This window comes from Grammomys surdaster, unplaced genomic scaffold (assembly GCF_004785775.1).
Source record: "Grammomys surdaster isolate TR1022 unplaced genomic scaffold, NIH_TR_1.0 126551, whole genome shotgun sequence".
NCBI lineage: Eukaryota > Metazoa > Chordata > Mammalia > Rodentia > Muridae > Grammomys > Grammomys surdaster.
The window spans coordinates 9741-81829 of record NW_021621343.1 but is presented as its reverse complement, the minus strand read 5'-3'; the positions used below and the strand labels follow the sequence as shown (position 1 = coordinate 81829).

Below are 72089 nucleotides of genomic sequence, written 5' to 3'. Positions count from 1 at the left end.
AGGGGAATTGCCTAATGACCAATGTCCCAGGTCGTAGTTCAGCTAGAGGCAAGTCATATGGTCTGGGGCAATGAAAAGCCAACCCCTTAGCCCAGGAAAGGCTGGCCAGACCCTCACTGGGCACACAGGGTCCCTCCTGCCAATCGGAAACTCCTTACCAATTAATATGTGTGTCTTTGTGGGCTTGTGCTTTCTGGTATCAGGAAAGGTGGAACTGTGAGGTCTTTGTCCCCTGTCTGGCTATCCAGGCAAACAGTAGAACACCACATGGGGGCCGCAGCAGCACAGCTCACATGGTGGAAGTTTTGTGACCCTCGCAGCGTCGGATGTTCATTCACGTGCCCAGTGATGGTAGGTAGCAGCAGATGCAGTCCGTGTGGTGTAGCAGTGGCGGTGGTGATAGTGGGGTTGCGGCAGACCATGTGGCGTCCATCCTGCAAGGTCACAGCAGCTGGAGCCAGTGGCTGCATGGATCTAGAATTTCCTGAAGTCTTTGTTCCCAGGTTTCAGCACCATTGTTAGATTTCAGCACACAGCCTGGGACAGACTACAGCGGAGCAGATTTTTCTAAATGGGAAGGGATTTATTCAGGGCAGAGAGTGGGGAGAGAAATGGGAGGAACGGCGGAGAGAAGAGAAGGGAGAGAGAAGTGGAGGAGGTCAGCCATGACCACAAGGAGAGGGGAGGAAGTGAAGAGAGGAGGACAAGGGGAGAGAGAGAAGCTAGAGGCAAGAGAGTAAGAGTAAGAGAGAGAGGAGGAGGCAAGCAGCCCCTTTTATCGTGGGCACACCTACCTGGCTGTTGTCAGGTAACTGTGGGGAGGAGCATACCTGGATATTGCCAGATAACTGTGGAGGTGGAATTTAGACAGAATACTAACACTAATGTTGAAAGATTATCCAATAGCTTTTTATATTTGGTAATGCTCAAATAACAAAAAGCCCACACAATTAGAGGCGTTACCCAATACCTAACCTAGATGTTACAACTACCTTAGACTACTCGTGTACATCCACTGTGATTTTCCCCTCTCCCTTTAATCCATCCTCTTCCTTCTCCTTTTCCTTTCCTCACTCCACCTACCTCTCATCCTGTCCAACTGTTGAGCTTTATACAAATGTAGTGGGATGGAAACCGGCTACACCACCAGACTGATTTCCAAAGTGGTTTTACCAGCTTGCAGTCCCACCATCAATGGAGGAGTATTCCTCTTTCTCCACATCCCTGGCAACATTTTCTCTCACCTCCAATTTTGATCTTAGCCATTCTGACTGGTATAAAGTGGAATCTCGGCATTGTTTCATTTGCATTTCCCTATGACTAAGAATGTTGAACATTCCATTAGGGGATTCTTTGCCATTCAAGATTCCTCAGTTGAGAATTCTTTGTTTAGCTCTGGACCCTAATTTTTTTAATAGGGTTATTTGGTTTTCTATACCTATTATTCTTAGGTTTGGTCTTTTCATTGTGTCCTGGGTTTCTTGAATGTTTTGAGTTAGGAGCTTTTTGCTTTTTTGTATTTTCTTTGACTGTTGTGTAGATGTCTTCTATAGCTTAGGTGCTCTCTTCTATCATCTGTGACTCCTGTTCTCTTTTTTAGGTTTTACGTCTTCAGGGCTATCTCCTTTTGTGTTTTCTTCAGTGTATCTAATTCCATTTTTAGATCTTGGACGGTTTTGTTCAATTCCTTCACCTGTTGGATTGTGTTCAGCATTGCTTTAAGGGATTTATGTTTTTCCTCGTTAAGGGCTTCTATTTGTTTACCTGTGTTTTCCTGTGTTTCTTTAAGGAAGTTATTTATGTCCTTCTTTAAGTCTTCTATCATCTTCTTGAAATGGAAAATTAGATCTGAATCGTGATTTATAGTTGTGTTGGAGTATCCAGGACTTGCTGTGGTGGGAGAACTGGGTTTTGTTGTTGTCAAAACAAATTGGTTTTGGTTGCTTATGTTCTTCCACTTGGCTCTTCCCCTTGCCATCTGATTATCTCTGGGGTTATCTGGCCTCCCTGTCTGTTACTGGAGGCTGTCCTTCCTGTGAGACTGTGATACTCTCGTCCTGGATGTGTCAGAACTCCTGGCGTTTGAGCTGCAACTGAAGTGGGGACTGTGTGGGTTTGGATCCAAAGCAGAGGCTCTGCTCCTGGCACAGTTGGAAATGGAAGGCGCACTGGTCTCTCACAGGGCCTAGAATATTTTCAATGTTCAAATAAGGATACAAGGAAGGCAAGTTTTCTCAAATTACAAGAAACTTAAATCTACAAACATCCCAAGAGAATATTCCAATTTGATGATACACTTAATAAGCTAATGCAAAATACAAGAAAATATCACTTGCTTTTATACACTCCTAAAGAATAATCTGGGAAGTCAGAAAACCACTCAGTGTCTAAAAGAATCTTAGATATGCTGGTTTAGCAAACAAACTGCTAAAAAGGGCTCTGTAGGCTCTTGGGTGTAAGGAGTCATCAATGGCTCTCCCTAGATGCTGACTTGTGCTGTAAAAACAACCTGTCGGACAATGTATGTCTACTAGTGCAGTAGTGGCAAGTAGGTAACAGAAACTTTACTGGTTTGAACTGAGGTCAGCCTACAAAGGAAATACATACATGGCACTGGAATCTGGTCCAAAGTTACTCTGAAGATCACAGGCCCCAAAATGAATCTGTAACTGACATACTGCTATATGTAGAAATACTGGAAATGCATTTAAGTTGTTCTGTCTATACCAAGCACGGTGGTGCTTTCAACCTAAGTCAGACAAACATGGATTGTAAAGGGAAACTGACAATTCAGAGAGTGCTGAGTAAAAGCCAGCAGTGGGGGAAAAGGCAAAACTCTAAAGAAGGAGGAAGTGGAGTTATAGAAACCCGTACTGCCAGGCACATAATTCCAGGCACATGGAATTATGAATATATGACAGTGTGGATGCCCATCCAAAGCCTGCCTCAGAACATACATTAAACACAAGGATAGTTTGAAACCATGAATAACAAGGGATGAGACAGAAAATGAACAGAGGGTAACTGTGCAAGCCCTCTGGGGCACTTCATGTGCAAAGACAAATGCAAAGGCAAAAGGAAAGTGCAAGCACTATGGGATTTAGGTAGCACAGACTAAAGTAAACTCTAGAAGGTTTGTAATATCTGCAACAGCAAAGAAAACAGACAATGCAAGTACTCTACCAGAATGTTTCTCCATAAATATTCTAACAATTGTAAAATGCATGAAAAAATGAGGATAATCCTTATTTTATGTGATAAATTTACTGACAACAGGAATTTGTATACAACAGAAATTGGAGATGCAGGGAAAAATAAAATGCTGTCATAAATTTGCAAGATGTAGAACTTGATATTCAAAAAATAAATTAATTAATTAATTAATTTAAAAACTTGATATTCCCAGGCATTTGTAGACAGCATTAAGTGGGTAATAAAAAAAATGGGCATAGGAATACAAGAATTTTCAGGGAGTAATCAGGACATTTTGCAAAGCATGTCACTTTATGATTCTTGCCTGTGACATACAGGTTGAGTATTGTTCTCATCTCTATAAGAGATAGATCATAAAGTCCTGCACTAGCAATAGAGCCTGGGATTTAGTTTCGACAATAGTAAATACGTAAAATGAATGTGTATCATAGAATTATTTTGTCTTTGTGTATAACGGGGAAAGTACATCTTCCATTTCATGGAGACTAAAAAAGAACTCATTCTAGAATGGGAAGAATAACCCATGGTTTTGCATACTTCCACCATGAAGTCAATATGAACACGAGGACTTCGATTTTATAACTTGGAACGGAAATCTCCTCAAACACAAATCCTGATTCTGAATAGACACAATTCCACACTTTTGAGCCTTCCAGTCAAAGTTTACTATCACTTCTTTCATCACAACCTTTTTTTGTTTGTTTGTTTGGTTGGTTGGTTTTTCGAGGCAGGGTTTCTCTGTGTAGCCCTGGCTGTTCTGGAACTCACTCTGTACACCAGGCTAGCCTCGAACTCTCGAACTCAGAAATCTGCCTGCCTCTGTCTCCCAAGTGCTGGGATTAAAGGTGTGCGCCACCACTACCCTGCCCATCACAACCTTTTTAAAGTAGAAAAACTAAACTAGTAATGTTTAGTTTTCAGACACTGGGACTCTTGAATACTACAAGACCATTGAATTCTAGCCTAGCATTTCCTTGGAAAGTATTTCAGAGATTGGGTTCCTCTACTCCCAGATGTATCTAGCTATTGTCACATGAAAGTGCTGTAACAATGTATATCTCTAACAAGTTATCTTGCCCTATCCCTTACCATCAAAAGAAGCAACATTATAATAGCACAGAGTAGAAATAAATATTTATCCCTAGCTTAAAATGAGGAGAGCATGAAATAATATTTTTCAAGCCCTGAGAAAAAATAACTGACAACTGTAATGTTAAATCCTGATAAGTGGCTACTAGTATTGACAATGATTAAGGTACAAATGAATGTAGTAATTCATTAAGACATGTTTTTAGTCAAAAACCTAATTAGACAAAAAACTGGTGAAAATATGCACAAAAGAATAAGACAATAATTTTTCAAGAGATCATAGGAAATAAGACTATTCTTGTGAAAAATGAATGAATATAAGGGAACAAGCAAGTATTCCTGATGTACATCACAGTAAAGCTCTACCCCACACAAGGAATGAAGAACAAGGTGAACTGTACTGTGCCACTCAATGCCAGCAAAACCTTCCAGATTACAAATCCTAAGGAATACAATGAACAGAATTTCATCCATCAATCTTCAAAGAACTTCACAATAAAATACTTGGTAGAAGTCAGAATAGATAAAAACAGATATCTACATAATAAAGAGTATTATTTGTGAATCCTGGTTTTCAGTTCAGGAAGAAGAAATTCTTCAGAACTAAAGGGACAGGACATTGTGTAGGGATATTGGAACCCGTTCCAACTTAGGGTGTGGTTCAGCCCATATCATGCAACCTTAATCACTCTGGTTGGAATAGAAACAAGCCCTTAGTACTCACTATAATCCCAAACTACAAAAGTACAGTTACTATGTAGAAGGAAGGACACACGCATGTTTGAAAGTGATGTCTAATTGAATGGCAAAAAATGTGAAATGTCAGAGAAAGATCTGACCAAACAGGATATGCCCAAGTCTTATGAGATGAGAGGACAAGGAAGCTACTTAAGGGAGAGAAAGACAGTACAGGAAGAAGAGAATAGTAAAGGACTACAGCAGAGTGCATGGGCAGCAGTACAGTAGGGTTGAGAGAGTAGAGCAACAGAGAGGGAGAAAGAGAGAGACAAAATAAGCAAGAGGAAGAGGAGTAAGAAGATTCAAAAATATTTCTACTGTTAATTTAAGGCCAAGCAGAGCAATTCAGTGTCTGAGAGAAGGATGAGACTGAATAAGTCACCTGGGAGAGGAGATTGAGCAGGAACAGCTGAGCTGAACCAGCCAGTTTAGACTTGAGAAGAAACCAGAAATGGGGGGGGGGGCTTATGCAGCAGGACAGTTCAGAAGTTGAAAACACTCTAGGCCTGAATAAGATTGTATGGAGGCTAGAAGCTTTCAAAACTAGGCCAAGGTAAATAGACAAAGGCAGTAAGCCTCCCAGACAACAATTACAATAGGAGAATACAAGTTACTTTTACAGGCCTGTGGAAAATCTAACATTGCTCAGTATAAAAGCTCTCTGGAATGTAAGAAGAAAGAAACACACCTCAGAATACTATACCAAAGAGACTCGAAACTAAAGCACACAGTACAGAAAAAAAATCATCAGTAATTATGCCATTCTAATAAGGCCTAATTCAACACAGTGCATCAGTGAGAACACAATTCAAGGACTGAATATCATTTAGACTGGACAGAATATGTGGTTCAGAAAGCAAGTGCATCTTTGGGAGAAAAACAACTCAAATCAGACCATTCACTTTGTAAATAAATATCATTTATTTACAAATGAGTGCTCTGGTGGTAGCACTCATACTATATAAAACTTCTATGCAAACTGGGGCAGGGGACAGAGATACCAGATGCCACACCCAGATTTGCATTCTGTGTGCTAAAATCTCAATCTGGCAGCCAAGGCATGGCCACTGGTATAATAGTGGCAAGACTGTCTGTGGGTAAGACAGGGTTTTCTGGTTCAAGCTGAGGCCAGCTCCACAGGGAAAAAAAATACATGGATTGAACTGAGAATCTGGCTAAAATCCCATAAGGAAGGTCACAGGCCCTAGAAGACAATCCACTACTGATTTTTGCTTCATAATTGTATAATTGTTTTCGGCCCCATGAGGGGAGCAATAATACCAACCAACCAGAGCTCCCAGCATCTAAACCACCAGCCTGGCAGCACACAGGGAAGGGCACATAGCTCCAGCTATATATGTAGGGGAGGATTGCCTCATCAGACATAGGTGTCAGAGGAGATACTTGGTTCCATGAAGGCTGGACACCGAGTGTGGGGGAATTCAAGGGTGGGGAGATGGGAGTAGGGGGTGGGGCTGGGGGCAAATCCTCATAGAAGCAGGAGGGGGTGATGGGATAGGGGGTTCCTAGGTGGGAGGAAAGGGAAATGGAGTAAGGGGATAACATCTAAAATGTAAATAAAATATCCAATAAAATAAAATGATGTTAGGTTAAGGTACAATATTATTTACTGCTTGAATGGGTAGGCAACATAGAGAAATTCGTTTGGAAAACTGTCTAGATTTTTGTCAAAAAAAATAAAGAAAAGTAGAAATAGAACTACAATACATACTATACTGTTTAGCCATTTGTTCATAGATGGTTTCCTGATTGTTCTCTATAATTCTCTATGGACACACATCCACATCTACATATGCTGGGGAAAGGAGACGACAGAATTACTCAAGTCTCCTTAGGGAATATAGCTGGGAAATCAACTCTTTTCATGATGATAATGAGGCTCAGGATTCTCAAGAGACTTCTAATGTTCAAAAACTGTTGTGATGATTGTGACAGGTTAAAATAGACTCCAGTTCTGCATCGAGTTGACAGGTCAGACACACAAGACCAGACTTGGGAGTTTGCCTTTAAAGTACAGGAATCTGAGCCCATGGATACCTTTCAGATGACAGGACTTCTTGTTTTCCAATGTGGTGAGTTGAATTCTTCAACATATTATGCTAATGCAAAAAAAAAAACCTAATGTCACAAGCTAATTGATTCTGTATATGTGAATAGATTAAACATATTGGTAATTAATAATGCATCTGAGTTGAGTAAAGGAAACAAGTACAAGCTTTTCCCTCAGAGGCATTTAACTGTGAGTCCAAAGTTGAATTCTCTACTCTATGTTAGCTGTGCCTTTCATCCTTTGTCTGTCTGTTTCCTGAGTTTAAATCTGTGACTGCCTGAAGGCTGCCCTGTGTATCTCTCCATGTGTGTCTTCCTTCTGTCTCCATGTTTGTGTCTGTCTGTGTACTCTGTATGTGTCTATCTGTTGTCTGCTTGAATCTTCCTGGCTGGTCTTAAGAAAGAGCTTTACAGTGTTTATGGAACTTTAAGAAAACCATCACATGGAGAAGGAATGGGATAGTGCATGGAAATCTTTAACAGAATTTCAAAAAGGATTTGGTAACTGGCTCCAAGTGATCAAGACAACAAACATTTATAAACATCACTCTTCATCAATCTATACTCATAACAGTATATTCATTTTGGAAGGTTGCTTTAAGCATCTGTATTTCATGTTTTCAGCAAATGACATTCATGCAGTTTCTGGTGGGGACATGAACAAAGTACATAAATTAGCATTGCAGCTATGCATCAGGTTAGGTTTTAAAAGTTGATAAACAGAGAAATCCAAGGAAAATAATGTTTGTTTTTACATTGTTTTTTTTTATGGCAAAGTATGCTAAACATCAAGTTGAATACACAGTAGGATCACAGTTTTAAATCTCAAATTTTTTCAAATTACATTAACTCTAGTTATGAGGTCCAGGAAAAATTTCCATCTATTAGAAGGTAAGATCATTTTTATAATGGATTACCACAGTTATGGTTCTGCCAATGCATTGGAAAGTGACCCGACCTGCAGGTCCTAGTTATTCTTCGGGGCGAGGAGGACCGAAACCTGAAAGAAGAACGGGAGAGAGAGAAGAAAGGACTCAAGCAAACAATTGCTTGTCAAGAGTCATGTATTTGAACATGAAATGCTTTTTTATAGTATGCTTTACAAGGGGAGGGGGTAAGAGGGGCCAGGTGGTGGAAAAGTACAGAATCTACTTGGCCTGTGCCTTAAAACATGTCATGGTCTATACGGTACACTGCCTTAAATTATGATCTACCTGCTATTCTTCAGAAGATATGGTACATTGCTTTGAATTATGGTCTCCCTGCTATTCTTCAGAAGATATGGTACATTGCTTTGAGTCTATCTGCAGCTGCCAGGCAGGATCTTGCGGTTGCCAAGCTGCAGGGGACATTGTGCAGGTGGGGAAAGGTAGGGGGTGAGGGTAAAGGTGAGGGTCCTGGCTTCTGGTATCTTCCCTTTCTCTGTTTAGTTGAGAAGGCATCTTGAGATCAATTCCAACTGTGTGAATTTTAAATTTGGAAGTTTAATTATGGGGGGGTCTTAGACAAATTCACAACCCCAAAACATTGATGTGAGGTGAGTCATGTTGATGGTCGAAGGCTTTAGGCTGTCGACGATGGGCAATGTCAAGGGACCCTGAGGTGGGTGAAAGGAGGGTGAGGGCCCTTTCTTAGGCCATGTAGGCTGCACCCACTCCCAGCACCACGCACTCCTTTTTGGCTGCATTTGGTGGGCCCCTGGGAAGTGGACCTACAATAATCCCATCATTGAGCTAACTCACAGCCATCCTAGTCCCTTGTGAATGTTCAAGTTACCAGCCATTTCTCAGTTTGGGGTGTAATATTGTCATAAAGGAAGGCTCCCCAATGTTAGCGGGCCACATCAAGGGCGGCCTTGGTTTAGGAAAAAGCTAATTTTTGTTGGGGTGATCAAGAGGCCAGGCTCTCTAACGAGAGAAAGGAGGGCAGAGCCAGGCATACCAGGAACCCTTCGGGAGGGCATGGAAGTCTAGGTGTTGACTGTAGGGGGAGGCAGGGGAGCTGGCAGCTGTGTCAGTCTCCTGTGGAGTCACTTCTGGATCTTCTTCAATTTTCAGCTGACGGTAATGAACTCCAACTGGCTTCTTGATGGCAGACTCAATCTGGTTCTTAACAAAACTTGTGAGATGGTTAAAGGCCCAGGGGCCAAACGAGAGAAGCAAAAGAATGCCAACAAAGGGTCCTAAAATACTAGGCAACAGGGTGGTAAGCCAAGGAGAGGTAGAGAACCAATTTTGATACCACGACTCTCGTTGTTCTCTGGCTCTTTTTCTTTCTTCTAAACTCCTTTTGACCTTGTCCAGGCTATTTTGGACAAGGCCTGTCTTATCGGAATAAAAGCAATATTCTTCTCTGAGGGCCACGCAGAGACTCCCTTCCTTAAGGAAGACAAGGTCAAGTCCTCTCCTATTTTGTAACACTACCTCAGAAAGGGAGGCCACAGAGTCCTTAAGATCTTGTATTCCTTCCCTCAAATTATTTAAATCTTTATCAATGAGGGATTGGAGATGAGCATAATGATTATTGGAAGTCACCAAGGAAGCTATATCCGTGCCTGCACCAATGGCACTAATTCCTAATATGACAGACAAGGTGAGGGCAGTCAGGTGTTCTCTCTTGGTTCTTAAAGAAGATCCTTGATCTATAATATTAAGGAAGGACTCTGGATCATGTACAAAAAATGTGGGAGAATGATAACAATTACACAATAATCTTTAAAATGTAAAAAACTGGGATTAAATATATAAGGAGTCAAGCCAAAAGCACAGGCAAAATATATACCATTAGATGCCAAAGTATATAAAAAGGTATCATTGAGGATCATTGTCTGATTACACACCAGAATCAAGTCCCTAGTGGGGAGTATGAAGGGTCCCAAAAGACAAAGGCCTATTCCTGAAATGGAGCTAAGAGTAAGACCTCCTTCAGGCGAATAAGTCCCAAGGAGTCTGTTGCCATCATTGGTAAAAGTGGGAGGTGAGAGGATAGCTATCCCCTCATAGAAGGGAGGAGTAGGTGAAAAACAAATCCAGCATTGTTGATAATTAGGTTCGCTGGTATTATGGATAGCCTCGAGAGAAGCATTTACCAAGGAAATAAAAGGGTCAGCAGAACTAAGGGGGCCTTTGTGAACAGTGGGCTGAAACATAGTAGCCAAATGCGCCAAGGGAAAGGATGAAGACGAAGCACCAGGGGTGGCAACCGTAGGTTTGGGGGCTGGATTGAGAGGCTTTGAGGGGTGTTGTAAACCAGGATTGGGGCCCACGGCAGCAATATTTTTGTTGGGAATGGCCTTAAGAAGTTTTATTGTAAAGGTGAGCCCTGGGTCTGACCAGCCATATGACCAAGTAGTGCACTCTCTCAGACGCAAGCCCCATATAAATCCTCCGGCTGTCCAGTCTTTATCCTTCCCTCTCTCAGTAAAGAAAATGAGGAGGGGGGAACACCAATTACTTTGACATTGGGATCTTAGAGGATCAGCCATGGATATACCTAATTACTCCTGTAAGTATTTGGGAAGGAATTTCCTCCGTAGGGCAATATAATCCCAGGAGGAGTGGGGCCTCCAATATGCATCTTCTGTGGTCTCACAAACTCATGATGCGCAAAAAAAGTCAGAAGCATGTCCACACTTGTAGCCCTGGGAACGATCTCTGTGAGTAGGGCCAGGGCATACATAAAGGCCCGATAGATCATTGGCCAAAAAGACTCTTTTATCATAAGAGTTACAGCCGGCAAGATGGCCATCATAATTGGGGTTTGGAGCATCCACAGGCTTACCCTGGGGCCAAAAATGAGAGGGAGTTCCCCAGTTGGCACTGGCTCCTAGGGCGAGGGCACAAAGGTCCACCTCTAGAGAGGGCCATGAAGGCTGGGTTCCAAGTGAAGAGCTGGAATTAACAATATCTCCTGCCTGATTTATTACAACCCAAGTAAAATTATAAATCTGATATGAGAGGTATTGGGGCTTAATACTCACAGTCGGATGAATCTGGAACATGAATAGGAGGAGCAAGGCAATAGAATGCATTTTTCTAAAAGGAAGCACAATTAAGAACCATTCTCAGGGGGTGTCCCTGGGGTGGAATTAGCCAATTTCACCAGTCTTTCTGGCAACCATCTGGCAATTTGTTCTTTGGAATCATATATGCATGCGTGTCCTTTCCCCCAGATAAGGACTGGGTCAGGACCATTCCATTTGTATGTCAATGGATCTTTCCACAAGGCTTTAGCATAGGAGTCTGCTGCTGTAGTAGGATGCCAAAATCTGTCTGCTGCAGACTTTCCTTTCTCATCAAGGGTCAAAAAATTGAGAACGAATAATGCATGATTCAGCAAGGTTTTATGATTCCCATTTTTGGGGTATAAAATACCCGCTGAGTGTTGCAATTTTAAGAGCATATTCTTTAAGGTCTGATGTGCCCTTTCTACAATGCCCTGTCCCTAGGGGTTATATGGAATGCCAGTGACATATTTAATGTTAAGCTGGGCACAAAACTGTTTAAAGGAGGTGCTGGTATATCCAGGGCCATTATCAGTCTTAAGCATCTTAGGTATGGGCATAAAAGCAAGGCAAGAAATCACATGATTAATAACATTTTTGGTAGCTTCACCAGATTGGAGTGAGGCACAGAGGAAACCACTGAAGGTATCAATAGAAATATGCATATATTTAAGTTTGCCAAAAGGGGCAAAGTGAGTAACATCCATTTGCCAGATTTCTCCTGGGGTGAGGCCACGAGGGTTCACTCCCAGATGTAGCTCAGGTAGGAGGGTGAAACACCCCTGACACTGGCGCACTATCTGGCGTGCCTGTTCCCTGGTAATAGAAAACATCTGTCGGAGGGTCTGGGCATTTATATGATGCAGTTGGTCGGCCTTTTGTGCCTGTTGTATAGGATCAGAGGGTAGGGCCAGGGTAGCCAGGCTGAATGGAGACCCTCGGGTGGCCCTGTCAACGAGATCATTTCCCTATCTCAGGGGCCCAGGAAGACCAGGGTGGGCACGTATGTAACCTACAAAGAATGGGTGGGACCTAGTTAAAATAATCTCTTAAAGCTCAGAAAAAAGGGGGGAGGCATTGGTAGACGGCCGTATAAAGGGAACAGTCTCTAACAAAGGGACTGATTGAGCCACATATGCACTATCAGTGAACAAATTAAAAGCACAATCTGGAAGAGTCTTAAAGACTTGAATAACAGCAACCAATTCTACCAACTGTGCTGAGGAAAATTTGGTCTGAAATTTAGAAACCTGTCTGCCTATATTAAAGGCTGCAACCCCAGAGGAGGATCCATCTGTAAAAATCGATGGTGCTTGAGGAATGGGGGAGTTCTTAGTCATTTTAGGGAAGACTACTGCCTGATATTCAAGGAACTGTATGAGTTTATCAAAAGGATAATGGCTATCTATTTTTCCTTGAAATGAAATACAATTAACGGCCCATTTGTCAGAGGTCTGGAGTAGCAATCTGACTTGGGCAGCATCATAAGGAATGCTGACAAGGTCAGGGTCTTTACCAAAGAGTTTCAGGGAGGTTTCTCTTCCCATCCTTATCATCTGTGCCACTAAGGAGGAATAGACAGGCAAAACCTTAAGAGGGGTGGCAGGCAAGTGAAGCCAAAACAAAGATTTAGTCTGCCACAACAATCCCGTGGGGGCAAACACAGTGGGAAGAACCAATAACCATAAGGGGGAGATGGGAGAATAATAAGTAATAGTCTGTTGTTGAATGGCTTTCTCCACAAGCTTAAGGGCAGAGGAGGCCTCAGGGGTTAAAACTCGAGGGGAGGAGGGATCAGAGTCTCCTCGGAGAATATAAAATAGATGCTTAAGCTCCCAAGTTGGTAGCTTTAGATAGGGACGTAACCAATTTATGTCTTCCAAGTGGCGTTGAAAATCACTGAGTGTTTGTAAGGAATCTTTTCTGAGCTCAAACTTTTGAGAGAGGACCTTAGAGGGGTGAAGCTCAAAGCCCAAGAATAGGTGTGGGGGCTGCAGCTGGACCTTCTCGGGGCAATCTGTAATCCGAGATCATGAAGGGCAGTTACTAACTCCTGACCAATTCTGAGCAGGGTGGTCTCATCAGGGCCTGCCAAAAGGATATCATCCATATAATGAATGATATATAATTTAGGATAGCTGAGGCAAAAGGGATCGATGGCCTGGGCCACAAACTTCTGGCAAAGGGTGGGACTCTTGGCCATGCCTTGAGGCAGGACCCTCCACTGAAATCGTGGAGATGGCCCAATGCAATTAACAATAGGGAGGCTAAAGGCAAAGTGCTTACTATCCTCTGGATGTAGGGGAATACAGAAAAAACAATCTTTCAAGTCAATAACCATCTTGTTATATCCCTCAGGTATTGCTACGGGGGAGGGGAGGACAGGCTGGAGGGCTCCCATTGGGACCATAGTCTTATTAATTTCTCTAAAGTCCTGGAGCAATCTCCATCTGCCTCCTTTCTTTTGTACCACAAAAATTGGTGTATTCCAAGGGGAGGTGGAGGGTTCAATGTGGCCAGCATCTAATTGTTCCTGCACTAACTGAATGGCTGCTGAAAGTTTATGTTGGGGGAGGGGCCATTGGTCAAGCCAGACAGGGGAATCTGACTTCCAGGTGATTTTATCTGCCTGGCATACAGGGGGAGCAATGGCCCTTAAGAAAAATTTTAATCATAACCTAGTCCTGAGTGTGAGACCTTTGATGTAACAGCAATTGGGGTGGGGATTCCTTGGTTGTGTCTGCCCAAGCCTTGTCTAGGGATAAACCCTTGGTCTAGCATTTGGTGGGTGACAGTCGCAGAGGGGCTGAACATAAAGACCCCCATTTGACTTAATATATCTCGAACCCATAAGTTTATAGGGAGGCCATGTACAATGAAGGGTCTAACATGTCCAGTATTTGCCTCAGGATCTTCCCAAGTTAGCAATTGGGAGCTTTGAAGGGTGTTAGTGCACTGGCTAATGCCTTGAAGGTGAGTTAAAGAAGGTTGACAGGGCCAAGAGGAGGGCCAGGAGGCCTGTCAGATAACTGTGGAGTCTGCTCCTGAATCAAGGATTCCCTCAAAAGTTTTGCCATTGAGTTTAAGTTTTAGCTGTGGGCGTTCCTGTGAAAGTTTTTGGACCCAATAAACATCAGAAGACCCTGGGGTGGAGGCACCCCGGGATGGGCCCAAGAAGGGTGTTGATGTATCCAATGGAAGGGGGAGGGCCTGTGCAAGGCACTGTCCCTGGCGAATGTGAAGGGGCCCTCTGGAACTAGTAGCCAACACTTTAATCTCTCCAGAGTAGTCGTTATCAACGATTGAAGGGAAGATGGTAATGCCTTGAAGATAAGATAATAAGTCTGGGACGGGGGTGGGGACCAAAGACACCAGTAGGGATTATCTGAACTCCTCCTACAGCTTCTAATATTGCACTGGAGGAGGCACAGAGGTCCAATCCTGGGGTCCCTGGGGTAGCCCTATGGAGGGTTGAGGCTGGTTTGGGAGCTGTTGTTGGAGGGTCTGGTGTGGCCCTGCCTGGCTGTTCCCCGAGGCTGGCAGGAAGGAGACTGGCTGAGGGGCCCGGGGCTGGCCCCACATCCCGTTTCCCGAAAAGGGAGGTAGGGGGTTGCCCAGAATATCAGTTTTGGAGCGGCAGGCATTAGCCCAGTGTCTGCCTCGCTTGCAATGAGGGCAAGGGGTCGTTGGAGGCAAACACTCTCCACTCAGTTTGGGGTGGGGGCTGAGCCACTGATCTACCCTGAGGGCATTGTTTAGCAAAATGACCCAGTTGACCACATCTGAAACAGGCGGTTCCGGTTGTTCCACCACCAGCGGCCGCTGCCACAGCCAGATTGATGGCTTGTGAAACTTTTTGAGCAAAGGGGTCCACATCCTTGCAAATATGAATCATCTCATCTAAATCTTTATTTTTATATTTTCCTCGAAGGGCAACCCTACAGGCAGAGTTAGCATTCTCATAAGCAAGCTGTTGGAGAAGCTTATTTTCTCCCTGGCCAGGTCCCAAAGACCTCTCAGCCGCCTCCAGAAGGCGAGTAACAAACTCTGAAAACTCTTCTTGATTGCCTTGAGTGATCTTAGTCAGGGGAGAAAGAACAGAACCTTTCATGGGAATGGCTCTTCAAGCACTCACAGCTGCCAAGGAAGATTGAGCCAAAAGGCCCAAAGAAAATTTTTGTTGTATTTGGTTAGAGGCATATTTTCCTTGACCTAGAAGCTTATCAAGCATCCATTTGTTAGAGGGCGATCGTGTGCTTGAGAGATTGGTTTGTGCCTGAGACCAGCTGCGATCAGCCCAATCTGCCTGCCAAGAAAGGACCTGCCCCAGAATCAGAATGGACTGGGCTACAGTGAGCCATTCATTAGGAGTTAAATACCCGCCCCCACCGAGACTCTCAAGAAGGGAAAGAGTAAAGAGGGCGTTAGGGCCATAATTTCTAACGCAAAATTCAGCTTTTCAAGATGTTTAAAACGAAGTTTTTTGAAAACTGTGGGATCACTTGTAGAATCATCCTTATCACTTTCGTTTTCAATGTCTGAATTGGTCTCATTCTCAGAGGAATCAGCCTCAGTCTTGGACTGGAGGTGGGGGGTCCGAGAGGGCTTGTGAGAAGAACGAGAGGAGGAAGCAGGAGCAAGATGAAAAGGTGGGGGTACGGCAGGTGCGGAGGAGGAGGAGGGGCACCGAGCACCACCCGACCACGTGGCAGGGGGAAGCGGTGGAGTTTTCCAGACTCCAAGTCAGAAACTGCAGCTGCAGGTGTCTGTAAAGAGGGAGCCTGGGATCAGGTTACAGGAAAGGCTAAACGCAGGGAGTCTTGTGAAGGAACAGAGGAAGAACAAAGGACCGAGAGACGCGAGATTTGTTTTTGAAGGCAGAGAATGTCCGTCAGTTCATGAACCTGAGAAGAGAGGCAATCTCGCATGTCAGAAAGAGAGTTAGGCAAAGTGGTAGGGAAAGTTGGAAAGGCATGCATGGAAGAAGGAGCAGAAGGAGCCGTAAGAGGAGACCAGTCAGGGCTATATTTTTCAAGAGTGAAAGCATCACCAGAATCCAGAGGCTCTGGCTCGGAGAGAGCAGCCGGGGGAGTCTGTCGAGAGAGAGGCAGAGAAGAAGAAAAATGACACTTAGCAGCAGGACAGGGGGAAGCAGACTTTTGCAATACAGGATTGCAAAAGTGAGTGGAGGAGGGAGTCTGTGAATCAGAAACTGCTGAAGAATTATAAGGTGGAGGCTGAGAGACCAGTGGAGAGGAATCAGGAGAAGATGAATCTGGATAGAGGGAAGGCAGATCAGAAGGAGGGAGGACATGTTCGGGGGGATATCTATAAGAGTAAAAGAAACAGAAGCCTGAGACGGAAGCCTAGAGGGCTGACGAGATGGGCAGGTAGAATTAGGCCAAGATTGTGACAGATAATACTCAGCAACGGATAAAAGTTGTCGTTTCCCTGTATCCTTATCTGCATCTTCAATAATATCTCTAATTATGCCCCAAAAGGAAAAGATTGTTGCAGAAACAGTCGCATCACCTTCAGTTTTAATTTTCTCATTTAATTCATGACCTATCTTCTGCCATTTCTTGGGATGGATGGTAGGACTATCAGTCATAAACCAAGGGCACTTCTCATCAATAAAGCCAAAAAAACTTATAAGATCCTTTTTCTTAACCCTTATTCCTCTCTCTCTGAGTGCATGCTTGAGGTCCTTTATGAAGGACACCTCCTTAGACAAAGAATGGCCCATTCTTTATGGGACGGAATGAAAATGAAACTTACCCGAGGACAACAGGTCGCAGGCGACGATCTCTGTCTCACTCAAACTTGATGTCATGGCCACTTCTCAATGAGGATCCGTCCAGAGGGGTCCGTTCCTCGAGCCCCACGTCTGGGTGCCACTAGACCTGACCTGCAGGTCCTAGTTATTCGTGGGGGCGAGGAGGACCGCAACCTGAAAGAAGAATGGGAGAGAGAGAAGAAAGGACTCAAGCAAACAATTGCTTGTCAAGAGTCATGTATTTGAACATGAAATGCTTTTTTATAGTATGCTTTACAAGGGGAGGGGGTAAGAGGAGCCAGGTGGTGGAAAAGTACAGAATCTACTTGGCCTGTGCCTTAAAACATGTCATGGTCTATACGGTACACTGCCTTAAATTATGATCTACCTGCTATTCTTCAGAAGATATGGTACACTGCTTTGAATTATGGTCTCCCTGCTATTCTTCAGAAGATATGGTACACTGCTTTGAGTCTATTTGCAGCTGCCAGGCAGGATCATGCAGTTGCCAAGCTGCAGGGGACATTGTGCAGGTGGGGAAAGGTAGGGGGTGAGGGTAAGGACGAGGGTTGTGGCTTCTGGCAGGAAAGCACCATGGAGCAAGACTACATGGAGTTCTCCTGCCTGTATCGCTTGTAAGATGTTTGTACAAAAATAAAAATTGAAAAGTGCCATCTTATAAGTGTATGAAAGTGAATCTAATGGATTCTCTGAATACTGAAAGAGATGGAGGTCCAGTTGATCTTGTCTTTTCCACTGGGTTACAAACAACTGAGTTGTTGGCAAAAGAAATTTCATAAAAATACCCAAACAATTCAGGCAATTGACAACCCAAGGAGTTGCTTTTCACAAACTGACAGCAAGTCCTCATTGCTAAGGACAAGACTGACACAGCTCATTGTATATGAAGAGGTCAATCTGGCGCCTGCAAGAACACTGACTCTAAGTTTCCAGTGTCCTTCTTATGGGAAGGAGCTTTGAAAGCTACACAAAGTGAAACATATACACTGGAACCAAACACACAGTCTTTGACCTATAATCTGCACCTGCACAACATGCTAGGTCGATGATGTCATGAATTCATTGGGAGTAACCAGTCAATATCTGATTTGACTAAAATGCAAAAGGCACACTGTCGAATGTGATAATTTGTATGCACAGGTTTATATATAAGTACAATGGGAGCTTTTTGTGGACACACCAATATTATAAATAATTGCAAGGAGATTTCTACATGCTTTATAGCATAGGGCCTACATTGGAGCAGTCTCCCAGTTATCATTAAACTTATATCTATTCAAGGCTATGACCTGCCATGTGGCTAGCTAGCTCTTTCCCTCTCTGCTCCTGTTCCCATCTATCTGTTCTCTTCACTGTCTCCCAATAAATCTCCTGCATCTGCTTTCTCCTCTCTGCATCACTTTTTCTAACCAGAAATTCTACCTTCCAATTCTTGTCCCAGCTTTTTTCTTACAGGCAATCAGGTGTTAGACATCATCAAAACATCAGTAAATTGCCTATAGGCATAGAGGCTGCCTGACCTTCAAGTATCTGAACAGGCTTGAAAAGACAAGAATGTACGAATGTAAGGCTATTGGTGTAATATAGAAATAACAATACCAAGATGCTGCTATCATTTAGTTCTCTGCCTATACAGCAGTCAACGTTTGAAATACACAGGCACACCTGTGTACAGTGAAGAAAAAGTACCTCAACCCATGTGGAGTGTGCCTGAAGGCCAGAAGAGTTAATTGGAGCCCACAATTTAGAATGTCACTTTGATGTAGCCTACTCTGGCCTCAAATGAAGAGGAATACACCTGCCCCAGTGTTCTGAATGCTGAGATTATGCCAGAAGCACTTGCATATTATCTGTCTATAGAGTCAAATAATGTAATCACACTTTGTATGTGTGAGCAACACAATTTATATTCTATAAAACATCTTTTGACTGCCTATCCATTTAAACTACCACAACACTAACATCTTAAGAACTAAAAATATCCAGAAAATCTATTTTAGTTGTAGAGGGTCAAAGGATCTTGTGGTCAAAGATAAGCTCTAGGAAAACCAGGAATATAAATATCACAGTGGTTTCTCTTCAATGGATGAGAAGTACACTCTTTTCTGACCAAAAGTGAGGGAATGGCTGTAGTAAGTAGCTTGGAGATCTATGATAGATTTAGTGCCAGGCCACACCTAAACTCCCAGACTATTAAGCTTATCACAAACTCTTCCTCCCTAGATAATTGTTTCTTAATCAATAGAAACTAGCCTTAGAAGAGATGTGACATGCACTGTATAGATTGGTGTTTGCTACAATGTAGGTTTAATCCTAGTTTAGGCCCTTTAGTTTTTGAACCCAACTTACTGAAGAGTCACACGTACTTTGCACTACATTTTTGAAGCAGTCACATTTTAATATTTGCTGTGCTCAGAGGTTTGAGATAATTGTCACCAAGATTTTTTTTCCAAAATTATACTCAATTTAAATATTCCTAAAATAAACCACACTTGGGTCAAAATCTAGAAGTTTCACTCAACACTAGGTAGTGAATGTGCAGGGTAAACATTGTTTATCTCCTCATTTTATTTTATTTATTTATTTATTTATTTTGATTTTTCAAGACAGGGTTTCTCTGTGTAACCCTGGCTATCCTGGAACTCACACGGTAGACCAGGCTGGCCTTGAACTCAGAAATCTGCCTGCCTCTGCCTCCCAAATGCTGGGATTAAAGGAGTGACCCACCACTGCTTGGCTTATCTCCTCATTTTAACAACTCAGAAATTCCTGAATTTACACAACTTAGGAATTACAATCCCCCCAATCTATAAACTTAGATATTCCCACTCCTGAAAATCCTACCCCTGCAATGAAACCCTACACAAAGCCTGCCTCCAACTCAGTTCTCTTCTGATTCTCACCTGAGCAGAGGTAGCCTCCCTTCAGTATTATTCAGTAAATATCATGTGTGAAATTTGTTGTTACATAAGGCTTTGTGGTATATCTTGGTTTCTAACAGCCAGGAAACCTTTTATTTCAGAGCTCTTAACACTTACACAGGGACACTTTATCCTGAGGGCTGCAAGAATTTCTTTGGTAATAATCCACCACGCACCTGAAACCAGTGCTGAAATACATACGGAGTGGTAGTGAACTAGATTTTCTTTTTTGTCTTGTGGATTGCTACTCTGCCAGACCTAGTGTTTGTAGAGACACCCACACTTATGTCACCTAACCAGTAAATATCAAACACAATCTTTCATTGGGAACAATAAAGTCAAGAGTTAAACACAATCTTTCTTCCCCTTTGAAACTGTAGTGTTTTAATGTCTTTATTTATAAGGACCCATCAAGAAGATATATTATCCTTACGAAGGAAAATGTATCACAGAAAACAAAAACTGCAGAAAACTAGACAAGAAATCTGAGACAAGAACTTACGGATCCCAAATTGTAATGCCTGCACATCAAATATTAATGATGATGTTCATGGTGAACATCAATGTTAGTAAATGTAGATGTGGAAATACAGGACCACAGTCAGTTTGGCCAAAATTGTGGGGAAAATATAATGTGAGTCTATGCAACTACAAATGTGGTTTGCATTACTATAAAATTGGCTGAGTTTGAATGGCCTGAGAATAGCAAAGAGCCAAGGAAAGAGAAGAGGAGAGGAATGAACACTATGTAGTTGAGAGTATGGTTAATGGCTGCCCAGACACTGTAGCAATGGAGGCACAGAGCACGAATCTGGTGTGGCTTGAATGTCTGAGGGTCTCTGGAAATTGTACCTCTCTAACTGTACTGAAATTCAGATGATAACTTCTGAAAAATCCTAAAAAAATTTCTTGTTATTTCTGAGGGTAAAAGGCTACTGGTTTAGGGATGTAACACCTGTACCCTAACAAGGGAGTACTACGGCCTTTGTTCTATCTCCGCAGGAATTGTGTGACTTGCTGCCTGCTTCTGATTTAAGCATTTACTACTAAATTGTAAAAAGTTTTCTATGAAAGCTATTTAGGAAGAAATGTGAAAAGATCCTAAGTAGAGAAAAGGGAAAGTCTTCTCTAATTGGAGAAAAGAAAAAATTCTTCTCTTGCCTATTTGTTCTCAGTACCTATATATCCTTCAGAGTACATGATCACATGTTAAAACATTCATCACAAGTTCACACAACATATCAAATCATAAATTGAAATTGAAGTTTACAACAGAGAATGTTTACATGTATATCCATTAGGAGTAATTATCTGGCTAAACATCCATCACCTGCCACAGCTACACAGGTTCATAGGAAATTAACAACCATAACTAAGTTATTGGTGAAAATTTGTATACATAAACCCAGTCAATATCTTTGTCTTCTGTCCTGACACCTATAATAAATTGTTAATTACCTTTTTATGAAGTTTCTTAATAGGTTTTACAGACAATGAGCAGTATAATGACTGGTTACTGCCTCAGAAGTGACATTAAAGACTGGAAGAGATCTCACTGCAGCTTTGGCTATCAGAAATAACATAATAGTGTTACTAAACTAGTTTAAAAATTACTATAAACAGGAATCCTCATAGGATCATCATTAAGCATAAAGAAACCATCTACTTGTCTATACAGTATCACTACAAGACAGTACATCTTCATAGGTATGGAACACATCTGCTCAAAAGGGCCTAAATTGGCAACAACTGTGGATGAAGGGACTTTTTACATTGCTGTGAGACACAAGGCAGTGTCCTCCACTCTTAGTTCCACATCATGCATCTTCCAGACTCCTCCTAACAAGGAGTAGCTTCTGGTCCTAACAGCCCTCAGTCCCTCTTCTGAGTTCTCCTGTTACAAAAGCAGTTTCAATCAAGGAATGATCCTTCCCACCTACTCATATAGTTTCCTAGGCCCAGACTGCCCCTTCAGTTATCCTGCAGCTGAAGAGAAGTTTCTTTTCCCTGAAAAATACTGCCAAAGTCCAGGTGGGTTCCTAAAAATGTAGTCACTGGGGGTTCTAGGAATGATCATCAGGTTCCTGTAAAGTGGATCCTCTTAATGTGTATCTTACAATGCTCTTCCATAAATAGTGAATGTTCCAAATCCAGTCTGCCTCAGTTTCCATGCTCTTCTAACATGATATGGTTAATTTCTATGAACCAATGACTTGCATCTTTCTCAAACTGCACATATGTCTATCCATAACTCCAATAGTGAGTCTACCTGAAACCATGTAGTCCACTCAAACCATATGCTTGTTGTATTGTAGACAAGCTGTATGTGTATAAATGGTTGTAGAATGAAGACCATCATATTGTGTCAGAGGTAAAAGGTAATATGTGTTTTCATTGTGCACTATTTGAAGTTCTTCCATGACACTGGAAATCTCAGTTTATCTGGGATAATGATCTCCAAGCCACAAGCAGTGAGGTCTGTATCCATTGAACATGTGAAACTGGAATCACCAGAGATTCTCCAGCTGGGTGCAATTTAAAAACTGTTAAGGGATATTCCAGACACATAACTTTAAATTGCATGGTGTGTGAGCTTCAATATCCCTGATGCAGCAATTGACAGAAATTACCTATGATCATTGGATAGCAAGGGCCTCTACTGCTTCTACTAATGATGAGGTCCTGTTTCAACAAACTGCAAAATGGAGAACAATGCAAGTTCATCACTGAGCAGTTTCTCACAAGTTGAACAATTTCCTTAATTTTCTAATCAAGAAAAATATATAGTGATACGGATTTGTTCATTGTAAACTTTGATTTGTTCTTAATTTTCAGAGCCATCTTCAATTTACTTAAAATATTCTGATGTAATGCATCAGCTTGGAGTACAGATTTTTCTCATCTTTTTTCAAATATACTTCCAAATGGATTTCCAGAATGTTTAGGTTTACAAACTGTGCATGACCCTGTATCTCATCCACTACACAAAAGATATTTCTTTAATGATTTGTAGATCATGATGTTTGTATGAATGGAATTACACATGAATTTAAGATGAAGATAATACCTTAATAATGAGTTTTTGCGTTTTTCTTCAGAGTGTATGTTCTGAGGTGTGTAAAATATAGCATTCTCTAAACAATTTAGAAAAACAATGGAAATCACAGCATAGAGTCTGAATGGTTTCCCTGAAAACAATGAAGCAATGTTTTCATTTATTTTCTGATAAGACTTGTATCTCATACTCCCTTGATATCAAGAGAGAGAGAGAGAGAGAGAGAGAGAGAGAGAGAGAGAGAGAGCAGACTTATTGCTGAGGCTATGAAAGTCTCTACATGTTTTCCGTTTCAAGTCTTTTTAACTTAACCTAGTACTAGTATGTAATAAGCCTGGAATGTTGCACAGAATTTTTCCTATTTTAGTTAACAACAATCATTTTCACTAATTCAGTGTTTCTAACTTTTGTAATGCTAACCAATGACACAGAGTTTAAATTATTCGTATGTGGACAGACACACCTGGAGTTGAATGAATAATTTCTCAGTTCTAAGACCATTAGAAATATGTTTGACGATGCTCTTAAGCATCACCCGTGAAAGAGTCATTCCAACTCCAAAGAGGTTACTAACCTGTTGATAATCACTACTATAACATTTACATTACAGATTTGCACAAAATATTCATGACTTCAGCATGGTTTATGAAAGACATTTGTTGGGAAGATACAACATATATTCATCTAAGTAACCCAAGTGCAAACCGAAAAAAACCAAGTCAAACTTGTTGAATCACTCAGCTTTAATTACAGGAAAAATGGGATGGAGTTGTTGAGCACAAAGGACTTATAGTCAGTTTTTATCCTGAAACATAAAACCAGCATTTGAAAAGAATTATGGATATTGGATACTTGAAATGTACTTCACATCTATAGGTATAATATAGGATACAGAACTTGTAGTCTCTGTCACTCACATTGTAAGAAAGTCTTTTAAGTATAACTGGTCTGAATTTGTTCATTTGAATAAAATTAACAGGATGTTGCCAGTCTTATTATATACTTTGAGGGCTATTGTACACACCTCAATTATTTTCTCTTTGGAATGCATTCTTTCTGTATCCATGAAAGTGTTATACACCATTACATTCTTCTCATTTCCAGACTCATATTCATCTTGTAATATTTGAGGGTGACCAAGGAAAAGTTTAATGAAAACTGTCCTACATTGTCACATTTTCGGAGTTTCAACAATCATGAATACTTGACATTATCTAAGATTTGAACATTGCATGAAGGAGTTCACAAGTTTTCCATAATTGTACTCGTGCTCTAGTGTGGAGCCTCAAATGTTGCAAAGAATGCACCCTGGATAGAACATATTTTATCGAGGAAAATGCCACATTTTCCCCAACAGAAAAAATTTCCCCACTAAAAAATTTCAGATGTTTCTTCTGACCTGAAATGAAATCAAAGATATTTCCATATTCATTATATTTCTTAAGATTCTCACCGGTATGAATTCTCTGTTTCATTCTAACAGATATGCCAAAAGGAAAGGATTTAGAGGTTAAATACATTTGAAAGTTTTCCCTCCTTTAAGTATTCTCCAACTTTTTTTTTTTTTTTGGTTTTTTGAGACAGAGTTTCTCTGTACAGTCCTGGCTGTCCTGGAACTATCCAGACCAGGCTGGACTTGAACTGAAAAATCCACCTGTCTCTGCCTCCCAAGAGCTGGTGCGCCACCACTGCCCAGCTTCTAATAAATTTTAAGATGATATTTCTTGGTAGAGGGTTGTCTCACTTACTTCATTAACAAAGTTTCTATACTGTACGAAATCTCTGATAATTTGACACACTTACATTGTGGGTAATGCATTTGTCACATTCACAATATTTGTAAGGTTTATCTCACATATAAATTCTCTGATGCCTTTGTACATAAACTATATGCATAGATTATTTCTCACATTCATGGCCTTTGCATGGTTTATCTCCTGTATGGATTCTCTGATGACTTCTCAGACTGCTTTTGTAAGTAAAGCATTTGTCACAGTCACTACATTTGTAAGGTTTCTCTCCTGTGTGAATTCTCTGATGCCTGCTCAGATTGCGTTTTACAGGAAAGCATTTGTCACATTCACTACATTTGTAAGGTTTCTCTCCTGTGTGAATTTTCTGATGAATCCTAAGATGTGATGGTTGGTTAAAGCATTTGTCACATTCACTACATTTGTAAGGTTTCTCTCCTGTGTGAATTCTCTGATGCCTGTTCAGACTGCATTTTTGAGTAAAGCATTTGTCACATTCACTACATTTGTAAGGTTTCTCTCCTGTATGAATTCTCTGATGAACCCTAAGTTGTGATGTTTGGTTAAAGCATTCATCACATTCACTACATTTGTAAGGTTTCTCTCCTGTATGAATTCTCTGATGCATTCACAGACTTGTGATGTAAATATAGCATTTGTCACATTCACTACATTTGTAAGGTTTCTCTCCTTAATGAATCGTCTGATGAAATCTCAGGCTACAATTGTGGGTAAAGCATTTGTCACATTCAGTGCATTTATAAGGTTTTGCTCCTGTATCAATTCTTACATGAATTCTGAGACTGCCTTTTTCAGTAAAGCATTTGTCACATTCATTGCATTTGTAAGGTTTCTCTCCTGTGTCAATTCTCTGATGAATACTAAGATGAGATTTTCTGGAAAAGGATTTGTCACATTCACAACATTTGTAAGGTTTCTCTCCTGTATGAATTCTCTGATGAACACTAAGATAGGATTTATGGGCAAAACACTTGTCACATTCAAAGCATTTGTAAAGTTTCCTTTGTGTCTGACATCTCTGATGCATTTTAAGATTGAATTTTTGTGTAAAACATTTTTCACATTCACTACATTTGTGAGGTTTCTTTCCTGGATAAACGCACTGCTGAATTTGAAGATTGTCTCTCTGGGTAAAACAGTTGTCGGGTTTGCTATATTTGTCAGGATTCACTCCACTATTATTTTGTTTCACCAGTGGTTTAGGTTTAGAGAGAAAAACTTTATCAAATTCTGCATTTCTATTCTGCTCTTTCTTTCCTATGTGGATTTCTTGATTGAGACTAATGATTGAACCATTTGAACATTCTTCATACTTGCAAACTTCTTCAGTGTTCCCAGTTTGAAGTATTCTTAGGTTTGGGAATTGAAGAGATGCATCTCTGTCATGAGTTGTATGTGGTGTACTTTGGGTAGATTCATGAATCATATTGCTAAGTTCATTGCATTTAGAAGACTTTTCTTGGATATTCACATGCTCATGGACAATGTACTCTGTGTCTTGATCCAAAATCTTCCCATACATTCCACATATTTGGTGATTTTCTGAAAAAAAGTGCAATTAAGGATGACAGAGATTACTTCCATGAGTATGAAGTGATTCAATAACCAGTGTTTGCTGAAGTTTTAGGTAAAATATACATTCTCATGGACTCGTACTCTCAAGAGAGAGGTTTTTTTTAATCATTACATGGATCCTCAGAAGAGCCTCAAATCTGATCTATGTCAGATGATAGGAAATGATAATTGCCTTATAAAACTTATTTTAATATTGTACCACCTACCCACCTCAAAAATATTAACCTACAATTGCTTCACATTAAAGGAAATACAGAGGCAATGAATGGATCAGAGACTGAAGGATAGTCCACCCAGACACTAACCCTCCTGGGAAACCATTCCACATGCACACAAGAAATGAAGACAGTACTGCTGATACCATTAAGTGCTTGCTGACAAGACTCTGATATTGCTGTCTCCTGTGAGGCTCTGCCAGCACCTGGACAACTCAACAAGAAGAATAATAATATCTATCAACCAGACTTCCCTGACCTCCCAAGGAGAAAGATCACTAAGTAAAGAGTACACATGGAGGGACTCATGTCACCAGCTACATACGTAACAGAGGATTGCCATATCTGGCATCAATGAGAGTGGGGTCCCTTGGTCCTGGGAAGGCTCGCTGCCCAAACATAGGGGAATCCTAGTGCAGTGAGGAGGCATTAGAGTGTGGGTGGAGGAGCACTGTCATAGAAGTAGGGGGAAGGGAGGATGAGGAAGGTGCTTCACAGAAGAGGAACCTGGAAGGGGATAGAATTTGAAATGGAAATTAATATAATAATGAAAAAAAAGAAAATTATACTTTGCAGAAGAGAGGACATTGCAATCAAATTTGAAAAGTAGATCTCTGAACAATGTATCTCTAATTTTATGGTTACAATTTGATTCAGAGTGACAATGTGTAGCTTTGGTAACTATAAATTTATGATGTAACTGACTCTGACATGAAAACCAGTAAATAGTTTTATTTCAGCATCCTAAATGAAAGGATAATCATGTCCCAGAATTAAACCAATTGTCTAAAAGTAAATAAAAAATTTCTCCATAACAACAGCTCTATATACACCTGAAACCTGTTGCAGTTTTTAAAATCATAAATGAGGGAACATTTTAAAGCAATAGTAAGATTAAAATACTCCAACTATTTGATGTGTAGAAATATAATTCCTTGTTGTGAATATTTAATTCTTTTGAACTTGAAAGACTTGAATCGCTGGGCGGTGGTGGCACACGCCTTTAATACCAGCACTTGGGAGGCAGAGGCAGGTGGATTTCTGAGTTCGAGAGTCCGAGGCTAGCCTGGTCTACAGAGTGAGTTCCAGGACAGCCAGGTCTACACAGAGAAACCCTGTCTCGAAAAAAAAAAAAAAAAAAACAAAAACAAGACTTGAATCAAGCTAGATTAGTGGTAAGGAGAGATCTGAAAGAATATTCCACTGATTACTCTTCCAAAGAAAGCAGAGAACTGTAAAGAAAACACAATGAAACATTATGATTTTAACCAGAAAAAAATTGATTTTCCCTCTTTTGTGGGTCTGTAGACACTTCAGAGAGTTTGTATAAATACAAAATGGGAACATTCAAAGAAACAATCAGGAAGTCAAGAAGAAGTGCATTCTTACCCACAAACAAGAGATTGTTGTAATTCTCCAACATCACATCCATGTACAATGCCCTCTGACCAAAATCGAGACATTCCCATTCCTCCAGTGAGAAGTCCACAGCCACATCCTTAAAGGTTAAGTGACCCTGGAATGGAAATGATGGAGGAAAATATTGAAGCACAAATGTTTTCCAAAAGTTCTAAAGAGAAGTGTCTGAAATTCTGAATTGGTGTTCTTCCATAGACAAACTGTACAATGACTTACAATAGTGCTCACATTTAGAAAGGCTCTCACCTTCATGAATTTTCTTTGGTTTACTGAGACCTTACCAGTAAATGAAAGATTGGCCACCACCACTACATTTGAAAATTTAGTGTGCAGTTTGATTTGTAGAATATCTTTTAAAGTCCTTTATTATGATATTTGTTTCTCATCACCCACAATGCACTGCACAATGGATTGTTAAAAGCAGTTCTTTAAAATCCAATGATCTCTTCTGAACACTACTGGCTAAAGAATACATAGCACATATGCACACATTCAGGCAGAGGTAACCAACATATATTGAAGAAAGATGAACTTTAACTTTAGTAAAAAATACTTGGTAAAACACTCAGACTTCCTTGTATTTCTATTTCTCTGAGAGTGCAGGATATAATTATTTCAAAAACAGTAAACATTTACAGAATATAGTATCTATATTTGATGTCTAGATGCAGTAACATAACTTTATGAAATATGGGTTGACATCAAATAGAATCCTAGTGCCACATCATAAACTGCCAAATTATGATGACAAGAAACATGCTTTCAAATTTTACAATGCACAGCTTGCTGAAATATGGACACTTGTTTATTCCTGTGTGGAGCTGCATCTCACTTGTCTGGATTACAACAAATCTATATAACAATCTGAGGCCTAAGTAGAATGTTACATCTTTTCTAGATCAAACTGGTAGAAGATGATATGCAAAATTAATGGATAAACTAAAAGTCAAAGTTTTTCCTTAAACAGAATAGTACTGCTGAATCAGGGCATACAATCAACATTCCAGACACTCAAGTGCATTGAGAAGTAATTTTATGAGAATATATTAAAAACTATAAAGTAGTAATACCAGTATTTGAGAGCATTAAACTATTTAATATTTTATATAAGCTGGCATAATCAATACATATAATAACAATTTCATTTTCTTCAGTATTTGACCACTTATGTATCAGAATTGTAGCTTGCATAGAGAAGTATGATCTAAAATTCTTCCTTTGTTCATGAAAACTATAATACATTGGTTTTATACAGTCTTATTACAAATGAGCCTCAAAAATGTAAACCTGATGCATGAAAAAAATGACTAAAAAGTAAAGGTACTTGCTGCTTTTTTATAGAAACATAATGAAATTCTTTTTAAACATATTGCAATTCACTGCTATGTCTGACTTCAGTCAGCAGAGATTGGTGCTGCACTCTGGGTTTTAGGGGCATAATGTATTATTCAGTGTACATAAAAATATTTGGATGGCCGGACAATGGTGGCATACTCCTTTAATCCCAGCACTTAGGAGGCAGAGGCAGGTGGATTTCTGAATTGGAGGCCAGTCTGTTCTACAGAGTGAGTTCCAGGACAGCCAGGGCTACGTAGAGAAACCCTGTCTCAAAAAAACAAACAAACAATCGGATGAACACTTATATAGTTAAAGAAAATTGTATTCTAATGAAAGATAGAATCATTGCCACAACCATTCAGTTATGTAATGCATAATTTGAATAAGCAAAAATAACATAGGTTCTATCAAGTCTTCTTCCTGCTAAAGATCCAAACACAGAAAATTAGGAAGCACATGAATTTATGTTTGAAAACTGATGGTTTGTACACAGCACCAATGCAATGCCCTGTAAAAAATTCTCACTAATGTCTTTCATGTGGTGAAATGAAAAGGTGAAGACCATAGGACTTACACTACTTCTAAAGATTGAAATAAAAAAGAAATGAAAATAACCATCTCTATAATGAGAATTTACCACAGGGGCAGTATCTCTCATGAGACAAACAGATTTCAGGTGTCAACACTTCAATGATTACTGTGTGATATAAAATGTCAAAAAGAGTTTTCAGAATGCTGAAATCTGCCTCAACTCACATCACTGGCAAAAGAATGATGATTGCCATGCATCATCTGTGCCTCAAGAGAGCTAATACATTTACTATTAGGATTCAACACATTGGGTCCCTTATAATTTCACTCTTCTACAAATTCTACTCTTCCATATACTGATTAGTCATGCAAATTTCAACATATTTCCATAGCCAAATTCACAAGCTTGTGTCTGAAAATCTGACCATACATGAAATACAATTGATGTGACACAAGAGACCTTACTTCCACACTAATATAAAAGGACAGAACTTTACCCAATGTAGAAAATACCCATCAACATATTCTTGAGACTCATTCTTAATAGATGCTATTGGAGTCCAGCAGGTCTCCAGTCCATGAGAATTTTACATCCTCATAGTATAAAATACAGTAGAAATAGGAAGATGTATATAAAAGACTGAATTTTCATTATCACAGAGGAAAATGAAGATGCTAGAAAAGAAGCTCTTAGATAACATTTCACATATAATTAATCTTTTGAATGCATTAAATAAAAAAGAGATTTTTAAGAAATGTTGACAGAACACTGACCTGTGAAGTGTTTACCAAGGAAGCACTCATTGTTTTTGTCGTTCTTCTCCTAGGCGCTGTATGAGGAACAAAGATTAGAATTCTTGAAAGTTCACATCAAGGATTGAACAATTCAAGGATGAAATAAATATGACTCTATTACAGACAATGCTAACCCATATTTTAAAAAAATCATTAAAAACAAATACCAGGTATTTGATACCAGGTACCTTGACAACAATTCTACAGACATCAGAGCATGGGATGATTTGTGTCCTGTTATGAGTATAACCCGAGGACTATTTCTAACCTCAGAAATTACCAGGCACAAACATAAAACACATGTATACCTGCTGTGGAACACTAACACTCAGGGTAATTACTGAAAACTTCTCTTCTTGGGTCTAGAGTCAAAGACAAATAGCTAAAGAGTGCCAAGACTGATTTCTAGAATTGAATGGAGTTTCATTAGTAATCACACTAGAATACAATATCTGAACCTGACCCTTTGATGAAATTCCAGTTCATCTTATGCAGAAGATAATGTATATGTCTTTTCCATCTGTGTCCTGTTGCCTTGGAATACAAAGGTTCTATCTGATAAATATATTGTAGTTCCACATGAAAGTAAGAATTAATGGCATGGGTATCCTGGCATAAATACTCATACAGACACATACATACATATACATACATGTGTTTACACACAAATAAAAACATAAGAACTCATTCCTAATGTTGAGATATTATTACTATGAAAAGTGCTAGCCGGGCGGTGGTGGGGCACGCCTTTAATCCCAGCACTTTGGAGGAAGAGGCAGGTGTATTTCTGAGTTCAAGGCCAGCCTGGTCTGCAGAGTGAGTTCCAGGACAGCCAGGGCTACATAGAGAAACCCTGTCTCGAAAAACAAAACAAAACAAAACAAAACAAAACAAAACAAAAAAAGAAAAAAAAAGAAAAGTGTTCATGACCATGGAATCAGCAAATATGTAGTACTTTTTAACTATTACATTCATCTTATATTTCTCTTATGCCAAACATTTTTCTTGGCATTAAACAGGTACATGACTAGTTTCTTTTCATGATGTTGCATCAGAAGTTTAGATTGACATTTGGAAATAGCAGATAGATGGATAGCTGTGGAAAAATCATATAAAATTAATAAGAATTGATGAGGACAATGATAATTTCCTAGAAACAAGTAACAAGTAAGTTTTCAATGTCATAATGCTAGGCCAGATAAAAAGGTAGTGCTGACACCCAGGCACTCAGTGTTTCCTCAAACATTGTAGAGGACTAAACAAAATCACCACTAAATCCTCAAATGTACAAAGTAAAAATAAATAGTCAATATGCACCAGTGTACATTGAAAAAATTTCTGGTTATGAATGGAGAAAGTAAACTCAACTTGATTTCATGCCAGAGATGAAAGACTATTTCAACAGGCACAGCCAGACAAGGCTATAGTATGAACAATGAGAGAAGGCTCACAACCATGTCAATATACTTATAAAACACCTGGGACAAAATATCACAGAGGAGATGGGCAGTGGTGGCGCATGCCTTTAATCCCAGCACTTGGGAGGCAGAGGCAGGTGGATTTCTGAGTTCGAGGCCAGCCTGGTCTACAGAGTGAGTTTCAGGACAGCCAGGACTATACAAAGAAACCCTGTCTTGAAAAAAAAAATCACAGAGGATTCCTAGAAAAGCTCTGTATAGTGTGAGAACAGAAGGAACATCCCTTAGTCTAATGAAGATAATAGTCAAGATCTTAAACCTATCATTAAAAAAATTACAGACAGCTGTCATCATTCAATTGTTTTTAGAAGAGAGACAAGGATGTGCAAAGCTTTCAAACTAACTTATCACAGAGCAGCAGAATTACTTAGAGCACATAAGACACAGAATTTTTCAATCAGTCAAATAAGGATACTGGTGGAGAGTCTTTGAGGCTGCTTGGCAGGAATCCAACATTGGCCAAGGACAAGGAAATGGGCTTTAGGCAGGAATCTGATTTTGGGCCATGACAAGGAAGTAAGTTCGGGCAGGAGTCTATTTTTAGGCTAAAACAGAGAAGTAATTTCAGTCAGGAATCCAAGTCTTAGGCTAAAGCAAAGAAGTAGGCCTCAGGGTTGAATATGACTGTGGGCTAGGACAGGGAAGAAGGCTCAGATATTTTTGTCATCCAGAGGAGCCCTTAGAAACAGCAAGAGTGATCACGGGACTCTGTATAGTGCCTTGTTTGTTCCTTGACTATTTGTTTCTATTGTATTGTTGGTTCCTCAACCTAGAACTGACCTGAATACTTGCATGTAATTAAAAGGGCTTAAAAGAAAAGTTGAATTAAACAAACCTGCCTTCATCCTCAGAACTGGCTGGGGTCATGCTGCAGTTTTGTCTAATCTTCTCTTTTCTTTTAATCCTCACTCCTTTGCTGGAGAACCAGTTGACTGACTGCGCAAGCTTGGTCAGATACTAGCAAGGCAAGTATTCTATACGTACAAGAAACATTCTTCAATTCAAGAAATGCAAATATCCCAAGAAATACTTCAAAATGATAATACACTTAATAAGCTATTTTTAAAATACAAGAAAATACCACTTGATTTTATACATTCCTAAAGAATAATCTGAGAAGTCAAAAGACTGCACAATGTATCAATAGGTCTTGGATATGCTGGTATAGCATACAAACTGATAAACAGGCTCTGTAGAATGCTAGGTATAAAGAATCATCCATCACTCTCCCTTGATCCTGATCCCTTGTGCTTAAGTACCAACCTGTCTGACAATGAATATATGGTCACCAAGGTACTAATCGTTTTACATGTTTCCTCCATGAATTTACCATGAATACTACAGAATTTACTTTAAAACTTGGAACTGACATTTTCTCAAATATACACCTACTTCAGAGTAGACGTTATTCTGCACTTTTGAGACTTCCAGTTATTACTAACACTTGTTACATCAAATCTTTTTAAACTAGTCAAAGTTTACATAGCTATAAGTAGTGTTCAGACACTGGGACTCTTGATTACAATAACGACATAGCATTTTAACCTAGCATTACCTGGGAAAGTCTGTCAGAGACTGGCTTCCGGAATTCACAGATGTACCTAGGTATTCTCACATCTAAGTGCTGTAAAAGTCTGCAAGTTTACTCGATTGTTCTTGCCCTATCTGTTACCACCAAAAGAGGAGACATTATAACACCATACAGTAGTAATAAATACTTACCTATAGAATAAAATCAGGAGAGCATGGAATGACATCTTCAAGCCCTGAAAGAATACAACTGCAAATTCTAGTGTTACTTCAATAAAAGTAGTTACTAGAATTGACAGTGTTTAAGGTACATTTGACTGTAGCAAATCCTTAAGTCAAGGTTTCAGTCAAGAAGCAACTTAAATGTTAAACAGGTGAAAGTATGCACAAAAGAATCATATGAATTTTCCATGAGGACACAGGTAATATGACACCTCTTGTGAGTAATAAGTGAATGCCACAGAACTCATGTATAACAAAAGAAAGCTCTATACCGCACAAGGAGTGAAGAACAATGTAATATACTACACACAACACCAGCAAAATCTTCTAGATTAAAAATCCTAGGGAAGAAAATGACTGAAAGACCACTATTTCATCCAGAAATCTTCCAAATCTTCACTCTAAAATTCCCAGTACAAGTCAGATTAGGTGAAATAGATATCTACATAATGAACAGTATTATTTGTGAATCTTGGTTTTAGATCAGGAAAAAATGTGCACAAAAAGATTCAATTACCTCTGAATTCTGATGTTCAGGACAGACTCTCAAAATAGAGTAAAAATAAGATAAAATGCCTTGGCTCAAATCTTAAAAAATATATGTATCCCATAAGGAGGGAAATTTACATGCTATGCGAGATATAGAACTGAAAACCAGGGTCATCATTAAAGAGATCAAAGCTAATAAATCATGTTAATCAACTAAAAGGGAACAGGAAGAAAATGATTCTGATTAGTGGACAATAAAATACTAGCAAATGTCTGAAGGAAGGCAACAACAATGTAAGGTAATGAAAATTCAATTCAATAATTGCTTAGAAATTTGCAAAATAAATAAATAAATATCCTGAAAAGAAAATGCAGTAAGGTGAATAATAATGACTCAAAAAGAACCTCTGGGAGACAGTATATCAGACTTGAAGAAAAGGTAGAAGAGCAGAAAGCTTCAGTCAAAAAAAAAAAGATGAATTAAAATAATGTTAGGTTAAGGCACAGTATTATTTACTAGTTGAAGGGGCAGGTAAATTACAGAAACTCCTTTGAAAAACAGTCCAGGATTTTCACAAAAAATAAAAGAAAAAAGAAAAAAAGAAATGAAGAAAATAAGGAAGGAAGGAAGGAAGGAAGGAAGGAAGGAAGGAAGGAAGGAAGGAAGGAAGGAAGGAAGGAAGGAATAGGAGTACAATAAACACTGCACTGTTTAGCCATTTGTTCATAGATGGCTTCCTGATTGTTCTCTATAATTCTCTATGTACACTCATCCACATCTGCATATTCTAGGGAAAGGAGACTCCAGAATTACCCAAGTCTCTAGAGATTCTTCCTAGGAAATCAAGTCTTTTCAAGATTATAATGAGGTCCAGGATTCTCAGAAGACTTCTGAGGTTCAAAACCTGTTGTGATGATTGTGGTAGGTTAAAAAGGATTCCTGCTCAGCCAGGAGGTGAGAGCTCAGAAACACTATAGGCATAGATAAGATTGAATGGAAGCTAGAGGCTTACAGGACTAGACATAGGGTAAGAGACAGAGGCAGTAAGTCTGCCAGAGAAAAATTACAATAGAAGAATACTTTTACATCTCTGTGGAAAATCTAATGTTGCTCAGTGTAAATGCTCTCTAGAATGTAAAAGAAATATCTCACAAATACCAAGGAAAAGAGATACAAACTAAAGGAAACAGTTGAGAAAAGGTCAACAGTTACTATTCCCCTCAAATCAGGACTAATACAATACAGTGCATCACTAAGAATATCACAATTCAAGGACAAGAAAACATTTAGAGTGGAATAAATAGGCGATCCAAAAAGCAAGTGGACAGTCTTTAGAAAAACAACTCAGATCACAACATTCATTCTGTCAACAAATATCTGGTGATAGCATTCATAGTGCCAAAAAGTGTTATGCAAATTTGGGAAGAGGGCAGAGTTATCAATTGCCTAACCAACATTTGCATCCTGTGTGCTACAATCACAATCTGCCAGGCAAGTTATGGCCACTGGTATCATAGTGGCAGGACTATTTATGTGGAACGGAGGGTTTTCTGGTTCAAGCAGAGGCCAGCTCCACAGGAAAAAGAATACATGGGTTAAACTGAAAATCTGGCTAATAGCCAATAAAGAAGATCAAGGGCTCTAGGAGAGAATGGATTATTGATATTTGCTTCAGTATCAATGGCCCTTGTCACGCCTATTCCCTGATATTGATTTCAGTGTGGGTAAAAGAAACTTAGTTTCCAATATGTAACAACTATTTCAGAGTCTCAAAACTAATCAAATATTGACATCAACTGAGTGCTGACTGCACTGCCTACTATGGGAAATCCATGTCATCACATCTAATATTATTCTCAGTGAAATTTTCAGGAACTATTAATGAAATACAATCTGGTCACACCAAATTCATGATGCCTTTCTACTGACAGGTCAGCCCTACACAACTCCTTCTTCAATCCTTCAACCATACCTGGATCCTTTCTTAGAGTCTCCTTGGCCTTTACCATCCAGGGTTCTTAGTTTTGCTGACAGTTATGTACATTTGGCTAAGCATATAGAGACCTGAAAACAGGGAAATATCATTCAGAAAGAACCTGGAACTGTTCATGGAATAAAAATGAAGGATGCCAACAGATTACAAAAGGATAAACATGAAGGAAAGAGAAGATGTCGTGAAAATGTCTGTTTTTCTCTGAGGATTTCAGTTTATCCTATGTGATGTAAGAGTCAGTCATACTTTGAACACACAAAGAGAGTCCTTTTCCCAGCAACACTGAGGAGGATCAAGGAAGATTACAAGGAATCTATTGTGACCCCCAGAATCCAGACAGTTTATTTTCTCAACTAGAGGTCTCTGAAAAAAAGCCCTGAGTGAAGGGTCTAAGCATTCCCACTCCTGCAAGAAGGCCACAGTGCAGAACACAACAAACCATGAATGTACATGGGCAGAGTGCTTTTCATGAGCCAAGGAGATGTTTCTCTTAAGGGAGGAATTACAATTATTTAAAAGGTGCTGTCTAATTTTGTCCTAATCCATAGTAAGTTTCATATCTATAAAATATCTTGGCCTGATATTATCCTCTCACAGTATGCTGGCCTGAACCTTAAAAGCATTCAAAGAAATTCAAGAGGAATGGCTAACTGCGGTGCCTATTAACATATAAATGCAGACATTTTTAGCTAGGTGCTTTCTTGGCTCCAGATTCTCTCCTGGTCAACCCTCTCCTCCCACCTCATCCTAACTACCTCTCCCCCACAGCTCATGACCTAGTTTAGTCTGGAATGAACCACATAACTCTGACTGCTTTCTCTCTCAGAATAAAAAGCCAAAAACTAACCTCTAAGCACCACCAGCACAAGAACCAGATATCTTCTTGGAATGCTGAATGTTGCATATCTTAGGAAAATAATAAAACTTCATGGGAAACTAAAATGGCCTATAAAACCCCTGATAGCTTGTGACCAAAGTCCATCTCTTGGCCAGGATTTAATTTTTAATAAAGGTTGCTCCCATGTTGGAATTGGTTTTTCTCTGGCTACACTTAGGGTTAACAGAACGTACAATATAGCTTTTCCTCAGCCATACCTTGCTGCAACCCTGTCTTTATTTTCAGTCAAACCTAAGGGGTAACATTAATAACTAAGCCTATGAAGACATAGTTTTGAATGTTGTATTTATATGAAACCCATCATATGTTGAAGGAATTTCAGATAATGAAGAAATTTCAGGTAATGAACGAATTTCAGCTCTCAGCATAAACTCAAAGTATAAGGAATCTCAGGTTAAACTTAAAAAGTTAACTTTCCCAGGGACACACCCTGGGAAGAACACATTCCAAAGACTTACACATACATTCCAGGAGAAGGGTCCAATATAAGAGATACTAAGGAATCTGGGCCATTAACGTAATGTACCTGGTTAAACAGAAGCCACTTAGCTAACACTCACTGTTATAAAGTGCAAGTCTGAGTTAACTAGAAACCTGGCCTGGGAATGGTTCTTTGAAATCAGCCTTCATGGTTATTGTTTAAAAGGTAATTGTATAACAACTGCCTTCATGAACTCTGAGGAAATGGTACAAATACTGTTCTTAGCTTTGGCTCGGGGTTCCTCTTGCCTGTGTGCAAGGAAACCCCAGTGTACTTTTTAGCAATAAACCTCTTGTTATTGAATCGAATCCGCTCTTTGTGAGTCCTTGTGTGGGAGCGCAACCTCCTCCACCACCACCCCCCTCTTTGGATCTTAGGGTCCAACATTTGGAGGTCCCACCAAGATACATGTGCTCTCTCAGATGCCACAGCTCAGAGATCAGAGTTCCACTCGTTTGAACAGGTCTGTGTGCTGTCTTTCCTTTCTTGTGTTTTGTGTTTGTGAAGTGTCTGGGCATGCCATGGAGAACAGTCTGTTTTGGACCCTGGGAGAGGGTCACGTTTTGTGTTCTAGGAACTCTTCTGTAGTGGCCAGGTTGCGGAATAGACATGCAAAGGTCACAGGACACTGGAGGACACTCCAGAATCCCTCTGAGAGGTAGGATCAGAAACAGTTCTGGTTCTTCTGTGTCTGAAGGTGGTCTCATAGCCACCTCCACCTGAGGCAGCATCTGTTGCTCTCTTGTGGCAGTCTTGTGTTGAACATCCTGTTCGTGCTGTTTGTTATTTATGCTGTTGGACTGATGATCCATTTTAACTGACCTAGCATGGGGCAGACACTGTCAACCCCACTATCTTTGGTTCTTAACCACTGGACTGAAGTTAAGACTAGAGCTCATAATCTGTCAGTAGACATGAAGAAACAGAAATGGCAGACATTGTATACCTCATAATGGCCATCTTTTCAGACATGGTGGCCACCAAAGGGATCCTTCTTTCCAGAGAAATTTGGACAGATTAAAGGGAGAATTTTTCAGAAGAGTCGCAGTGGACATCCCCTATATAACTGTCTGGGAAGACTTGATTCTCTCCAACCCACCCCTATGGGTCCGCGTATTTGTTTCACTTTCAGGCTCTCTGAGGACAGAGTTGCTCGCCTTGAAGGACAGTAATGAGGAGAGGGAAACCTCACGTCCCATGAGAGAAGGAAAAGAAGATCTTACCAGCCTCAGATGCTGACCTCCTCTTGTTAGATCTCCCTCCTCCTTACCCTCCAGTGCTGCCCACAATTGTGATCCCAGCCCCGCCTATGGGGTATATGGGGCCACAGCTCTGGTGGAACAACTGGTTCCCCTGTTGGAAGGGTGCCAGGAGAGTCTGGCTACCAAGATTCAGAGTATGCAGTCGGTGACTTCCCCCCCAGACCAAGGTCTTGCCTCAGCAGGCGTATGGGCCCCTGACCCCCAATGATCAGGGCAACCAGCCTCTCCAGTATTAACTTGGGTAAACCAAGGTAAGTCATTTTTCATGTCATAAGCATCCATTCCACAGAAAAAAAATCCCTGCTTCTTCTTCGCCTGAAAGCCTGAATGAGTTCGCTCAAGAGGCCATGAAGATCAAAGGAACTGTTGTGGACTCTGTCTTTTTTTAAATATATAACTGGTAGATTGTTGTTTATTCTTTCTCAGACTTCTGACTACATTGACAGCTAAGCTTTCACTGATATAATCTGTTACCTCATTATGCAAACTCAGTTTCCATCAGTTAAATGCTTCATATTTCCTCATCTTGCTATGCCACTGTCCTAATATTATCTGAGTTCCTATGAATTTGCATAACTCTAATAAAACATCTCACTATAAGAACCAATAAAGATGCATCTTTAAGACTGCTCAAGTTGTTAACTCATGCTGTTATCTTTTTTGTAAACTTATAAGCCACAGGAAACAATCTCAGATCTGCCTCTCCTGGACCCAATGCAGGTAAGTAAATCCAGATAAGTACATCTGCCTAAAGTTCCCACTTATTACCTATGCCAAAGGGTGAAATTCCTCTGGGTTTCAAATGTACATCTTAGAAAAAGTTTTCTTTCTCCCAAATGTACTTAGTTTTCTTCCCTACAACTCGCCAAGTTCAACTGCAGCCAGAACAGCTCCAGAGAAGCAACCTCCAGATGTTCCATCTCCTGTCACACACACAGATGCTTATACTGGACCTGTTCCTTCTGACCTATTCTCAGAAGGCTCCATAGACCCTTTAGAGCAGCAAAAAGCCAACTCTCCTACGCCTGGACAAACATCCCCCATACCCATTCTTCTAGACTCCCTAGAGGCATGTGGCCCCTAATAACAGAAGGAAGTAGCCAGATATAAAGACTACCCTAGTCATGCTCCGCCATCACCTGTTTCTAATATTTTCTTGTTCTTGTTGTTTTCAAGACAGGGTTTCTCTGTGTAACCTTGGCTGTCCTGGAACTCACTCTGTAGACCAGGCTGGTCTTGAACTCAGAAATCCATCTGCCTTAGTCTCCTAAGTGCGGTGACTAAAAGTGTGCCCTACCAATGCCTGGCCTAATTTTTCTTTTTTAATTAAACCAAAATGGGGAAATGTTAGTATTCTGTCTAAACTCCACCCCCACAGATATGTAGCAACGACCAGGCATGTTCTTTCCAACATTTACCTGGCAATAGCCAGGTAGGTATACCTGGCCCAACTATAAAAGGGGCTGCTTGCCCCCTCCTGTCTCTCTTAGGCTCATGGTCCCTCTGTCCCCTCACCTCTTACCCCTTCCATTTCCCTTTCTCTCCACATGCTCATGGCCAGCTTCTAGTCTTCTGTCTCTGTTTCTATGTCATTGTCTCTGTGTCTCTATCTCTTTCTCCCCCTGTGTCTCTCTCTCTACCTCTTTCTTCCTCTACTACTCTCTGAACTTCCTCCCCAGGCCCTGAATAAATTTTTCTATACTATACCATCATGTGGCTAGTCCCTCCGGGGAATGGATGCCTTGGCATGGGCCTGCTATGACATCCCCTTCCCCAATACCTCACCAAACACCCACAGAATATATACTCTTTCTTCTTGTCTTTTTATAAATAAATCAACATGTACTTTGCAAAAGACTTTTAAGGTAGTCACACTTCATCTTTATTGTGCTAAACAAATGAAATACTTGTTACTAAGTAATTTTTTTTCCAAAATGATGCTGCATTTAAATATTCCTGAAGTAAAGTGCTCTGTGGTCAGAATCTAGAAGTTTCTCCCAACATTAGCTAACAAATCTGCAGGGCAAAAGTGTATAGTTTACTTTCCAGTTTTAATAACTCAGAAATCCCTGTGCTCATTCAAGCTCAGGATTTAAAATGCCCACCAAACTCTACCATGAGATATTTACAATCCTGAAAATCCTACCCCACAAAGAAACCCTATACAAAGCCTGCCTCCCTCTCAGTTCTCTTCTGCTTTCTCACCTGAGCAGAGGCACCTCCCTCCAGTTTTCTTCCCAGTCAATTTCTTGTGGTTTGTTGTTCCATGGGGGTTTGTGATCTATTTTGGCTCCTGACTGCCAGAAGACCTTTTATTTCAGAGCTCTTAACACTTCAGCTGGGACAACTTTGCCCTGGAGAAAACCCACAACACATCTACCACCAGTGCTGAGATTCTGACAGACTGATATTGAAATAGATTTCTTTTTTTGGCTAGAGGATTGTTACTAGTGAGACCTAGTGTTTGCAGAAACCCCCACACTTATATCGCCTAACCAGTACACCTCAAGCATACCCTTTCATTCTGTCCAGTAAACTCAGAGTTAATCACAATCATACTTTCCCATTAAGATATTAGGCATTATTAATTGGATATTTCATTTACTTACATTTCAAATGTTATCCCCTTTCCCAGTATCCCCTCCAAAAACTTTCTATCCCATCCCTCCTCCACATGCTTCTATGAAGGTGCTCTCTCAACCATCTGCCCACTTACCTTTCTTTATATATAATGATTCATAAAGAATATACTTTGTAAAATCCAAGAAAATCTTTTAGTAGCCTCTACTCTTCTCTCTGTCTCTATGTCTTTTTCTCTCTCCTAACCTCTGAATTCTCCTCCTCATGCCCTGAATAAACTTTTTGTATACTATACCATCATGTGGCTGGATTATTATGTGCAGGATTTGCATGCAGATCTTGCAGGAAGCCTACCAGACATGTGGTACCCATTTACTAATGTCTGCAAATTAAATGTTAATGATGATGTTAATAGTGTGCATCAATGTCAGTAAAAGAAGAAGACATTGAAACACAGAAACACAATTTGACCAAAACTGTAGGAAAAGATCCCAGTCTGTTCAACAACAAATGTGGTTTGTCTCACTATAAAAGTTGGTGAATTTGAATGGCCTGTGATTGGCAAGGATCTAAGGAAACAGAAGCAGAGAGAAATAAGAAGTTTGTAGCTGAGAGTATGGTTATTGGTGGTTCAAATGGGAGGTGCTTGTTGATTGACAGTAACACCAAGATTCAGGGCCCTGAAGGTAGTGAAACATAGAGGCAAACAGGCAAAAGACATTCTCAAGTTGTCTCCACAGTCAAGAGATGTCACAGGTTTATAGAGGCAATAGTTACACTCAGTGCTGGCATACCAGTCCTCTGGACACTTCACACAATAATGGGTATGTGATAGAGAAAAGAAAGTATCATCACTGCAGCTTCCACATTTCTTATCAACAGGATACTTCACAAACATAGGTGGGAGAAGCTATGCAACATGCAGACTTTACATCTGAGTGTGCAACTGAAGGGCATTGGTGGACATCAACAATTGTATTTGAAAATGCCCATCACCTTCACTGATTAAAATCAAAGAAATATATATTTTTACATTTTATGTACCTATGTGTGGATGTTGCTGTCTTATGGATTTTGCTAGAAAAAAACACATTTCTTAGTACATTCTTGTACTAATTGAATGAAGTAACCCTCCCAGTGAATAGTCATTCTACAGCCTTTGGAAAAGTAGTAACCCATTGCTCTCACAGGAGAACAGTTGAAGAGCTATGGCTTGTTTCAAAAGCTTTGCCAGGACTGCCTGGCCAACATACCAAGCTGGCTCATTAGAAGCTGTTGCAAAAAGTGGATAATTTTGTGTCAAGACATCTGGACAAACCGAAATACAATTTTGCAATGAACAAGAACTACTTGTAAAATGGGGAGGCAGAACATGGTTCAGAAAGACAGGTTGGAAGCAGCAATGGACAGAATCAATTCTCAGATGGTGAGCCCAAACTAAACCTTATCTTCAGGCCACCCACTGAGAGCAATACATATGATCCTTGCCACCCAGGAAAAAGAATCTATTCCAACTTCCTCTGCAGGTCATACCCCAAAAGCAATAGTGTACCTTAGGTTTTTTCAGTTACATGATTTTTCTCGGTATTGCTCTTTAACTATTGCTTCCTTTATGCATCATTGCTCCAATATCTTACTCATGTCTATTCCAAATGTTTTCTAGTCATGAAAAATTTCATTCCTTGACTCAACTGCTTTCATATTTGTTCCTGTTTAAAGCAACATCTCCTGTAACTCAGCCTTTCCTCATGCTCTATAGTTAAGACTTGCTGTCTTAGTTAGAGTTTTACTGTTGTGAACAGACAGGTGACCCAGGCAAATTTTTAAGGACAATATTTAAATGGGGATGGCTAAACGTTCAGAGTTTCAGTCCATCATCATCAAGGTGGCAGCATGGCAGCATCCAGGAAGCCTCTCACATCCCAGGACTATAGGATATTCTAGAGGTTTTCCCCCAATGTAGAAGTAGGTAGACAGGTGGGGGAGTACCCTCACAGAGGCAGGAAGGAGGGAGGAGGGCAACATGGGGCTTGTGCAGGGGAAACTAGGAAAGGGGATAACATTGGAATAAATAAATAAAATAACCAATAAAAAATAAATAAATGAAAAGACTCCAAGAAGACTCCCGTGTTGTGAATCAGATAGCACAGATAGACATAGGTACAAAGGGCTCCAGATCAGGTAATAGGAACCATACATTGATAATAAAATATATATATAAATATGTGTGTATGTATGTATGTATACACAGAGAGAGAGAAAGAGAGAGAGAGGGAGAGAGAGAGAGAGAGAGAGAGAGAGACTTAAAGATGAGAAACACAAACACAGTAAATACATCTGGGCTTTCTGGAATGATATTTTGAAAGATTTGATAGGGATGGATTTAAAGGAATTACACATCTCATCATTTAGTGAGTGGTACTTCAATATTCTCTTGATTTACTATGTCTTCTCAAAAGAAAAGGCCTTAAATAAAAAAGAAATTGTGTGCATTGGAAAAGAAATTAGAGGAAACACTAGAGAACTTCAGAGATGAGACTGAGGAACAGAGCAATAAATTAAGACTTGGCAACACTGCCTAGAGGAAACACTAGAGCTAAAGGCTCAGGATTTTGTCAGTCAAAATAACAACAGAAAGGGGAGAATGAAGGCTGGAGACAGGAGCTGGAAGAGATGCTACAAAAAAGGATTCAACAGTTCACAAATCAAAAGGAACAGAAAAGAGATAGAGATAAAATTTGACAGCAAACTCTAGAGGATAATTTACTAATGCGAGTAAATCAAAATAAGTTAGATGCTTCAATATCAGAACTACAATAGAAAGAGAAGCTAAAATTATGGAAGCAAGGCCTAGAACAGAAGATATAGGAATTTATGGAGCAGCATGAGAAATTTAAGACTCGTCAATATGGCCTAGAGGAAAGAATAGAATTGAAGACACGGGAAATTATAATTCAAAATAGCAGGCAGAAAGATAAAAGTGAAGGTGGGAGACAGAAGCTGGAAAAGATGCTTGAACAAATGATAAAAGAGTTCAGAGATCAGACTGAGAAGCACAGAGAAAGTAATGAGGATTGGGAGAAAGACTTGGAGAATAAACGTTTAAAATTAATCAATCAAAATAAAATGGGCATCAGAATATCAGAATTACAATATAAAGAAAAATTTAGCTGGTGAGATGGCTCAGCAGTTAAGAGCACTGGCTGCTCTTTCAGAGGTCCTGAGTTCAATTTCCAGCAACCATGTGGTGCCTCACAACCAACTGTAGAGAGATCTGATGCCCTCTTCTGGTGTGTCTGAAGACAGCCACAGTGTACTCAATTACATAAACTAAACAAATTTAAAAAAAGGAAAGAAAGAAAGAAAGAAAGAAAGAAAGAAAGAAAGAAAGGAAAGGAAAGGAAATATACTCTTGCCAGTCGGTGGTGGCACACACCTTTAATCCCAGCACTTGGGAGGCAAAGGCAGGCAGATTTCTGAGATTGAGGCCAGCCTGGTCTATAGAGTGAGTTACAGGACAGCCAGGGCTATTCGGAGAAACCCTGTCTCAAAAAAACCTAAAAAAAAAATTTTAAATGTGAAGGCAGAACCTTGAACAGAGTATACATGAACTCAAGAATAAGAGTAGTGACAAAAGGAGAGCTATGAAGCATGGAAACAGACCTTAAGGGGAAAACTTTAGTTTCCAGTTAAACAAAATATTTAGGTTACCAGGCATTTGAATGGCAACCCATGGATGCATTACAACTGACAAAATTTAAGGAAAATGTTGCAAATTTTGAAATGCATGTGTCATTTGTACAACAAATCCTGACTTCTTGGGCTATTAAAAATAGGATAATCCCCCAACACTAGAAGGACATGACAAATGAAACGCTAGAACCTGCATCACATTTACAATGTTTCTCCTGATAGAGAGAAGAGGCAAAGTAGATAGCAAAAGAAAATAGATCCGGGGGTAGAGAGACTCCCAAAGATCAGCTGCTTGGTGAAGGTTGCTCAGGTGATATAGCGGTGCACGTTGTATATGATGAGGAAACTTTGGCATTGAGTCGATTGGCAGCCTCAAATGCCTGGGACAAAGTTGCAGAATCAGGGAAGACTTGAACCATTTCCTCAAGTAATGCAAGGTCCAAAGGAAACCTTCCCTGACTTTTTGCAAAGGTTGACCTCAGCTGTGGAAAGGAACGTATCAGATCCAGCATCAAGAAAGGCAATAACTGAGTCTCTAACCTTTAAAAATATGAATGCTGGATGAAAGTAAGTAATTAGACCACTCAGAACAAGATCAGCATTAACAGATGAGTGGATCAGACCTACAACTGATGTTACACCTCATTCACCTGATACAGTGTCTATAGTAGAAGCTGCCACTAGAGAGATATAGATGACCCAAGATTTCAAATGTTTTAACTGTGTTGTTCAGGGTTATCCCAGTAGTAACTATGGAAAAATGCAAATTAATTCCAAAAGGAGGGGCCTATGTATCCTGATATGTTTGGCAAAGGCTAACATTTGGCTAGGCAATGTAGAGCAACCACAGACAACTGGGGCAGTACCTTACCAAAAAACTCCCAGGGGGGATTGCTACAGGTCCCAAAGACAGACAGGGAGTGTTCTCTTCCTCGGGAAAACTAAACATCACTGCTTTAAAAACAGATATTGTGAGACAACATAACAAGGCTTAGGCTAATTCTATAGACAATGCAAAAAACCTAAAAGGGGCCAAAACTGACCATTTTGGAAAACTTCTATAGAACATAAAAGGCCAACACTAAGAATGCCTGTAAACAATATTGCGATTGAAGGAATGGTTAACACTGGAACAAATGTCATCATTATCTCTCCAAAATCTTAGCCTGAAAGTTCACCACTTCAAGAAGTAGACATCCAATTTCAAGAAGTTGGGATTGATTTTATCTCAAATAAAGCAATGAACCAAATGTATTAAATGTGGAGAACCTGAAGGTCAGGTAGGAAAGTTGAGGCCGTACATGGCTGATGTAGCAATTGATTTATGGGGAAGGTATCGGTTACCGCAGTGGAAAACGCAAATTAATATCCTCTCAGTTTCAAAGTCTGGACATGAAACTGGTCAAGCTCCTGTTAAAAAACTTTAATCATTAAGGAATGGTTTTGGTTTTTTTAATGGTTTTTGGAGACAGTGTTTCTCTTGTAGCCCAGGCTGTCCTGGAACTCACTCTCTAGACCAGGCTGGCCTCGAACTCAGAAATCTCCCTGTCTCTGCCTCCCAAGTGCTGGGATTAAAGGCGTGCACCACCACCACCCGGCTCTTTAAGGAATGTTATCAAAGGCATTTACAGATTGTCTAGGCTGTCCATAAACAAGATACAGCAGATGCTGACAATTTAGCTCTACCTCAAGGAGACACTGATGATAAGACACCAACAGCCTTACCACTAAGGTGGTGGACTGACCAACCCATTTGGATTCATCTATAATCTATGACAAAAAAAAAAAACACTACAGTCATCAGAACAGCTAGTTCAGGAGCAGTTGGAGGCTCAGCATATAGAAGAGTCTACCAGCCCTTACAATCCTCCAGCATTTTTCTTTTTTATCAGCAGGAGTCAAAAAGCCTTTTTATGTTGTTCCAAACCTTTTCCATGAACACTTTATCAAAAGCAAGAATGGGTACATACTTGGACTCATTGATCTTGGATATACTTTTTCCGAGCAGAACTGAATAGTTTAAAAATTTGTTGGATCAGGTTCACTCAGTGTAACAGGTCAGCCTGAGAACTATGTTTTACTTGATAGGGTGTAATGTAAATGACATGAATACAGGGATCACAGGCAAGTAGAGACAGATATCTAACAAGTGCCACCTTCTCAGTCAAAGGTCTGAGGGGAGCGGGCTTCATCCCTTTTTTCCTTTTCCCTGGTTTGTCAGATGACCCATACTGGCATTCATCCGGGTGTTGTGAATTCCTGTGGAAAAAGACAACGTATCCTCACTCCTGTGTCAGAAAGGGCGCAAGTGACTGCCATTATGATATTAGGGGATCTCTACACTGTACCAAGGGAAAAGGGGTATTCCTGGGTAGGAAAGTGATCTGTCCCCTGAACCTTCACCCAGCTGATACTCTGTTCTGGAAGACATCTGTACTCCCTGTGAACATCTATGCTCCTGCACCATCCCCTTCCCCACATCCTGCCTTTTTGTGTATATAACCCCTGTGTGAAAAAGTAAAAATTGCGATTTGATCAGACTATAGACAGATCACCATTCTTTGCATCTTTGCCTGACACCCCCCTTTCAGGTGACCTCCCCATACCTCTGTTTAATGCCCTGCTGGACAGGAATTTTTGGCACCCAATGTGGCGTTTCAAGAGGAGACATTTTGGCCCCCAGCATTCAGGGGCTCCCTGAGAACACAGAAGAGAGACTGCCAACTCCCCCAAAGAAGGTAGGCCTACTAGGTTTTCGGGAGCATTGAAGGTGGTTGCCCAGATTGCATGGAGGCACTCCCAATCTCGGAGCACTTTTTAGAGTGACTCCCCAAAGGAGCACCTAAGTGAGACTTCCCCTCTCTACTCCCCGAGTTGCTTGAGAGCACTCCCACTTAGATGGATACCACAGTCCACCTAACTGTGGGACAATCCTTGGGAGGATCAGAGTGGCATCAGCCATGAGGTAAAAGGCTCCCTGGGACAGGCATTTAGTGACATACTAAAGGAGGATGTCACCCTGGGCGCAAGGAATTGGGGTTTAGAAAAGACAGGGGATAAACCTTCTCTACACAGTCACTCTTTGTGACACGGCTCAAGGAGCCTATCTTCAGAATGTGAGGAACTAGACCTAAAAAAAGGATCTTTAAAAATTCTTTGCAGCTGGGCGGTGGTGGCACATGCCTTCAATCCCAGCACTTGGGAGGCAGAGGCAGGTGGATTTCTGAGATCAAGGCCAGCCTGGTCTACAGAGTGAGTTCTAGGACAGCCAGGGCTACACAGAGAAACCCTGTCTTGAAAAACCAAGAGGAAAAATAAAAAGAAAACAAAAAGAAAAAAAAAGATGTAAGTCAACTATTTGTCTAATATCACCACAAGACAGTGCATCTTTATAGATCTAAGTTTAATAATAATAGCTTGAGACATCAATTTGATATTTTTAGAGATTATATAAGTCAAATTACTAAATTTGATTTTACTGTCCTCAAATTTTTCATAATGGTGGTAATACTTGAGGACTTATACCTAATCAATTATGGTAAGTAGATGTTATTCATTTTTAATTTTAGAAAATTAAAATATGTATGTGTGATTTAACACCTTTTGAAGATTTCTAGTTACAATTACTTTAACAGGAAAAACAATCAAAAGTACAATTACTTATTGCTTACATTATCTTTTTATGCTTGGTGTTCCATATCATATTAAAATATAACAAAACTGTTGCAGAAATTTGAGATATTTTTTTTGACAATTTGGTATTACCTATGTTACTGGAATTCTTTGTAATTCTCAAGGACAGGGTATTGTAGCACAGATATTGTGGAACAAAAAAATAGTGTCTTTATGACTCTCTAAGTGTGAGAGAAGCAGCTGCTGGAACTTTTGCCCTGGTTTTACTAAGAACTCTAAAAAAAAAAAGAAAAGAAAAATTGGCTTTTAAAACAAAAGAGGAAGAGTTACACCCCCAGAAGGAGTCTCCCAGAAATACTCTCCATCATGCCTTGTTCATTCTCAATTTTCTAGAACATAAGAGAAGAAACATACCTCAGAATACAAACACAAAGACTCAAAACTACAGCAAACAGTACAGGAAAGGGCAACATTAATTAATCTATTATATTCAGAATTAAGTCAACACACTGCATCAGTGAGAACACCATTCATGGACTGAATATCATTTAGACAGGACAAAATACGTGCTACAGAAAGCAAGTGCATCTGCTGGAGAAAAACAATTCAGATCAGACCATTCACTCTGTTAACACATATTCTGGATGGACTCTCTGGTGGTGCCATTCACAGAGTCAAAAACTGCTATGCAAACTGGGGCAGGGGACAGTTACCAAAAGCCATACATAGATTACTGTCTTGTGAGCTACAATCTCAATCTGCCAGGTAAGGAATGCCACTGATATCATAGTAGCAAGACTGTCTGTGGGTAACAGAAGGTATTCTGGTTCTAGATGAGGCTAGCTCCATGGGGGGAAAAATATCTATCTATATCTATCTATATCTATTAAATTGAGAATCTGGCCAAGATCCAAGAAGGAATCTCACAGGCCCTAATACAGAATCCACTATGAATTTTTGCTTCATATTTGTATGGCCATTGTCACACCAATAGTCTGATGCTGCTTTCAGTATGGGTAAAATAAACTGTTTTCAATGAGCAACAGCTATTTCAGAGCCACAAAACTAATCAAATATTGACATCAACAGACTGCTGACTGCACTGCCTACATGAGAAATCCATATCATCACATCTATAATTATTCTCAGTGAAATTTTCAAGGATCATTAATGAAATAGAATCTGGCAAAATCACCTTCACGTTCTCATTCTACTGGCAGGTGAGCCCCCATACTACCCCTTGTTCAATCTTTCTAACACACCTGGATACTTTCTTAGAGTCTCCTTGGCCTTTACCATCCAGGGCGCTCAGTGTTGTTTTACAATTATGCAGATTTGGCTGAGTGTATGGAGACCTGAAAATGGGAAAATATGGTACAGAAAGAACATGGAATTTTTCATGGAATAAAAATGAAGGATATCAACACCCGAAAAAAGGATGAACACGAAGGAAAGAGAAGATATCATGAAAATGTCTCTTTTTGTCTGAGGATTTCAGTTTACCCTATGAGACATGAGAGTCAGTCACACAGATAACACCCATAAAGAATCCTTTTCTCAACAACACTGAGGAGGGGTGAGGAAGACCGCAAGAAAACTATAGTGACTCCAGAATACAGACTGTTGAACTTCTTGAACTAATGGTCTCAGAAAGTAAGCCCTGAGTGCAAGGTCTAAGCATTCCTACTCCTGCAAAAAGTTCACACTGCAGAACACAACAACCATGAATTTGCATGGACAGAGTGCTTTTCATGAACCAAGGAGACATTTTTCTCATGTAAGTAAGCAATCATAATAATTCCAGCCAGGCAGTGGTGACTCAAGCCTTTAATCCCAGCACTTGGGAGGCAGAGGTAGGAAGATTTCGGAGTTCAAGGCCAGCCTGGTCTACAGAGTGAGTTCCAGGACAACCAGTACTACACATTGAAACCCTGTCTTGAAAACAACAAAAACAAAAAAAAAAAATATTCAAAAGGTACTATCCAATTCTGTCATAATCTATAGTAAATTTTCTACTTATTAAAATATGTTGACTTGTTATCATCCTCTCACAGGGCACTGGGCTGAAACTTGGAAGAATTCAAAGAAACAAAGGAGAAAATGCTAACTGTGGTGTCTATTAACATATCAATGCAGACATTGTGGCCTAGGTGCTTTCTTGGCTACTGATCCTCTCTTGACCAGCCCCTCTATCCTCCCTTCTCATCCGCCATACCCCTGCCCCCAACTCATGGCCTGGTTCACTCTGGACCCAACCAGATAACTCTTCTTTCTCCCTCAACCTGAAATGCCGAAAATTAACCTCACCACCAGCCCAAGGAACAGGTATCCTTTTGCAATTCTGCAGGTAACATGTCTTAGGAAAATAATAAAGCCTCATAGAAAATTACAGTATCCTATACAACCCCCTGTAGCATGTCTCTCTTAGTAAGGATGTAATATTTAATAAAGCTTGTCCACATTGTCGAAATGTTTTTTTCTGGCGACACTCAGGATTAACAGAAACTACAATATATTTTCTCCTAAGCCATACCTTGCTGCAATCCAGTCTTCATTTTTCATTCAAACCTAAGGTGTAACATTAATAACTAAACCTATGAAGACATATTTCTAAATGCTGTATTTACATCAAAGTTTGCACATACCTCAGTGTGAAATCAATGGTTAAAAAAAGTGTAAAGTTTAATTTACTCAGTAAATGTTAATTTTTACAGCCATACGACGGTGTTTTATAACGAATATTTTCTTATTTAATCAAATCTGCACTGGTCCCTCATATGACAAATATCTACAAAGCTCTCTCGGAATGCCTATTCAGTCCCCTGGAGAAAGGGAAATGAAATGGCAAATGAAGGAACAGGGGAGTTAAGAAAGCATGAATGAATCTGAATTTGAGGAGCTTTATTCAGGATTTAGCAAAGAGAACCCTGGTGTATAAACTACGAATACAGCGAAGGATCTATGAGGTGATTTTAGAAAAATATTCTGGCAACGATTAATTTAATGAAACCATCACTATAAACCCAATCATGCGGTCTCAAACTTCCTGACAATGGTATATATTCACAACAGAATTGTGAGAGTGGCGGCAGAAAATGGACCCCTGCTCTGCTCCTGCCCATTTCCCAGCCCCGCAGCTTCTCTGACCTGGCAGGTGACAGGATGAACTGCTGAATGTCCTAGGAGGCCAGCACAGCAAATGCAGCTTAAGGAAGTTTTCAGGTTCCTCTAATACCAGGCCCTAGTCTCCCACCAGGACTTTCTGATCACGAGGGTGCACAGATACTGGAATGCTGGAATGGCACTATTTCCGGTAAGTTCAGCCTGCTTCCTCAAAGCAACTCCTTCTAGACCCGCCCAGTATTCAGCAGCTTCCTGTTATGTAATTCTTTTATGCCCACTTACTTTTGAATCTTTTGATTAATTAGCTTCCCAATTCTTCACAGCAAGTTTTGTTGGTTTGGATTTTTGTATACTTGTTTACTAGCTTGTGATTAATTTTCCCTTTGATTTTGTTTTTGTTTTTTTTTAAACACTTGACTGCAGAGGTGTGCCCACTCTCCCTATCAGTAACCACGCCCACAACTCTGTTTCAAGCTGCCTTCCACACAACTGCAGCTGTTATGATGCCAGGACCTACTCTACACAGCTGCCCAACAACCTTGCTGCCAGTCTAGACCAGAACTGGATGTTGTAGCACACTACACCTGGGTTCTGACCCCTTCAGAGACAAGTGTCCCTGCCTAACTTCTCACATTGTGAGTCTAGCCTGCTGAGCTAAAAATGCACAAAATTAAGCAATCCCTCTGAAATATAATGCTTAGAACAAAGACCCAAAACAAAAGAAAAACTAAGATAAAATGTCCCTGGCTCAAACACCAAACCATATATGCATCTCATAATAAGGGTAATTTACACAGAATTGAAAACAGAGTCATGAGAAAAGAGATCAAAGGTTTTAAATCTTGTAAATCAACTCAAAGAAGACAGAAACAAACTGATTCCTGGACAGAAAATAATAGCAGATGCCTGAAGTTAATGACGACAACATAGGATAAGAAAATTCAGTTCAATAGGTGGTTAGAAACACCACAAACAACAACAAAGTAGACCCTGAAATGCAAATACAGTAAGGTGATTAACACTAACTCATAGAAGACCTAGGGAGACAGATTATCAGACTTGAAGAAAAGGTAGAGCAGCTGGATGCCTCAGTCAAAGAAAATGATGAATTCAAATGTTAGGTTAAGGCACAGTATTACTTACTGCTTGAAGGATGAGGTAAAAAAGAGAAACTCCTTTGGAAAACTGTCTAGATTTTTGTCAAAAGGGAAAAAGAAAGAAAACTACAATTAGAACTACAATACATACTGTACTGTTTAGCCATTTGTTTATAGATGGTTTCCTGATTATTCTAATAATTCTCTATGTACAACCATACATATCTGCATATGCTGGGAAAAGGAGACTCTGGAAGTACCCAAGTCTCTTTAGAGAGTATATTAGGGAATCAACTTTTTGCATGATTATAATGAGGCCCAGGATTCTCAGGAGACTTCTGAAGTTCAAAACCTGTTGTGATGATTGAGGCAGGTTAAAATGGATTCCATCTCTGCATGGAGGTGAGAGCTCAGAAACACAAGCCCAGACATATGGGTGTGCCTTTAAAGCACAGAAATCTGAGCCACAGACACCATTCAGATGGCAGGGCTACTTGTCTGTTGAGTGAGGTTTTGTTTTCTTTTTTATTGGTTTTTTTTTTCACTTTTATTGTGTATTTTCTTTGTTTACATTTCAAATGTTATGCCATTTTCAGGTCTCCCCTCTGGATATCTCTTATCCCATCCCTCTTAACACATCCGCTATGAGGGTGCTCCCCCACCCACCCACCCTCTTCTGCATTCCCTCCCTGGCATTTCCCTACACTGAGGAATTGATCTGGCCCAGGCCCAGTTGAACTGGCTCCTCCCACTGATGTAGAACAAGGCCATCCTCTGCCACTTATGCAGTCAAAGCCATGGTCTCTGGTTGGTGGTCCAGCCCCCAGGAACTCCAGGAAGTCTGGCCAGAGCACAAAATGAAATATACACTTGGAACCAACCACAAAATATTTGATCTATAATCTGCCCTTTCTGCAAAATATGCTAGGTCGATGATGTTATGAATTTATTTGGAATAACCAATCAATATCTGATTTGACTAATATACCAAAGGCACACTTGTTAAATGGTATAAATCTGTAAGCACATGTGTGTATGGCGTGAGTATAGTGGGAGTGTTTGAGGACCTACTAGTTTCATAAATAATGTAAAGGAGGTTTCTATATAGTGTAAAGCATAAAGTTTTCACTGGAGCAGTCTCCCAGCTGTCATTTAAACTTAAGATTATTCAAGCCTGTGACCTGCCATGCTGCTCCTGTTCCCATCTATCTGTTCTCTTCTCTGTCTCCCACTAAATCTCCTGCATCTACTTTCTCCTCCCTGCATCACTTTTCTACCCAAATATTCCACCCTCCAATTCTTACCCAAGGAATTGAGTTTCAGATTTTTTTCTCACAAGCAATCAGGTGAGAGACAACACCAGAACATCAGTAGATTGCCTCTAGGCATAGAGGGCTGCCTGCCCTTCAAGTATCTCAGCAAGTGTGCAAAGACAAGTATTTACAAATGTAAGGCTGGAGATGGGCCATAGAAATGATAATATCAAATCCTGGTTGCAATTAGTTCTTTGCCAGTATAGCAATCAACATTTGAGAATACACAGACACGAGGCAGTGGTGGCCCACACGTTAAATCCCAGCACTTGGGAGGCAGAGGCAGGCGGATTTCTGAGTTTGAGACCTGCCTGGTCTACAGAGTGAGTTCCAGGACAGCCAGGGCTACAAAGAGAAACCCTGTCTCAAAAAACCAAAAAAAAAAAAGAGAGAGAGAGAGAGAGAGAGAGAGAGAGAGAGAGAGAGAGAGGGAGGGAGGGAGAGAGAGAGAGAGAAAGAGAATACACAGACACACCTGCATGTTTGTTTAAGAAATTTACCTCAACCCTTGTGCAGAGTCCATTCAGGCAAGAAGAAGTTGATGTTCACAGGTTGGAATATCACCTTAATGTAGACAAGTCAGGCCTGAAATAAAGAGGAATACACCTGCCCCCTTGTTCTGAAATGTTGAGACTATGCCAGCAGCACTTAACAATTTTATGTCTATAGAGTAAGAAAAGGTAATCACAATTTGTATATCTGAACAACATAATTTATATTTTAGAAAACATCTTTTGACTTTCTTTTCATTTACACTAACACATCAACAACATCTAAACAACTAAAAACATCCACAAAATGTATTCTTTCCTGCAGAGGGTAAAATTAGCCTGGGGCCAAACATAGGCTCTAGAGTAACCAGGAATGTAAAACCAGATTTTCTTTTCAATGGAAGAGAAGTGCACTCATTTCTGACCAGAAGTGAGGGAATGGATGTAGTAAGTTGCTTGCTGACCTGTGGTAGATGTAGTGCCATACCACACCTGAAAGTCACAGACTATTACATTGATCCCAGACTCTTCCTCCCTAGGTCATTGTTATTATTAGTATTCTGTCTAAACTCCACCTCCAAAGTTACCTGGCAACAGCCAGATATGCCTGCCCACTATCCTCTCTCTTGCTCTCCTCCCTTGATCCCTTAATCTCCCACCTGCAGGTTCGCTGTCCCCTCTCATTCCCCCCTTCCCTTTCCCCTCTATCTACATGGTCATGGCCGGCCTCTACTCCTCTCGCACTCTCTCTTAATAAACCTCCCCTCGTGGAACCGTGTAGTCGGCTATGATCAGTCCAAGCTGCGCTTGAAAATCTTGTCAGTACATCCAGTTTTAGGGGAGCTGTGACATACACCTTAGAGCTTGCTGTAATCTACACTATATGTTTGATCCTACTCTAGGCCTTTTACTTTTAAAATCCTACTTTATGAAACACTCACATGTGTTTTGCAGAAGACTTTTGAGTAGTCACACTTTAATTTTTATTGTCCTCAGAGGATTGAGATAATTGTTATCAATAATTTTTTTCCAAAATTTTACACTACTTGAATATTTCTAAAACAAACCACCCTGTGGTTAAGTCTCCAGGGAACAGAGCCTTAGTTTACCGAAGCCCCCTAAGAGAACCACGAGACAGGAGAGATCACTGCAAAATGCAAGAGGAATCATTAACGTTCCAGCATGCTGGGATCAACCTGCACCCCAAAAGGAGAGGTGGCCCCATGCTGCTCAGTCGGTGAGCTTTTATACAGTCCTTAGGGCACCAGCCATTAGACACAATGGGATTGGCAGAACAAAGTGACTTTTTAAACTGATTGGTCTTTAGTGTCTTTAGGTGGCATGGGTTGGTCAATCCTGCTGAATGTGTCTGTGTGCTCTAATACTTCCCCACCCACAGGTGCATTATTCCCTTCCACAAGGTCTGAGGAATGTTAATCAGCCTCTCCCTTCCTCCACTGACTGTTAATCCAACAAGCATCCTCTGAACAAGGAATGTTGATTAGCTTCTCCCATCCAGTGGGACAAATGTTCCAGAGTTCCTCTTCAGTCACATTCTAGAAGTTTCACCCAACATTAGCTACTGAGTCTGCAGGGTAAATTTTATAGTTTGCTTCCTGGTTTTCAGCTTTAAAAACTCAGAAATCCTTCAGCTCATTCAAGCTCAAGACTTAAAATCCCAATAATCTCCAACCTGAGATATTTCCACTCCTGAAAATCCTACCCCCACAAAGAAATCCTATACAAAGCCTGCCTCCCACTCAGTTCTCTTTTGCTTCTCATCTGAGCAGAGGCAGCCTCCCTCCAGTGTTCTTCCCAGTCAATCTCTGGTTTGTGGTTTGTTGTCCTATGGGGCTTCATGGTCTATCTTGGCTTCTGACTGCCAGGAGACCTTTTATTTCATAGCTCTTAACTTCAACTGGGACATTTTTCCCTGGGTGCTGCAGTATTTCCTTGGGGATAACCCTAACACACCTACTACCAGTGCTGAAATACTTACTGATTGATATTCAAGTAGATTTATATGCATGCATGTGTGCATGAGTGTGTATGTGTGTGTGTGTGTGTGTGTGTGTGTGTGTGTGTGTGTGTGTGAATTGTTACTAGCCAGATGTAGTCTTTCAAGAGGCCCCCACACTTACATCACCTAACCAGTACACCTCAAACATACTCTTTCACTCTGACCAGTAAACTTAGAGTTAATCACAAACATTCTTTCCCCTTTGAAATGGTAGCCTTTTGATGTCTCTATGTATAATGACTCATAAAAAATATACTTTATCACAACCCAGGAAATTCTTTTACTGAAAACTGGAGAAAGCCAGTCCAGAAATTTGAGACTAAAATGTGTGAGACTCATACTAATCCCTTCCCATAAAATATTACTGAAGAGGTTCATAGAGGGCATCAATGTCAGTAAAAGAGGAAGACTTTGAAATCCAGTACCACAATTTAGCCAAAACTGTAGGGAAAAAAAACCCAGTCTCTGCAACTACAGATGTGGTTTGCCTCACTGTAAAAGTGGGTGAGTTTGAATGGCCTGTGAATAGGAAAGTGCCAGAGAAACACAAGTGGAGAGAAAAGAGCAGTATGTTGCTGAGAGTATGGTCATTGGCTCTCCAAATGAGGAGGGCTTGGTGATTGACAATAACACCAAGAATCAGAGCCCTGAAGGTAGTGACACATAGAGGCAAAAAGCAATAGACATTCTCAAGGGATTTCCACAGCCGAGAGATGTCACTGGTTTATGGAATCAATGGTTATGCTCAGCGTTGGCATTTCAGAGGACTGGACACTTCACACACTAATGCACATGTGATGGTGAAAAGGAAGTATCATCATTGGAGCTTCCACATTACTTATCAACAGGACACTTCCTGAACATACATGGGAGCTTTGCAACATTCAAAGACATTACAGCTGATTTTGTAACTGTAGGACATTCCTGTAAAGCAAGAATTCCAATTCAAAATGAACATCATCTTCACTGATTAAATCTAAAAATATATTTTTAAATTTTATTTGCCTATGTCTGGATGTTGCCATGCTATTGATGTTGCTAGAAACACACACTTCGGGGCTGGAGAGATGGCTCAGTGGTTAAGAGCACTGACTGCTCTCTCAGAATGTCCTGAGTTCAATTCATGGCAACTACATTGTGACTCACAAGCATCTGCAATGGGGTCTGATGCCCTCTTCTGGTGTGTCTCAAGACAGCTACAATGTACTTATATAAAGTAAATAAATAAATCTTAAACACACAACCACACTCACGCCCACAAACTTATTACATTGTGGATAATTGAAAAGGATAGTCCTCCCAGTCAATTGCTGTTCTACTACCACAGAAACACCAGGAGCTTATTGCTCTCATAGTAGAACATCTGAGGAGCTATGGCCTGTTTGAACAGTTTTACCAATACTGCCTGGCTAAGAAATTACAACTTCAGTTTAACAACAATTATACAGATTTCTACCAATAGATTATGGCTCTGTAATCAATTCTAGAAATTCCTCCTTGTCTTTTCGGGGAACCTAGAAAAATGGGTATGGAGTATGTTTGTCCGGTCTTAGGAGAGTTGGCTGTTTCCTGCTGTTCAGGGTCTATGAAGTGAGCCATCTGAGGATAGGTCAGAAGAAACAGGTCCAGTAGAAGCAGCAGTGTGTGTGACAGGAGATGGAGCATCTAGAGGTTGCTTCTCTGGAGCTGTTTTGGATGTGCCTGGAGTTGACAAGATGTGGATGGCACCTGTTTGGTCCATGAGAGGTAGATCTGAGTGGGTTTCCTGTGGCTTCTAAGTTTACAAAAGACATAACAACAACAAAAAAGTTTACAAAAGAGATAACAGCATGAGTTCACAATAAAAGCAGTCTTTAAGATGAACCTTTGCTGGATCGTATAGTGGAATGTTTTGTTAGAGTTAGGCAAGTTTATAGGGACTCAGATAATATTAGGACAAAGTCATAGCAAGAAGAGAAAATATGAAGCATTTAATTGATGGCAACTGAGTTTAGGTAATGAGGTAACAGATAATCTGTGAATCCTTAGCTGTCAATGTAGACAGAAGTCTGAGAAAGAGTAAACGATAATCTACTAGCTATATATTATTTTAAAAAATGACAGAGTCTGTAGAGTGAAAAGTTATAGATACTGGGCATATAGAATCCTTTTTGGACATGTGGAATATTCTTTAGGCTTTCTTTATAAGGACATGGAAAATTTTCTGAGAAACAGAGCCATGAAGCAAGTTGGGAATATAGACAGGCTAGTTAGGGGAACTGGCTAGAATGCAAGTTAGCCAGCTGGGAACCAAGCTGAGAACCAAGCTGGTAACCACAGTGACAGGGCAAGGCCACAGTGACAGGGCAGGAACACATTCTTGAGAAAGATTAATATACAGAGAGTTTTCACATGACCCTGACTCACGTAGGTTGGGTTCCTTTGGAATGTTCCACTATTTTTATGTTATGCCACCTTAACAACCCCTCACCCCCCTCCCCATTCCTTGGTTTGTGGTTTTTCCCCTTAAAAACCCCTCTCAAACTGGCTGTTGGGGTCAATTCAGCTCCTGCGTGGGCATACGAATTGACCGGCAGCTAGCTGTGACATGCCCTAATAAACCTCGCTATTGCTCCGGTACACAGTGTCTCGAGCAGATTACTGGGTGGTCGCAACTTTCTGAGACTTGAGTGAGGGCTCCCCTCTGCGGAGGTCTTCAAGTCCACTAGCCAAGAGTTTCCATGGTCTCCATAGTCTTGGGTGAAGTCAGTTTGGCTTCCAAGGGCAGAAGATGCAGGGCTTTTATCTGTGGAATGGATACGTGTGACATGAGAAATGACTTATGTTAGTATAAGTCTGAACCCGGTGACGTCATATTCGGGGGCCAGCGACTCCTACGTTGCTGGGACAACCACTCCCAGAATTCACCTACCTGGCTCACCTACACCTGGGAAGTTACACAGGTCATCACCCACTTAAATAGTTGGGACCACCCCAACTTCTCTCTCTTCCCCTTCTCTTCACTCGCCATCTTCCCGCTCCTCTCTCCCACTCCCTTCCCCAAATAAACTCCTGCCCTTGGAACCGGATTGGATCGGCTTTTGTGTTGTCTGTCCAAACTGCGCTCGAATTCTAACATTGGTGCGTTGGCCAGCTGAGCCGATTTCCCCGGGCACCGGGCAGCTCGTGCGCGAGCCACCACTGAGGCCCACGTGGTCCACCATTCCCGCCGCTGCAGCCATACCTCCGTTTCAGCCTCAGCTCTGCCAGCCCGCGATTGCTACACCCCTGCACAGCCCACCGTTTTCACTGTGTCTGCTGAGACTCTCCGAACTTCCACCACATGAGCTGTGCCGTTTCGGCCCACCCCTCCCCCAGTCGGTGCTATGCCTTGTGGCCTAGATACCCAGAAAGACACACAGGTCCCTGGTTCGGTTCCACCTTCCAGGTACCGGACTGCACAATTTCATGCACACACCAGCTTTTATTCCATAGGGAGCTTCTGGTTCATGTGAGGGGCCCTGGACTCTGAGTTCGAGTCTGGCCACCGTTTCCTGGACCACAGGGCTGGTTTTTGCCCCAGCACATGTGTCTGGCCTCTAGCCAAACCACAACTGCTATTCTACTAGGACCTTGAACCTATTGAGTGATTTCCCCTCTCGGAAATAGCTTGTAACCCCTCCTCAGCTGTTGCAGCTCCACAAAAAGCTGGTACCAGCCGAGCTATCTCTTGACTGGCTAACTTCTGGTGGGTTAGCCCAGTCGAGGCCCTTATTTAATCTCGCGACGGCCCGATTATTATAAGCAGTGCCTGATTTCTGTTGCCAAAGATTAGTTCAGGACGCTGAACTAAGATTGGTAACTTTCACTCAATGGGTTCATCGTCTTCCTCCATACCAGCAGACACCCCACTGGGCTGTCTACTGAAAAACCTCAAATCTTTACGATTAATGCCTGAGTTAAGGCCTTCCAAATTAATACGTCTTTGCAATAAAGTCTGGATCAGGTACCCTTTAGACAATGGGATGACCACGTGGCCACGTAATGGCACCCTAGACTCCATTATTTTACGGAGTCTTAATACATATTGCCAGCAGTCCGGTAAATGGAAGGAAATCCCCTATATCCATGCATTTATTTACCTCTGTTACTCCCCTTCTATGTACTCCACCTGCTCTACACCTAAGGTTCTCTTGGCAATGACACCTGCTCAACCCCCAGACGACCACACACCTCTAGACCCAGCTGAAGAACCCCCTCCCCTCCGTTGCAAGCCTGTTTCCATGTCGCCTAAAACCCAAACTGCTACCTCGGTTTCTTCTTCTCACCAGGGTGCCCCTGAGTCCACTTGCTTGACCTCTCCTGACCCCTCCCCTCCTTCTGTGTCAGCCACAGGCCATGCTAACCATCCTGCACTGGCACCAACTTTCACTCCTATCACACGTTTCAAAGCTAAGGGTCCTACCCCTTCTCCTCCAGGGACACTGAAACCAGCATCTGTTCTTCCCCTACGGGAAGTAGCTGGTGTTGATGACTTGGTCAGGGTACATGTCCCCTTCTCACTGAGTGAACTCTCCCAGATAGAGAGAAGATTGGGCTCCTACACCTCTAACTCTTCTGCCTTCATTAAGGAATTTCAATATTTCTCAGTCTTACAGCCTTACCTATCATGACGTACACATGATTTTAACTAATAATCTACTTCCAGATGAACACAGGCGAGTTTGGGATGAGGCAAAAGCACATGCAGATCAGATTCATCAAACAGACGGGACTTATCCAATTGGATCAGAAGCCGTTCCTGACCAGGGCCCTCGATGGGATTATAACTCCGCAGGTGGTATCTTAGCCAGAGATAGATTTATAACATGTCTTTTGGCAGGCCTGAGGAAGGCGGCGTTAAAGCCGGTTAACTTTGAGAAACTTTAGGAGGTTGTCCAAGATAAACAAGAAACTCCATCTCAATTTTTAGAACACCTTACAAAGGCCCTACTACAATATACTAATCTGGACCCTGAAAGCCCAGAAGGTAAGCAACTCCTTATGACCTACTTTTTTTTCCAGAGCTACCCTGACATAAAAACTAAACTTAGGCGATTGAAGAGAGGGCCCCTAACTCCACAGGCGGAAGTCTTGGCATTGGCCTTCAAAGTGTACCATGAGAGAGATGAGAAAGCCCATAAACAGAAATACCATATGCTGGCAAAGGCTGTCCGACCAGCCTCAGCCAGTACCCCAGACCCCTGGTCTTCGAAGGCTCAGAGACCACCACCTGGCCCCTGCTATAAATGTGGTCAACATGGTCATTGGGTAAAAGCCTGTCCTAACCCCAGCAAGCCAAGGGGACCATGTCCCAAGTATGCCATCAGAAGGGGCATTGGGGGACCGACTGCCCTCTTGTTGCTCAGAACAGAGGGACATCGCTCCCAGAAAACCCTTCAGCTGACCTTCTAGGCTTGGCTATGGAGGACTGACGGGCCCCAATCTCTCTTGACCCGACCACGCCCATCACTAGCAGTGAGCCACGGGTAGAGATTATGGTGTGCAGGAGAACCATCTCCTTCCTCTTGGACACTGGGGCCACATACTCGGTCCTGACAGAGTTTTGGGGACCCACTTCACCTTCGTGTTCTCCGATTGTCGGGGTAGGAGGACAACCTTACCTTCCTCACTAGACTCCCCCATTTAGTTGCATTTTTAGGGGTGTGCCTCTCACCCATTCCTTTTTGATAGTGCCTACATGTCTTGTCTGCTTATTAGGAAGAGATATTTTAGCTAAGTTGGGAGCTTCTATTTCCTTTGCTCACCAATTCACTTAAGCCCAAGCTCGCCAACAGTTCCTCTGCTCCTCCTTTTAGCCAATCACCCTACTAACACTAACATGTTATTTCCCTTACCAACTTCTCAGGTGGACCCCCTAGTTTGGGATGTCCAGAACCCCTCTGTTGCTAAACATCATTCTCCTGTTGTCATGCAGTTACTGGACTCTACCAGGTACATCTGCCAAGCACAATACCCTCTTTCTCTCCAGAGCTTCAGGGGACTTAAGCCTATCATTGCTGACCTCTTAAGAAAAAAACTCCTTCAACCTACCTCTTCCCCATTTAACACCCCTATACTGGCAGTTAAGAAACCTAATGGCACCTATCACCTGGTTCAAGATCTCAGGCGAATTAACTCTGCCGTAGTTCCCCTCCATCCTGTCGTAGCTAACCCTTACACACTTCTCTCTACTATCCCCTCAGGGACTTCTCATTTTTCAGTCCTAGATCTTTAGGACGCATTTTTCTCTATCCCTCTAGACACCCAGTCACAGGACATATTTGCCTTTACCTGGACAGATCCTGACACCCACTTTTCTACCCAACTTACCTGGACTGTTCTACCTCAGGGATTCCGGGACAGCCCACATCTGTTCGGGCAGGCCCTGGCTTCTGACTTAATCTCTCCCTAGATCTAAGATTATACTTTACATAGATGACGTTCTTCTCTGTAGCCCCCCCCTAGAAATTAGCCAAGCTGACACAGCTGCTCTTCTAAATTTCCTTTCCAGTCGGGGCTACAGGGTCTCACCTTCTAAAGTTCAACTGTCCACCCCTCAAGTCACCTATTTGGGACTAGAAATTACCCCAACCCACAAGGCTATTACCTTAGATAGAAAGAACCTGATTCAGTCTCTAACTGTTCCTTCTACAAAGGAAAAGATTCTATCATTCCTAGGAATGGCTAGCTTCTTGCGCTTCTGGATTCCTTCCTTTTCCCTACTTTCTCACCCCTTATATGAAGCAGCATTAGGCCCCACCCATGAACCTCTTCTCAAACCTGTCACTAAGCCCTTCCAAAGGCTCAAACAGGCTCTCCTTAAGGCCCCAGCCTTATATCTCCCGGACCTGACTCGTCCTTTCTCCCTCTATGTAACTGAAGAAGAGGGATTTGCCCTTGGAGCCTTAGGTCACCAACTGGGACCATCTTTTGCACCTGTAGCATACTTGTCAAAAAGACTAGATCCAACCATCCAGGGATGGGCACCTTGCATTCGTACCTTAGCAGCTGCTGAACTCCTTATTCGAGAATCAAAGAAACTAACCCTGGGATCGCCTATAACTTTCCTCTCTTCTCACAACCTGTCACAGCTCCTAACTTATAAAGGTTTACAGACTCTACCTCCCTCCAGGGTTCTTTCTCTTCAGGTAGCTCTAATAGAAGACTCCACCCTCACCTTTCAATCATGCCCACCTCTTAATATTTCCAATCTTCTTCCCCAACCTAACACTGACTACTCTCTATCTCACTCCTGCACTGAAACCTTAGAAGAACTATTACCTCATCCTTCACACATACAGGAGGGCACATTGCCTCAAGCCACCTTTACCTGGTATACAGATGGAAGCTCCTTTCTTCATGAAGGGGTCAGGAAAGCTGGCTATGCCATAGTGCCTGACACCAAGGTGGTGGAGGCCCAGGCCCTTCCTGCTCATATCACCAACCAACAGGCTGAATTAATAGCCCTTATCCGTGCCTTCTAGCTTGCACAGGGACAATCCCTCAATGTTTACACAGATTCCAAATATGCTTTCCATATCCTCCTGTCCCATGCTGCTATCTGGAAGGAGCACGGGTTACTTACCACAAAAGGAGGATCAGTAACTAATGGAAACCAGATTATGGCCATGCTAAAGGCCTCCCATCTCCCCACAGCTATTGGGATTGTCCACTGCACATCCCACCGCACGGATGACTCTATAGTCTCCAAGGGAAACAACCGAGCTGATGAGGCAGCTAGACTGCAGCCCTTAGGGGCCAAGACTCATCTCACTCTCCCAAGGAGATTCTTACACTACAACCCACATCCCCACCTACACCCCCTGACACTAGTCAAACCCTGTCCTATCTTCACCAACTCTTTCATCCTAATAGCCAAGCGTTGTCTTATTTTGTTAAGACCCACCTACAGCCTACTCCTGAGGACTTAAGTTTCCTAAAATCTATCACTGCTTCTTGCAAAACCTGTCAGATGTCAGATCCCAACTCAAGGTATTGTAACACTCCTTTTTCTACCCACCAGGCCAGGGGTTCCCTACCTGGAACTGACTGGCAACTTGATTTTACCCACATGCCTGCTGTAAAACGTGTCAAGTACCTCCTGGTCTTGGTAGACACCTTCTCAGGCTGGGTAGAGGCTTTTCCCACAACTAACAAAAGGGCTCAGACAGTCTCTGATCTCCTCCTCAGAGAGATCATCCCCCATTTTGGTGTCCCCGCCTACCTCCAGTCAGACAATGGGCCTGAATTTACTTCCCAAGTTTCTCAAATTCTATCTAAGGCCCTAGACATACCCTGGCATTTTCATATTCCCTACCACCCTCAATCTTCAGGTAAGGTAGAGAGAACTAACCACTCTTTAAAGACCACTCTTGTCAAGCTGTCACAGGAACTTCACCTTGACTGGGTAAAACTCCTACCTCTGGCTCTTTTCAGGCTACGAGCCCTTCCCAAGCGACCTCTCCTCATTTCACCTTTTGAACTCAAGTATGGACATCCAGTCCTAACTCCTGGTCTTTCACCTAAGTGTTCCCCCCTCCCAGACCATCTGCTCACCCCATTATTTTGTCACCTTCATTCTTTCCTGTGGAACTTTGCTGACCACCATCTACCTCGACCACACACTGTCTCCTGTCCACTGCCTGTCAACATTGGAGACCAAGTGCTTCTCTCCCCTCAAGACCATCGGCCCTCACCTCTCTCTCCCAAATGGCAGGGTCCTTTTAAGGTAATCCTCGTGACCCCTACAGCTGCTAAACTTGAAGGACTCCCTCATTGGGTTCACCTGTCTCACCTGAAGCCCTTCACCCCCCCATCTAAAATCGATTCTCCTTCATACACGTCGACTCTAACAGGACCGTGTTCTATTAAGCTCCAGAGGACATCGAGACCACCCACCTTGTCCTCAATCCCAGAAAATGAGACTCCACTCCGACAGCCGAGCTTGACCCCACTGGACTAGACACGTGTTTCTTGCCCTCTCCCTGCTGTTTGTTCCTATCCAGGTCAGCCTTCACACCTGGATGTACGAGGCTTGACAGACACTCACAGATAACAGTCTTTCCAAACAGGGTCAAGAAACTGCTCCATAGCTGGATGCCAAGAAACAACCCAAACTGCATCCAGGAACCATTCCTATATCTGATATCCCATCTAAATATTATGTTCTCTGTACTTGCTTCCTTTTGCCCAGATACAAGAGTACTGGTCCTTTCAGATACACATGCTAAGGTCCACGGACCAACCACTTCTTCTACCAACATTGCAAGACACCCGTTTCTACACACGGAGCCCGTGAGATTCCAGCTGTGGTGCTTCAGAACCGACAGATGCCAGGTGTCCTGACAGCCAAAGAAGACGGTCTTTGCCAGCACCCCGAAGAAATACTGTTTTGGGGAATGTGAGACCTTCAGTCCAGATACTCTCCTGTAACACCCTTCTTGTCATCCTCCTGGTATTATTTCTAACCAGTTTATTAATCAGTTCTTGTTACAGGATCACCAGTTGCTGTCCACAGAAGAGCCTGGTACACACATCCACAGAATGGGCCCCAATGGTGAAAAAGCCAGCTCCTCCCCCAACGGACAATGCCCCTACACAGCAGGAAGTAGTTTAAGAGAGACACGACGCCCGATCCCCCTTTCACCATCGGCATCCCCTCTCCTTTTTTTTTCTCTTTTATAATAAGAAAAAGTGGGGTATGTTAGTATAAGTCTGAACCCAGTGATGTCATATTCAGGGGCCAGCGACTCCTACGTTGCTGGGACAACCACTCCCAGAATTCACCTACCTGGCTCACCTACACCTGGGAAATTACACATTTCATCAACCACTTAAATAGTTGGGACCACCTCAACCTCTCTCTCTTCCTCTTCTCTTCACTCGCCATCATCCCGCTCCTCTCTCCCACTCCCTTCCCCAAATAAGCCCCTTTCCTTGGAACCGGATTGGATCGGCTTTTGTGTTGTCTGTCCAAAACGCGCTCGAATTCTAACAACTTACCTTGGTTTGACTTACAATCTTGGGTCAACTTTTAGAAGGCTTTGGGAATTCTGTCGGCCATAAACTTAAATATACTATTAGCAGACTTCCGACAAGATTGAGAGCCATAAGGATTGATTGTAACTGAATAGATTTCAATAGCAGTAGTAAAAATCTATTAAGACAGAGTCTTTCCTATCCTGTCTTAGTAACTTTGGCAGGTTGTGTATGTAGAGAAAAGAACATTTTTGTATTAGGAAGGAAACATGTGGCTAGGACCAGAATAATAAAGCTGGATCCTATGGCTGGCAGGGGGTTGGGCGGCAGCAGGGCAGGACTTCCTGCTGGCTGCCAGAAGTCACTGCCCAGTGTCTTTGGCAGCTAGAGTTTACAGTGGGCAAGGAAAAGCAATCATGTCCCATATCACAGCAATGTTTATGTTAGTTGTTTTTTGTAGCAGAAGGCACTGCTAGCCCTCGCTTTACTGACCCCGGGCAGAGAGGGAGAGGGAATGCCTCACTCGCATGCTGGGGCAGCCAAGCCCTTTGTGCGGGTGGTTGTGCACGTGGGGAAGCATGTCTAGCTTGTCTGATCTAAACCTTCAGATGGCAGCTAGAGTCTCAGCAATTCCCCCATTTTGGTTTAGTCAAAAGAAAAATTAGAGAGAGGTGTGGGGTTGAACAGGTTTCATGGCTAAAAGAACCTGGGGTGGGGAACAGGCAGAACACATGGAAGGAGTATAACAAAGGTAGATAAATGCTCGAACATAGGGAATTTCTTCCCATTTACCAGACTGCTGGAAGTATGTGTTAAGACCCCTTAAAATAATTGGGTCTAGCATGCCATTAAGTGGCTACTTTAGTCCTTTATCTAGAGGGTATTGAATCCAGACCTTATTGCAGAGGTGTATCAATTTGGAAGGCCACAAATCAGGTGCTAATTTTAGAGATTTGAGATTTTTCAGTTGACAACCCAGTGGGGTGTTTGTGGCTACAGTGGAAGACAATGTGGTACCTATTGGATGACATGGCAGTTACCTAGCCATCAGTTGGCATCCCGAAAGAAAAGCTGGCAACGAAAAATCAGGCTAACAGCCTAGATATCAGGTCTTCACAAGAATATCTAGGGGCCTCTGCAGAGCTAGTCTGCCAGAAAATAGTCAAAATGGTAACAGGATTTCTGGCAGCCGAAAGAGTTGGGGTGGGGGAAAGTTGGAAGGTATTTCCAAGAGGGGAATCACCCAATGGCCAATGTCTTAGGTCATAGTTCAGCTAGAGGCCAGTCATATGGACTGGGGCAATGAAAAGCCAACCCTTTAGCCCAGGAAAGCCTGGCCAGACACTAACTGGGCATCCAGGGTCCCTCCTGCCAATCGGAAACTCCTTAACAATTAGTATGTGTGTGTTTGTGAGCTTGTGCAGTCTGGTATCAGGAAAGGTGGAACTGTGAGGTCTTTGTCCCCTGTCTGGCTACCCAGCCCACATGGTAGAATACCACATGGGGCCCACAGAGGCACAGCTCACATGGTGGAAGTTTTGTGAACCTCTCAATGGCCAATGATAATTCACATACCCAGTGACAGCAGGTAGCAGCAGATAGAGTTTGCGTGGTGTAGCAGTGGCAGTGGTGGCAGTGGTGTCCTGGCGGGCCATGTGGTGTCTGTCCTGCAGGATCACAGCAGCCAGGGCCAGCAGCTGCGTGGATCTCAAGGTTCCCAAAGTCTTCATTCCTGGGCTTCAGCACCATTGTTAAGGTTTCAACACACAGCTTGAAACAGACAACAGCAGACCAGATGGTTCCAAAGGGGTGGGGGTTTATTCAGGATGGAGAGTGGGGAGAGAACTGGGAGGAAGGGTGTAGAGTATAGAGGGGAGAGAGGAGAGAAGTGGAGGACGCCAGCCACAACCACATGGAGAGAGGGGGAAGGAAGTGGGGAGGGCAAGTGGACAGAAAGAAACTAGAGGCAAGAGAGTAAGAAAGTAAGAGAGAGAAGTGGAGGCAAGCAGCCCCGTTTATAGTGGGCACACCTACCTCGCTGTTGCCAGGTAACTGTGGGGAGGAGCATACCTGGCTGTAGCCAGATAACTGTGGAGGTGGAGTTTAGACAGAATACTAACACTAATATTTTAAGATTATCCAATAGCTTTATATATTTGGTAATGCTCAAATAACAAGAAGCCCACACATGTAGAGGTGTTACCCCATACCTAACCTACATGTTACAACTACCTTAGACTGCTGGAGACACATGTACATCCACCGCAATTTTCCCCTCTCCCTTCCATCCATCCTCTTCCTCCTCCTCTTTCTCTCCTCACTCCACCTACCTCTCATCCTGCCCAATTGCTGAGATTTATACAAATGTAGTGGAATGGTGACCAGCCACCCCACCAAACTGATTTCCAAAGTGGTTTTACCAGCTTGCAGTCCCACCATCAATGGAGGAGTGTTCCTCTTTCTCCACATGCCTGACAACATCTCTCACCTTCATTTTTGATCTTAGCCATTCTGACTGGTATAAAGTGGAATCTCGGGACTGTTTGCATTTCCCTATGACTAAGAATGTTGAACATTCCTTTAGGGGTTTGCTATTCAAGATTCCTCAGTTGAGAATTCTTTTTGTTTGGTTGGTTGGTTTTTTTTGTTTTGTTTTTGTTGTTTGTTTGGTATGTATTTTGTTTTTTGTTTTTACTCTGTTTTCTCCCCCGACTGAAAAGACAAAAATTAACTTCACCACCAACCTAAGAAACAGGGTATCTTGTTGCAATCCTGTAGGTTGCATGTCTTAGGAAAATAAAGTCTCACAGGAAACTATAATTTCCTATAAGATGCCCTGTAGCATGTGACCAAAGTCCATCTCTTGGTCAGGATGTAATTTTTTTTTCGAGACAGGGTTTCTCTGTGTAGCCCTGGCTGCCTGGAACTCACTCTGTAAACCAGGCTGGGCTCGAACTCAGAAATCCGCCTGCCTCTGACTCCCAAGTGCTTGCGCCACCACTGCCCAGCATGGATGTAACATTTAATAAAGCTTGTCCACATGGTGGAATCGGTTTTTCTCTGACTACACTCAGGGTTACCAGAACCTACTCTATATCTTCTCCTCAGACATACCTTGCTGCAATCTTGTATTCATTTTTCATCCAAACCTAAGGTGTAACATTAATATCTAAGCCTTTGAAAACACATTTCTGAATGCTCTATTTACATCAAAGACTGAATACACCTCAGGGTAAAATTAAGGAGAATATAACTTTACTTAGTAAAGATTAGTATTTACAGCCATGTGATGGTGCTATATAGTAAATATTTTCTAATTCAATCAAATCTGCACTGGTCCCTCATATGACAAATATCAACAAAGCTCTCTTGGAATGCCTATTCAGTGACCTGGATAAAGGGAAATGAAATGAAAAATGGAGGAACAAGGGAGTTAAGAAAAATGGCAGTGGTGGTGCACGCCTTTAATCCTAGCACTTGGGAGGCAGAGACAGGCAGATTTCTGAGTTCGTGGCCAGGCTTATCTGCAGAGTGAGTTCCAGGACAGCCAGGGCTACACAGAGAAGCCCTGTCTGAAAAAACCAAAAAAGAAAAAAGAAAAGAAAGAAAGAGAGAAAGAGAGAGAGAGAGAGAGAGAGAGAGAGAGAGAAAGAAAAATGGATGAATTTGAATTCAAGCAGCTTTAAGGATTTAGCAAAGAGAACTCCTTTGTACAAACTACAGATGCTGCAAAGGATCTACAAGGTTATTTTAGAAAAATATTCTGGCAACCATAAAACTAATTAAAACATCACCATGAACCCAGTTCACAGGATCTCAAACTTCCTGACTGTGGGACTGCATAAGGGTATCCTGGGTCATGGTTGAGCAGGTACCTAGAACCCCGAGATCCTCCGTGGAATTCTGCGTGAGAACCGCAGGAGTTCGGTCCCTCCCATCATCCAAGATCCTGAAAAGCAGTCACATAGATCTCCATAGAGTCACCCAGGCTATAGGCCTCAGGCCCTAGAGATTTACATACTAATGAAGGCCAGAGGGCAGAGCAAATTAAACATTCCTCCCCCAGATCCTCCCCCAATCCTCCCCCTTTCTCCCTCCCTATATAACTCGGGACTGTCCTGAGTTTTGGGGGGTACGCCTAGATCCATCTATTATCCGCCATGACAATAAACCTTTTTGGAACCAAGGACTTCCTCGTGTTACTGGGGCCTGCCGCCTCCAAGTCCTCCGGGCCGCTGGAACCATAGGATCTTCTTCCCTGATGTGGGACCCGCCAAGGTTGCGGAAGCCCTGCCGTGGGCTTGCGCCGCTGTGGCGGCCTTTTTAAATTTTCTCCACACCTGACAATGGCAAGACATCCAGAACAGAATTGTGAGAGTGAGGGCAGAAAACGCACCCCTGCTCCACACCCCTGCTCTGCTCCTGCCCATTTCCCATTACAATAGTTCCTCTGACCTGGTAGGTGACAGGACCAGCTACTAAATGTCCTAGGAGACCAGCACAGCAACTGCAGTTTAAGGACATTTTTAGGGACCTCAAATACTAGGCACTAGTCTCCCAGAGGGACTTTCTCACCGTGAGGCAGCCTACATACATGGAGAATGCTGGAATGGCAGAACTTCCTGTTTCTTAGGCCTGGTTATTCCTTCTGGTACCACCCAATATTCAGCAGCTTCCTGTTTTGTAATTCTTCTAAGCCCACCTACTTTGGGACCTTTTAATTAATTAGCTTCCCAATTCTTCACAGCTGTTTTTGTTCTCTGGATTTCTCCTTGCTTGCTTGCTAGCTTGCTTGCTTGCTCCTTTGTTTTTATTTTGTCTGTTTTTGTTGTTGTTGTTGTTTGGGACAGGGTTTCTCTGTGTAGTTCTGGCTGTCCTGGAACTCACTCTGTAGACCAGGCTGGCCTCGAACTCAGAAATCCACCTGCCTCTGCCTCCCAAGCACTGAGATTTAAGGCTTGCACCACCTCTGTCTGGCTATTTTGTCTTTTTCTTAACCTCATCTCATCCTGCAGGTGTGCCTACCCTCCCCATCAGGAACCATGCCCACAACTCTGTTGCATGCTGCCTTCCACACAACTGCAGCTGTCAGGATGCCCAGGACCTACTCTGCACAGCTTCCCCACAAGATTGCTGCCAGTCTAAAACAGGACTGGTTGTAGTAGGACACTGCCCCTGGGTTCTGAACACTTCAGATACAAGTGACCCTGCCTAACTTCTCACACTGTGACTCTAGCCCCCTGGGCTAAAAATGC

At 41.6% G+C, this 72089-nt stretch overlaps 1 pseudogene; it reads right to left on the bottom strand.

Annotated features, from left to right (window-relative positions):
- Positions 1–14756: 14756 nt before the first annotated feature.
- Positions 14757–30552, bottom strand: LOC114615094 (annotated as a pseudogene).
- Positions 30553–72089: the final 41537 nt, after the last annotated feature.